Source organism: Humulus lupulus, chromosome 8, assembly GCF_963169125.1.
Source record: "Humulus lupulus chromosome 8, drHumLupu1.1, whole genome shotgun sequence".
Lineage (NCBI taxonomy): Eukaryota > Viridiplantae > Streptophyta > Magnoliopsida > Rosales > Cannabaceae > Humulus > Humulus lupulus.
This window is the reverse complement of record NC_084800.1, coordinates 26,824,220-26,896,308: the sequence shown is the minus strand read 5'-3', so window position 1 is coordinate 26,896,308 and position 72,089 is coordinate 26,824,220. Positions and strand designations below refer to the sequence as shown.

Sequence of the window (72,089 nt, the reverse complement as noted above, 5' to 3'; positions counted from 1 at the left end):
ATTCTGTATGCTTAGCTGGGCTACGAAGACTGATATCACTATTTCGACAGCTCAGTTGGTTCCTATATTCACCAACCGTCGAGTAAGTTCCATTTTATCTTGTTAAATGTCACAAATTAATTGATTAATGATTTATTTTATTAAAGTTTTCCTGACACATGTTATTTAACCATGCAGTTAGTGGTATTTTCCATGCTGAAGCCACGTCTTGGTGAGGTATTCTACTACAATAGCCTCCTAGAAGTTGATTCCAGGTTATTCCCTGAGTTGGAATCAACTGTGGGGGAGGCTGGGACTGCAGTGGAGGAAGTAGTGGTACTTGAGAAGGAGGCAGAGAAGCTGGCAAAAGTTGCAAAGGAAGCCTCCATTTTTTATGAGGATGTCCCGAGGGTTGAGGATGGCACTTCTGTAACGCCCTAAACTCCAGGGACCGTTACGGTGCACATTGCAAATAGTGCTAAACTCGCTAATCGAGTCATTTGGCCAAAATTGTGTAACTAAGTATGATTAGTGGTTTAGGGATTAAAATTTTTGGTTAAGATATAACGTTTCACTAAAACGTTTACTGTATACATTGGGATCCCAAAAATATAATTTAAAGGTTTATTACAACAAAATATTTACAACCAGTCGATCTAAGCGGAAAAACAAGGTTTAACCCTAGTTCCTCTCCTTCAAACCTCGGCCGTGGCGGTCGAGCACCTGCATATGTACACATCGTCACCTAAACTCTCTAACTCAAGGATGGTCCAGCTTTCTTTTGCCTTTACCTGCACCACATAGCACCCGTGAGCCGAAGCCCAGCAAGAAAACTCAATATGCTCATAAACAGTCATATCATGATAGCAAATCATATCTGGCATGCCTAGCAAACATAGCTATATTCAAGCATGCAAATAAATTCAAACAATGATGGGGAATCGAGGATAAGAAATCCTGCCCTCCTGATTGGATGACTGTCAAGTCAATCCTAATCAGATGAGTGATTTAACACTAGAGGTTCTGGTAAACCATATTGAGTGACTGACAAGCAAGTCACTACGGGGCTCAGCACCCAAAGCCATGCAAATGATGATCAAAATGATCATACAGAGCTTATAGCCCTGAACAGATGAGTGAATATCACTTTGAGGTTCTGTTAACCATACTGAGTGACTGACAAGCAAGTCACTATGCGGCTCGGTGCCCATAGCTGTGTAACAAAACCGTTACCTGGGCTTTCTTGCAATGGCTCTAATCAGATGAGTGACTGATGGGTAGTCACTAGCTTAAACAGATGAGTGATTGCTGGGTAAGTCACACAAGCGCTTTTAGTTTTCATCGAACTTGAGGTCGGTCCGGCATTAATGCTCTTGTTGAGTCATCTAATGCAGATGTCAATTAGATATAATCTTTATTGGCTTGCGTAGAACACGCGAAGGCCGTCCTGACTTATGAGTCAGCACTGTGTGACCAGTGCCCAGTACCACTGCCGAACTTGACTAATGAGTCACAGCTTCACAGTTGATACTGACACCTTTGCCAATTCTGACTAATTAGTCAGTACCATGCACAAGTAAGCAATGCTACCAAACATATGTCATATGTCGAATATTCAAACGTAGGGCATTCAGCATGCTTACTTAACAGTTGCTAGCACAATTATGATCATGCACAGCACACAGAGACTCAAGCTCTGATCAGTCTCATAGTCAATATTCATGGCATGCCCTAATCACATGTTTCTCGTGCATCACATGTATCACACTTAATCATCTAGCATGCCTCAATAATAACCATATACAAATGAGCAAGATTGCTAAGCATTCAATATGCTATCAATGTCCACATTTAAGCATCCAACATGCATCAAGAATAACCATGCATGTCACATATAGGGTACAATTTTCTTACCTCGGGTTCGAGCAAGAATTAGTAAAAGAACGACCCTTGAGAACGATCAATCCTTTGGTCCTTTAGCGGTCACCTAGTCATAACCAAATATGGAATCCCATCAATAAAATAAATCATAAAAATGTTTATAATCTAAAACCTCACTCCCGGGATCCATCCCACATTCTCGGGACTCTCAATCACCCAAACGGGGTAGTAGAAACATCCCCCGATCCGCCAAAATCATCCAAAACCCAAAAAATATGATTGCTGGAAATTGCACTAGCGCTGGGGCGCTGCCCCAAAGTCAGAGAAGCCCAGAACCAGCCCTGCCTAGCGCTGGGGCGCCAGGAATGGCGCTAGGGCGCCATCAGCAAACCAGAGAAAATTCTGGTCTTCTCCCCTGTGATCCCCCTTGAAAACCAAGCATCCAAATCAATCCTAAACATGACCCCAAACACCCAATTCAACCCCTAAACCTCATCTACATCACACCCTCATCAAAACCCAAGCAACCAAACCCAAGAACTTCCATTAATTCCCAACTAACTGTAAGAAAAACTCATTGCAGGATCTTTATTTATTTTCATGCAATTTACATATTATCAAACAAACATGCAAATTCCTAGAACATGCTCCTATAAAATTGATACAAATACAAAGTAAAGTAAAAACTTACATTACGCAGCGGAACTGGAACAAATCCATCCTTCAATCTCTCTAACCCTTGATTCCTTTCTGTAGCAGAGTATTATCAAGAGATTGAACAAGATCAGCAACACAGTCTTCCTCACCAAGCCTTTGATCAACCTATAACTAGTGTGGGCTGGTTCTCAACACATGAGATAGAGATCTTGCAGAGAAGAATAAGAGAGAGTGGCCAAGAATGGTTAGACTATCTAGGTTTTCACTTACCAATCAATTGAAACTGACTTGCTTATGAAACCCTAGATATTATATTCCTTATATAGGCAACTTAATGAGATTTATTTAAATTTAAATTAATTAAAAATAATAAACAAAAATAAAAGCCTTGGGTTGCCATAAATGGACTTGGGCCCAATCTCTTTGTTTTGAATTTAAATCCCAACTGGGCCTAAATTCAAAACTTTTTATTTATTTTATTTTTTTAATTAATTAATTAAATCCTTATTCAAATTAACTAATTATAATTTGAAACTTGATTTAATATTATTTATTTATATTGATACCAATTTATCAATATTAATAAATTTACCCAAAGATTCTCTTTTATTCTCTAAATCTCATATCTCTGTAAATTTTCCAAAATTGACCTAGTCAACTTTAAAAATCATAATTGATAATTAAATCAATTAATTGAGACATTCTAGATGATTTACTCAAAGGTGCTGCGGGGACCATGGATCCATGAAATCAAGCTCCAACAAGTTACCGTGAATTTATTTACGAATAATTTCACTACCTTATTAATTCCTCGTGACTCCACTATAGACTCGAAATTGAAATATTGAATTCATAGAACGTATTTTCAAAACCATAAATACGTTATCCATTGTTATAACCATTAAAATCAGTCAATCCTCTATCGATGACTTACTAACGAGCTGGGTGCAAATTATCGTTTTACCCCTCATCAGTATTTTATCCTTAACTCCCACTAAGTTCCTTATAAATGATATTTCCGTGAACTTAATCACAGAAATGAGATCTCAATCATTTAACCTTTTGAACAAAGCAATTAAGGAAATCATCTTTTCACTTCTCATACAGAAGTTATAGATTTCGTATCTATGAATAATACTCCCACTCAATTACACTAATAAATCTCCAAGATGTAAGTATGGGCTAGACCGTAGGGTAAGCTGGTAACGAACAAGTCAAACGATTTAAATAATATAATTAGCAGAATATTATCACTTAGAATTAAGATCGACTTAATATATGGTCAACGTTGTGACATTAATTAGATTTGATAACAACGATACTTATTTATCAATCAATAATCAATATCGGTCCTAGTCCGATGTAACTAAATACATCCGATCTTATCTACTTGGTCGATGCCTTGGACACAACATCACACCGTGAATGTGTAAGTAGATCATATCGTAGATTGCCTAATCAGTGAAAATCCAATGCACTGATCTAATCTTAAGACTCGTTCTTTTAAACATATAATTACAACTATAATCCACTGTGACCTAATCACTATAATTGTAACTATCCATATGTTCGGGATTTTATAAATGTTTGTATTATTTCAATAATCATGTAATAAAACAAGCAAGCAACACGGTTTTCAAACTAAATGATTTCTACTACTTTTATTGATAATATGAAATCGTGTTACATGTCCAACATGGTTTTATAAGGGCATAAAACCCAACACTAACACATCAAAATCCTCAACTGAAAACTTATTAGAAAACAGGGTATAACAAGACTTTCATGGCTGAATTTCTTACCTCAAGCTTGATTTGGATCCCCTTCAATGATTGAACCAAGGTCCTAAGCCCTCAAGCCTTGCTATCCTAGCTTGGATCCTCAAATTGGCTCTCAAAAATTGAAAGGAAAAAGGAGGAGAAATGGTGTACGGGTGAGGGAGGGAGATGAGGATGATGCTTTGTTTTCTACAATTCCACAGTCTTCTAAACTCAAAGGGCTGATATATATCTTAGGGGTGAAAAGACCATTTTGCCCGTAGGTCAAATAAAGGCTTCTAAAGACTCCCAAGGGTAAAATCGTCCTTTCCCGCCTATTTCGTTAATTATAATTAACACCCTCCAATTCCCGCTATTCTCAATATTCTCAAATACCAATAATTCATATCTCGTTACCCTTTAATTCCCGGCAACGTTCTAATCACCAAATTACCCCGAGACTCACTCCGAGCCCCGAACTTAATCCCGTTATGACTAAACCGAAAACTTGCATTCCATGCTCGTCTCATGCCGAATGGCTCGAACCAATCCACACATAATGTGGTAATATTTATAATTCATCCACATGCATGAAAATACACAATCACGCCCTCAACGGGCCAAATTACCAAAATGCCCTTAGAATTAAATGTGGACCCATATGCATGCATTTATCATCATATAATAATATAATTCACATAAACATGAATATAATCATTTAATATCATAATAAATCAATTATGGCCCTCCCGGCCTCCTAATCAAGGTCCTAAACCTTATTAGGAAATTTGGGGCATTACAACTTCACAGGCTTGTGCAGCTTCATCTAGTCAAGTTGCCCAGCCTGATTATGAGCAATTGATGCAGAGGCTCAAGAGGGTTGAGGAGGGCCAGGAAACCTTACTACAGAATCAGACCACGATCATGGCTCAGTTGGCGCAGCTGCTTTCACTGGTCTCAGGTCGATCCACCAACGTAAAATCAGATACAGAGTCTGATATCCTGCCTGCAGACTATGAGCGCGGTGATCAATCCTCCACTCCATAGGCCCAGACATCTCTAGTTTCCAGTGATGCTGATAGTCCCAATGTACGAGTATTGCAGGCCGAGAAGGCAGCTGGCCTTGAAGTTGTCAGGAAGAAATGCAGGCCCAAGCGTTTTGATGACTTCACCGACCCAACAAAGAAGATCAGAGTTGAGAAACAGGGGCTAGTTGCTGAACCACTGAGGAAGTGTGACCCACAGCAGGAGAAGAGCTTCCATAAGTGGATCATCGGGAAGATCGACAACAAGAGAGACCGGAACGTCTATACTGGGACGAACGGTGTGGCATGGTTCTTGCAGTTGCACACAGTCCAGACTTGGCTTGGGGATTTGGTATGTAAATTACATTCATGTTTTCAATTCAATCTTAAAATATATTGATGGTACTAACGAATTTTCATGTTTTTTCAGCATATTGATGCCGCTTTGCACATGCTACGCCGCTGACGCCACTTTTACCATGCTGCATTTCGGCAGGATGCTGCGATCATGAACACCACCTTCCCCCAGGTGTGCCTAGGTCGTTGGAATCATTTTAGAGAGACCGGCACTAAGTATACATGCGACGAAGATGTGCTGAGAATGTTGAAGGGCGATGATAATCAATTCCTTGTATCATGGCAAAATGTGAGTGAAGTATATTTTTCCTTGCACGTCGAGAAAGCCGAACATTGGATCGGCACTGAAGTCTCCATTCCAACGTGGTGCATCAACATTTATGATTCCAACCATAGCGTGCTCAGTCCCACTCTGATGGAGGAAGCGATCAAGCCTTGGTGCTTATTGTTGCCTTCGTTGTTATGGTGTTCTGGCATGTTTGACAACCACGAGGACCTCCAGGTATATCCTGAGCAGAATGCAAAGAATTTTTCATATTGTCGTATTCCTCCGGAGGAGTGTCCTCAGACTAAGACAAGGTATTCCCCTATTTAATTAGTGTATTTTGAAATCTGAAAATTAAAGTTATTTTTATCTTCTATTGACACAAAATCGATTATATGCAGTGGGGATTGTGGTATGTTTGCCATCAAACATATCGAGCATCTGGTTGCTAGGCTACCACTCGATATCGTTATCGATGAGAACATCCAGCATTTCAGGACCAAGTGGTGTGTGGACCTATTCTATCAAAATTTGTCCCTGTGATGCTCTTTATATTTTTGTCTTACACATCTTGTATAGTATAACATATAGTTAGTTTTGTATATTGTTGGATTATCTTATACAGGATCTTTATTTATTTTCATGTATATCTAATATTAAACAAATTAATACAAGATAGCCTAAAACATGTTTCTAAAATTGAATTCAAAGATAAAAAAATAATATAATACTTCCAGTATATGCAGCGGAATTAAGAGTCCTTCCTTCAGTTTCTCTAACTCTTGTATCCTTTCTGTCGCAGAGTATTATCAAGAAACTGAACCGATCTTCTATTTTCTTCACGATCTTCCAATGTATCCTTAGAACCACCTAGACTAGTGCTGTAATGCCCCGGATTCCCTATTATGGTTAATGGCCGGATTAGTAGGCCGGGAGGGCCATAACTGTTTAATTATGCCATTAAATGTGTTTATGCATGTTTATGAGAATTATATTATAATATAATGTTAAATGCATGCATGTGAGTCCACATTTGTTTACAGGGGTATTATGGTAATTTGGCCCGTTGAGGGTATAATTGTATATTTGTATGTGCGATAATGATATATTGTGGGACCACATTATAATGTTGATTGGTTCGAGTATTTCGACATGAGACGATCTTTAAACGTGATTTATCGGTTTGGTCATAACAGGTTTGAGCTCGGGGCTCGGGGTGAGTCTCGGGGTGATATTAAAGGTTATAGCGTTACCGGGGATTTTAGGGTAACGGGTTATGAAATATTGGAGTTTGAGGATATTGAGATTAGCAGGAAATGGGAAGCGTTAATTATAATTAACGGGTTTAGCGGAGTGTACCAATTTTGCCCTTGGGGTGGCTTTGGAGGCTTAAGATGACATAAGGGGTATTTTGGTCTTTTTGGAAGGATATATATGACATAAGTGGATTGGAAGGCTGTGGAAAAAACAGAACAAAACAGAGGCTCTATCTTCTTCATTCCCGTACCTTCCCTTAGCTTCATCTTCTCCATTGCTCCTTTGATGGTTTTGTGTTCTTGGTGATAGTTCAAGCTAGAGGAACTTAAGGGCTGGATTGGAGACTTGTTTTAGCTTGTGTGGGAGGTTCAAAATCAGTTCTAAGGTGAGTTTTAGCCACTGGTTTTTATACATGCTCTGTTTTTCGTTTTGGTTTTTAACTCATGGTTTTTGATGTGGGGAGTGAGGATTAAAGGGAGTTTTTGGTGTTAGTTGATTGGGGTTTGATGTGAGTGAGCTAAGGGGGTTATGTGGGGGTTTAATTACATGTTTGAGGGAGGTTTTATGAGGGTTTAAAGGTCTGGTTTGAGAGGGAATTTCACAGGGAGAAAAACTGGTTCGTGTGGCCGACTTAGCCATTCTGGGCTGGGCGCCGCGGCGCAGCAGGGGAGCGCCGCGACCCTTGGCGTTTGGCAGGCAGGGAGCCTCTCTGTCTGGAGGCACGCCACGGCGTAGAAGCAGGGAGGGCCGCGGCCCTTAAGGCCAATTTTGCTAAAATGAGGTTTTTAGCTTGGGGATTCAAACCATAGGCCTCGGGGTTGGACCTAGTACCCAGTTGGGTAGTATTTGATGTCTCGGGGGCTGGGATTTGGTTTGGGAACCCTTGGTTATCATTTTTATTGATGAATCCTATATTTTGGTTATGACCAGGTGACCGTCGAGGAATTTAAAGGTTGATCGTTCTCAGGGGTCGTTCATATTATAATACTCACTCGAACCAGAGGTAAGAAAACGGTGTATGAATACAGTTGCACCCTGTGTAGGTATATGACATGCATGGTTTGATATTAAGGCGTGTTGGTTGATATATGTGGACATAGATTGCATATTAAATGCTATTGAATGCTGATTACCTGCGTGAGACACTGACTAGTCAGAGACCGACTCTAAAGTCGAGAATCATGCATTGAATGACTCTATAGCATTAATGCCAGACCGACCCTAGGGTCGAGGAACTTATAAGCGCTTGCCTGGCTTACAACCAGATGAATATAGCCAAGGTATATGACCCCGGTGACCGTTTGTCACGTGGCTAAGGGACGTTGTCCATAGTTTCGACTCTAGAGTCGTGAGGAAGGTTATGTTGGTGACCAATCACCATGCACCTGTCCTGAACGAACCTATGAATGAATCACCTATCAGTTAAGCCCTGGTGACCCTATCGTCACATGGCTAGAGGGAGCGATGCTCATTATTGTGACTTTTGGCTATTGTCACCTACTTGTTGGACTGATAGTCCTAAATGGTTATTATGAACGTTGTTGATATTATATCATGTCTTGCTATGTTTTCTTGCTAGGCCTTGGCTCATGGGTGCTATGTGGTGCAGGTAAAGGAAAGGAAAAGCTTGGCCAGCCTTGAGTAGAGAGCTTGGGCGATGTAATGTACATACAGGGCCGCTTGACCGCCACGGTCAAGGAGTTCTCAGAGGGACTAGGGGTTTACCCTATTTTTGCCGCTTAGGCCGGCGGGGATTGTATATATGAACTGTAGCAACTCTTTTGTAACATGAACTACTTGTAAACGTTTTAAAAAGGCTCATGAGCAGTGTATTTACTTAATGAAAAGTGCCCTTTCCTTTTTACTGGTTTTATACCTTAACCTGTTAATGACACTTAGATCACGTTTTTAACCAAAGGACTCGGGTAGCGGGTCAAATTTCCGGTTCACCGTTCACCGTAACTATTCTGGGGTAACCAGGGGGTTACAAGTGCGGGCAATTCTCAACACATGAGATAGATATAGAGAGAATAAGAGAAAATAACAAAGAGGTTTAGAAAATGACTTGTGTTTACAGAGAATCTAAAACTATCATAAAATCTGACTTGAGACTTATCAACTTTCTTTTTAAGCACTCCTTTTATAGACTCAATTAGGCCATTTAATTTAATTAAAAAATCAATAAAATAACAGCCATTTTGAAGCCCTAGGTCGAAATTATCATGGGCTATAGGCTCGTGAAATTTCTCATTTGATTATAAGCCCATTGGACTTAAAATCAATGCCTGTATTATTTTCTATTGATTTAATTATTTAAATCATTTATCAAATTAATTATTTATAATTTGAACCTTGATTTAAATTTATTTATTAATTTAGATACCAATTTATCTTAATTAATAAATCTGCCATAATTTCTCTTTTATTCTCAAAATTACACAACTCTGTGAAACTATCTAAAATTGACCTGGTCAACTTTGATAATTCTAATTGATGATTAAATCAATTAATTGAGACTATCTAGATGATTTTATCCAAGGTACAATGGGGACCATGGGCCTATGAAATCAAGCTCCAATAAGTTATCATAAATCTAACAAATAAATTTACTAACTTATTAATTCCTCGTGACTCCACTATAGACTTGGAATTGCACTCTTGAATTCATAGAACACTCTATAACAAATATAGATACGCTATTAATTATCCATTATTACAACCATAATTGTCACTCAATCCTCTATAGACGGTCTACAATGAGATAGGACTAAAATACCGTTTTACCCCTCATTGTATTTTATCCTTAAAACAATTTGTTCCTTGTAAATGATATTTCAGTAAACTAATTTAATTACTAAAATGAGATCTCTATCATTTAACACATTGAACCAAACTAAAAGGAAACCATCGTTTCACTTCTTCATCAGAAGCTATAGATGTTCATATCTATGATTAACACTCCCACTCAATTATACTACCGAGTTCCCAAGATGTAAGTATGGGCTAGTCCGTAGGGTAAGCTGGTAACGAACAAGTCAAAGAACTCAAATAATACAATCGGTTAAAATACTAACCACTCAGAATTGAGATTGAATTGACCTATGGTCAACTATATGATATGACTAGAATAGATAATAACGGTATGTTTACTTATCTTATCAACTGTCAATATCGGTCCAGTCCGATGTAACATATACATCCGATCTTCTCTACTTTGCTAATGTTCTGGAAAGAACATAACACTGTAATGTGTAAGTAGATCATATCGTAGATTGGCAAGTCAGTGTAAATCCAGTGCACTGACTAATCTTATGACTAACTTATTTTGAACATATAATCATATTTATATTCCACTGTGATTACGTCACTATAAATAAGATTAGCTATATGCGCGGGATTTAATAGAAGTTTATATTAAACAACTAATCATGAAAATAAAACATGTGAGCAAAGTGATTGACCAAGTCAAAAAATGATTTCTATTCTTTTATTGATAATAAAATGAGATTACAAAGAATTTGAGTTTTAATTAGGGCATAAAACCCCAACATATATTATTTTTTATCAAACAATATTTTTTGAAGTACTCACATAATGTGTCTGCCTCGACATCCAAACCAACAAATTATTAGAAGAAGTACTCTATACAATAATTACATAATTACTCCAAAATCAATTAAATAATTACATAACACAATATTTTAAATCCTAGCTGTAACGCCCCAACTCCTGGGACCGTTACAGTGTGCCTTGTAAACAGTACTAAACTCGCTAATCGAGTCATTTGGCCAAAATCGTGAACTAAGTATGATTAGCGGTTTAGGGATTAAAAACTTTGGTTAGGACGTAACGTTTCACTAGAACGTTTAATATATACATTGGGATCCCGAAAATAAAGTTTCAGAGTCTATTACAGAAAATATTTACAACAGGCCGTTCTAAGCGGCAAAACAGGGTACAACCCTAGTTCCACTTTAAACCTCGGCCGTGGCGGACGAGCAGCCGCATATGTACACGTCATCACCTAAGCTCTCCAACTCAAGGATGGTCTAGCTTCCTCTTGCCTTTACCTGCACCACGTAGCACCCGTGAGCCGAAGCCCAGCAAGAAAACACGGTATAACATGATATAATATCAACAATAACCAAAGTAACCCTTCAGAACCAACGGTCCATACAGATAGGTGACAATAACCAAAAGTCACAATATTGAGCATCGCTCCCTCTAGCCATGTGACGATAGGGTCACCAGGGCTTAATCGATAAGTGATTCTTTCTTAAGTTTGATTAGGACAGGTGCAAGGTGATTAGTCACCAACATAACCTTCCTCACGACTCTAGAGTCGAAACTATGGACAACGTCCCTTAGCCATGTGACGATCAGTCACCGGGGTCATATACCTTGGCTATAGTCATCTGGTCGTAGACCAGGCAAGCGCTTATAGTTCTCATTGACCTTCCGGTCGGTCCAGCACTAATACCCCATATGAGTCATTCAATGCCGACCTCGATTAGATCTAATATTTATTTGGCCCGGCGTTTACAACGCACTGCACCTCTGACCCTTGGGTCGGTAAAACACGACCAGTGCTCAGCCCGTGGTGAACTTAACTAATAAGTCACAGCTTCACAGACGGATCTGACACCATTTTCGATTCTGACTAATAAGTCAGCGCCATACACAGGTAAGCCATGCCACCAAACATATACCACATGTCCAATAACCATAAACAAGGTATTCAGCATGCTTACTTAACAAATATTAGTACAATTAGGACTATGCATTAGCACAGAGGCTCAAGCTCTGAACGATATCACACCCAGTATACAAAGCATGTCCTAATCACAGGTTTCTCGTGCATCATATGCAATATATCCAACAGTCCAACATGCATCAATAATAGTCATGCATGTCACGTTTAATAGTCAACCAACATGCAACAAGAATAGCCATGCATGTCACACATAATAATCAACCGACATGCATCAATAATAACCATGCATGTCATACTCAATAATCAACCAACATGCATCAATAATAGCCATGCATGTCATACTCAATAATCAACCAACATGCATCATTAATAGCCATGCATGTCACATATACATAGGGTGCAGTTTTCTTACCTCAGATTCGAGCTAGAACGATTTAAAGAACGACCCTTGAGAACGATCAACCTTTAAGCCCTTAGCGGTCACCTAGTCATAACCAAATATAAAACCTCATCAAAATGAGTAATTAAATACTTCCAAACCCAACCCAAGCCTCCCGGAATATCAAATCCCACTCAACTAGGTAGTAGGTTCGATCCTAGGCCCTTAGAGTTAAGTTCCCATCACAAAACCACCATTTAGTATTTTTTTTTCCCTTAAGGGCCGCGTCCCTACATGGACCATGCCGCGGCCCGGCCCCCTGGCAGAGCCTTCACCACCTTCTTCAAGCCAGGGCCGCGGCGCCCAAGAACAAAGCTGCGGCCCAACTTCGCACCAGCCATTTTTCTTCCTTTTTCCACTTCTAAAACCTTCCAAAAACCCATCTAAACATCTCCAAATCATCAAATCAACATTACCAAACTTCTCAATGGTCCAAAACCACCAAAACCTGAAGCTCAAACCAACCAAAAACTCAACAATTCACAAAGTCCAATCCTAAGCTTAAAAACTTAAGAAACTCAAAACTTAACTCAAAAAAACAGAGCACACCTTAAATTCATAACTGGAACTCACCTCAAACACGGTTTTGAATCCCCTTTAACGGCTGTGACAAGTTCCCTAGCTTCCCCCTTTGATCTCCAAGCTTAACTCCTCAAGGTGGCTCTCAAAATTCAAAGAAAAGGATGAAGGAAAGTTTGTACGGGAGAGAAAGGATGAAAGGATGAGGTTAAGCTCTGTTTTGCTCTGTTTCTACAGCCTACTAAATCTCATGTAAATCCAAGCCAAATGACCTAAATGCCCCTAGGTCATTTAAAGGCTTCCAAGCACTCCCAAGGGTAAAATCGTCCTTTTCAACCTATACCGTTAATCATAATTAACGCTCTCTAATTCCCGCTATTCTCAATATTCTCAAATACCATTAAATCATATCCCATTACCCTTTAATTCCCGGTAATGCTCTAATCATTAAATTCACCCCAAGACTCACCCCGAGCCCCGAACTTAAACCCGTTATGACTAGACCGAACACTTACATCTCATGATCGTCTCATGTCGATAGCTCGAACCAATCCACCTTATAGTGTGGATATATTAATTAATCACAATCATGCACCCAAAATATACAATTACGCCCACAGTGGCCAAATTACCAAAATACCCTCGTAACTATAAATACTCCCATATGCATGCGTTTACCGTCATATAATAATATAATTCACATGAACATGCATATAATCATTAAATATTATAATAAATCAATTATGGCCCTCCCGGCCTCCTAATCAAGGTCCTACACCTTATTAGGAAATTTGGGGCATTACACTAGCCTTACATGACTTCCTATTGTGCCCATTACCACCACATCTGCTACACTTACGTGGCTTGACAATCTTTTCCCCGCGTGAAGCATAGCGATTTGTATTTCGCCTACCCACTTTCTGCTTCCTGGGCCTTCCTACAGGGGTTTTCTCAACGGGGACGCCGACAACTGTATCTCTGATGTGATCAGGGATTACCCATTCATCCTCGTTCCCAACAGGGTAAATAGTAATTGCTTTATCACCTATTTGCTTCAAATCATTTTCCATCTCAGGTAATAACACAGTTGTTGCTATTGCAGCTCTTTCGCGTCTATCTGCAAACCAAGACTGAAGAGTGAATCTTATGAATTCAAGAAAAGTGGCGAATGGAAAGCTCCTTGCCTCCTTGGTTTTATTGTTATAGCTTTCTGTGTAGTTACTCGTCATAATATTGTATCGGTTACCAGGAAAATAAGCGTTACTCCACCTTTCAAAGCCAATTCCCTCTAGATATTGAGCAATGGGCGGATCAATTACCTTAATCTTGTCAAAGAACTTGTGAAATTCCGTTCTTCGAAATGCATACGCTGCACACCCCATGATGTCTTGCACTTGGTCAATTTTGAATTTTTCCACAATATTCATACAGATATGGTGGTAACATGCATTGTGATACGCATCTGGGAACACAAGCTCCAAAGCATGATTAATGCTTTTATGTCTGTCCGATACAAAAGCAAGGTTCTCAACGTCCCCTATGGCTTCCTTCAATTTTCTCATGAAATAAGTCAAAGAGTTATGGTTCTCACTGTCCACCAATGCAAACACAATTGGAAACAATTGGTTGTTTGCATCCAACGCAACAGCATAGAGCATGTGGCCACCATACTTATTCTTCAAGAATGTGCCATCCACACAAATTACAGGACGACAGTACTGGAAACCACGCCTAGAAACACCGAGGGAAAAGAAGCAATACAAGAAACGACCATCTTTTGCTACAAAATCAGTAATTGTACCTGGGTTCTTATGGTCCAACTGACACAGGTATCCAGGTAACTTGGAGTATGATTCCTCAAGTGTCCCTCTGACATACATAAGAGCCTTTTCTTTGCATCTCCACGCCTTCTCATAGCTCATTTCGACCCCAAAATGGTGCTTCATGTCCTCCCTTATGTTGTTTGTCATGTACCGAGTACCATCGGTAGCAAATTTCCTCTTGATTAGGTGCCCAACAACCCACAGTGATGCTTGACGGTGGTCTTTATCTCGAATTTCTTGTGAGCAAGTGTGTACTTCGTTGTATACAGTAATCTCAAACATTTCAGATCGCATTTTTTTCTTACCCCTCAATCTCCAACCACAATCAGGATCCTTGCAGGTAATGTACCACACATCAGTCCCAGATTTCTTCACCATAAACTCAAAATTATTCTTCATCGCAAATATGGATGCTTTGGTTTTCAATTCAAGCTTGTTCTGAAAGAACTTCCCAAGGTGCAATTCTCCTGAATCTTTGCTGGTTGAGGAATGATGTTGATGTGAGGCCTCTATATCCTCTTTGGTGAACATGGGAGCACTCCATGTTCTACGATCTTCACCTAAGTCCAATGGAGAACTCCATCTAAAACTATCATCGGTTCTTCTTGGACCTGAACGACTACTGCCGGTCCCAGGTGTTTGCCGATCTTCTATTCTGCGATCCTCATCTACCATAACATTTGAACTCTGCGTTAGAAAATCTGCCCTAACATCTGGCCCACCAAGATCTGTTGCATCAGCAACAGGATCGTTATTGACATAAGGATCGTAGCCATAGGGATCGTACTTCGTCGTGTCATGCACATTTGGCGGATCTCTAACTGGGATATCATCATGGACTATAACGTCTGGATTTGTCTCATGAACACATGTTCCAACGTCACCTTGAGTTCCTTTGAAACCATGACATGGAGGAGAAATGTTCTCTTCAAATCGAACTCTTCTTTATTAACGCTGGCAGAAGCCGATGCATTTCTTATACCTCCCTTCTTAATCAATGTCACACATAGAGGAATGAGCTTCTCTACAGATTTCGATGCTAACCCAATGAATGCACACACATGCCTATCATTTTTTATAATGGTAGGTTTGACAGATTGTGATATGCATGTGTACGAGACCTCAATTTTCAAGTCATGCACACATTTATCCACTTCAAGCTCATTGTACAGAATGTCAAGCAGTTGCTCATACGTCACACCCTTCTCCACGGGCAAAACTTGATTTTCAGCATCCTTGAAAATCCAATCCCTATTTTCGAATTCCCAAACACCATTGAATGCAACAAATACGGAAACAGTCGAATCTGCAACAAAAAAACAAAAAAACAAAAAAAAAAGGTCAAAAAATTAAACTACAACATACAACAGCAAAATGTCGATTTCTATCGAGGTCAAACTATCACACTATCGAGGGCAACCCATCGAGGCCCATTGACTCCAATCGAGGCAATACTACATAATTAAGTTTTATGCCTCTATCGAGGCTCATCGAGACATATTGAGGTAGCCAGTTCCCCTTATGTGAGGATTTTATCGAGACCCATCGAGTCTCATCGAGGCATATTGAGGTAGCCATTTCCCCTTATGTGAGGATGTTTTTGAGACCCGTCGAGGCTCATTGAGGCATATCGAGGTAGCCATTACCCCTTATGTGAGGATATTATCGAGACCCATCGAGGCTCATCGAGGCATATCGAGGTATACAAATAATATAATACATGAGGATTTATCGAGATCCATCGAGGACCATCGAGTCATATCGAGGCGGACAAAAAACCCAGAAAAAACCAAGAAAGGAATGAAAATTCATTCCAATAGTGAAAAATTACAATAAAACATGAAATCATACACAGATCTGTTCGAAATAGCAAAATCAATGTTGATAAACAAGCTTCCTCACTAAATATAACAAATATATACTTACCCATACGATTTTTATCCGAAATCTAAAATGAAGCCCTTGTCTTGAAATGATTCACAACTTGCTGAAATAAACTAAAAAATTTATATAGATTAAGCTGCTTTTTTTTTTTTTTGTGAACAAGAGCCTGAGAGGGAAAACGTGAGAGATCGAGAGGGAGAAGACAATGAGAGAAAAAGAGGGAAATTTATGATAGGGGTGTTATTAATAATCCAAAGAATACTAGAATAAAAATGTGAGATTTTTTTCCGTTGGTATAATTTTATCATGTAATGTCACTTAATGCATTAAGTGTGTGTGCAAGTCTTTATGAAAACGAGTCATTATAATACAGGGCAAACGAAAATAAATCTGTATGTCATGACTCTGTTGCAGTTACAAAGTCAGTTACTGAAACAAAGTTTAACACTGAGAAAGTTCTCTCTCTCTCTTTTTATAAGAACTACTCTAACTTTGTGGGAACTGGAGGTATCACACACTTGAAAGAAAAATTATTAAACTAGTTGTATAATTTTTGTTTCTTTGAAATAAACTAATTGCCAATGATTGGCTCATTGTTTGATGATCAGCAAACCCTCCAGTAGATAACAAGCCTTAAAGAAATTATAAAACGAATTATGGCTAAATCATAAAAGCAAAACATGACAAAAACTTGTCAAAAATTATTTTATCGTTGATCTAAAAAACAAAGAAAAACTTGTACACACATAGTTTTCAAGACTGAAAATTATTTAAAACACACTACTAAAACTAATTTTTTAACAAGACACGCCCAATTTGTCTCAAAACGGAGCAAGCAGCAGAAACTAAAGAGACAACTTCCATGTTCTTCCAAACTTCTTAGTCCACTTCTTCAATCTTAGGCCCGGCTCCACCAGCCCCACCAGAAGGCATCTCAGCAGCACCACCCATAGGCACATCACCACCACCACCACCTTGGTACATCTTCGCTATAATAGGATTACAGATCCCCTCCAACTCCTTCAACTTGTCTTCAAGCTCATCAACTTCAGCCAATTGGTTCCTGTCAAGCCACTCGATCGCCTCGTCGATAGCCTTTTCGATCTTTTGCTTGTCAGCAGGGTCCAACTGCCCGGCAATCTTGTCATCCTTAATGGTATTCCTCATGTTGTATGCATAATTCTCTAAAGAGTTTTTAGCATCAACCTTCTTCTTCACCTCCTCATCTTCAGCCTTGTACTTCTCTGCCTCTTGTACCAATCTCTCAATCTCCTCCTTGCTCAACCTTCCTTTGTCATTGGTGATAGTAATCTTGTTCTTGACACCAGCAGTCTTATCCTCCGCAGAAACATTCAGAATACCATTAGCATCAATGTCGAAGCAGACATTAATCTGAGGAACACCTCTGGGAGCCGGAGGAATGCCAGTGAGCTCGAACTTGCCAAGAAGGTTGTTGTCTTTGGTTCTGGCTCTCTCACCTTCATAAACCTGAATCAAAACTCCAGGCTGGTTATCAGAATAAGTCGAGAAAATTTGCTCTTTCTTGGTTGGAATCGTTGTGTTCCTCGGAATCAAGACTGTCATTACACCACCAGCAGTTTCGAGTCCGAGGCTGAGAGGAGTGACATCGAGGAGAAGCAAGTCTTGGACTTTCTCATTCCCTTCGCCACTAAGAATCGCAGCTTGGACTGCAGCCCCATAAGCAACGGCCTCATCAGGGTTTATGCTTTTGCAGAGTTCCTTGCCGTTGAAGAAGTCTTGCAGAAGCTGCTGAACTTTGGGAATCCTCGTCGACCCACCAACGAGAACGACCTCATGGACATGACTCTTGTCGATCTTCGAGTCCCTCAAACACTTCTCCACAGGTTCCATACATTTTCTAAACAAGTCCATGTTCATTTCTTCGAACCTTGCTCTAGTAATAGTAGAGTAGAAATCAATACCTTCGTAAAGGGAGTCGATTTCGATTGTCGTTTGAGTGGTCGACGAAAGAGTCCTCTTTGCTCTCTCGCATGCCGTTCTCAACCTTCTCAAAGCTCTGGCATTGCCACTGACATCTTTCTTGTGCTTTCTCTTGAACTCTGCCACAAAGTGATTCACAAGCCTGTTATCGAAATCTTCACCACCAAGATGGGTATCTCCGGCGGTGGCCTTCACTTCGAAGATTCCTTCTTCAATAGTGAGGAGTGAAACGTCGAAGGTTCCACCACCAAGATCGAAAATCAGAACGTTCTGTTCGCCGGACCGGGAAGCCTTCTTGTCAAGCCCATAAGCAATGGCGGCCGCAGTAGGCTCGTTAATAATTCTCATCACGTTAAGCCCGGAAATGGCACCGGCGTCCTTGGTTGCTTGCCTCTGAGAATCGTTGAAATACGCCGGAACAGTAACGACGGCATTCTTTACAGTCTGACCCAGAAAAGCTTCAGCGATCTCCTTCATCTTTACAAGAACCATTGACGAAATCTCTTCAGCCGCGAACTGTTTCTCTTCGCCTTTATAGTTAACGACAATCATGGGCTTGTCGCCGGGGCCGGCAACGACCTTAAAAGGCCAGTGCTTCATGTCGCTCTGCACCGAAGGGTCAGAGAATCGTCGCCCAATCAACCTCTTGGCATCAAAGACTGTGTTTTGAGGGTTCATGGCAACCTGGTTCTTGGCGGCATCACCGATTAACCGTTCGGTATCAGTGAAAGCAACATAAGAAGGAGTGGTTCGGTTACCTTGGTCGTTGGCTATGATCTCAACGCGGTCGTTTTGCCACACACCAACGCAGCTGTAGGTGGTACCCAAGTCGATACCAATGGCCTTGCCTTCGGTTTTGGAAGCCATGGAATGAGTTTTCAAGCGCTGGGTTTGGAGTAAAAAGAGGGAATGAAGAGAAGTTTGTCGTAAGAATGGAATTTGGTTTTGTTGTTATGTTTGCTTTGTTTGTTTTTCGAGTCTGAGATGGTTGCGGAGACGGATTAGCATTTATATATAAATGTGTTATAGAAATTTGAAGAAAAATCCAGAGGGAACGAGAAGGAGAAGACAGAGTCGTATTGGTCAGCAATGGACCAACCACCGTCATTGAGTAGATACTTCTGGAGTTATTTTACGTTCCTTCTTCTTTAGCGTAGTAATCTCTAGAAGGCCCGGAAAGCTACACACGTGCAAACACCTTTTCATGGGCTTATATTGGGCCGCTTTAGGCCCATTTTGGATTCCACCGGATGGGCTGAATCACTGTATATGCCATATGGCTGGAGCCTGGTGTCCCTGTCCCCTTCGTTGCAATACTCTACTTACTCATCAACGCTATTTTCTTTCTTTAACAAAAAAATATGAATAAATATTAACTTTTACAATTTTCATATAGTAAGTGATCATTTAAATAACATAAATATATTTATTATGTTGAAAATTCTAAAAAGTGTTGTCGTTTTTTAAAAAAACTAGCTAAGTATATAATTGATAATATACTAATTCAGTCTCTTACATATTTTGATAGCCAAACTATTAAGTTTAAAATTACTCAGTATAATTAACAAGTATTTGTAAGTTTATATAATATTTAATTGTTAGTTAAATATAGGAAAAACAAAGTTTAAAATGATATAACTAGTAAAAATAGAATTTTAAATTTAACTCTGTTAATTTTGCATTTTTTAATAGTAAGAATTGTGAAACTATTTTTTTAGTTATGTTAAATAATTTTAAATAAGGATATTGGGTTCGTATTGAAAAATGAGAAGGGTTAATTTTCTATTATTCTGCAAAATTAAAAAAAATTATTTTTTGAAAATTAATAAAAGAAGTTGATTTATTTTCATAATTATAAATTGTTTATAAAGGGATAAGCCACGTCTTATTTTTTGAAAAAAATGTGTCAATACTGTTGGGAACGTTTTTTCACTTAATATGAATTTGTACATCAGAATATTCATTTACACCCATAAAAATGAGTTTAATTTGTAGAAGATAAAAAATAAAATTAATTTAACATGTCTACAAAAATGAGTAGAAGTGAATCTTTTAAAATATAATACTTTTTAAGAAATTTACTCATTTGATATTCTGTATTTTTACAAAGTATTATTTTGGTATATTCTTTTTACAATAATGTTTATATGGTATCCTGTATTTCAAAATCATATATATTTGGTACTTTAGACTCAGATTTGATAAATAAAAATTTATCATTATCATTATATATAATTAAGTAATTAAATTTGAATTTGGAACTTATATAATTAAGAACAGTTTGATTAAATTGACAAAATTTTATTAATTAAATTTGAATTTAAGGTACTAAATTTGTACGATTTCAAAATATAAGTTATCAAATATATATGATTTTAAAATGCACGACATCAAATGAGTATTATTGTAAACATAAGATACCAAAATGATACTTTACAAAAACACATGGTATCAAATGGTTACCTCCCCTACTTTTTATAATTGGGAAATCTACAAAAATACATTAAAATCTAAAAAAGATATGAACAATACGGTTCATTACAAAAATACAGAATTTCTTTACAAAAGTACGGAGAGGCAAAAGTGTAAATACGAAGTACGGAAATTGTACCCAAAAAAATAGCAAATACAATTTTTTTTTTTTGTAAATATCCGTTACAAATTTGTACATATCTACTACTAATTGGTAAACAACTTTTAAATTTTTGTAACTAATATTTACAAAATTAGTTTATAAAGAGATTAAATTGTAACTAAAAAAATTATTTTTGTAACAAAAGTTTCTAAAACTAGTTTTATAGTTAATATTTACAAATATATTATATAATTTTTATTAGCATAATTGTAACAAAGATTTATAAATATAATTTAAAAATATTCAAATACTAATATTGTGTCGAATGTTAACTATATTTTAACATATAATTATTAAACTAGTAACTAATGTAACGATACTGAATTTTTTTTTTTTTTTGAGTAATCATGAATATTGAATTTGAACACAATAAATAAAACATAAATTTATTTAGTTTGATCAATTTTTTAATTATTTTTCCTTTGTTATTTTTATCTCTTATCTCAAATGTATTACAAATTTATTTATTGACTTATTTAAAATAAGTTTATTTTTAATAGTAATATTATATGATTTCTTGAAGCAATATCATAATTATTTTGTTTATATAATGTTTTGTCAAACTATTTAAACTATAGAGGAAAAAAATAAAATAAAATATAGACTACGAAGACAAAAGGAGAAAATTAGCAAAAAGAAGAAATAAGTTTAGTTGATACAAGAATTCTTCAATCCCTCAGAGGACTCAGTCCTTCAATATGGGGTCCAGCTTTTTGCCAATTGTCCAAATTTTATAGGACTCAGTCTTTTTGTCACATTTGCTTTTGACTTGCAATGACCGGTTTGGTGAACCGGTTAGAAAGTTGTTGGTGATGTGGGTATAAAAAGTAGGGGCAAAAAAGTAATTCCTTGTCCAAAAATATGTACAGTTGAGGACTTGATCGTAAACTTAATATGAATTTGAGAGATATTTACGATTTTGGTAACGTAAGCATTGTGCTTTCGGCAAGAGATTTATATGTTATGTTGAGTGAGATGCACCAATAACCACGTAAGTAAAACTGATATATATTTTGTAGTGTTTTGTAAGTTTTTTTTAAAGTTTTTTCCCTGGACTTGATCGTAAACTTAAGGAGTTTCCCTGGACTTGATTGTAAACTTAATATGAATTTGAGAGATATTTACGATTTTGGTAATGTAAGCATTGTGCTTCCGCCAAGTTATTTATATGTTATGTTGAGTGAGATGCACCAATAACCACGTAAGTAAAAGTGATATATATTTTGTAGTGTTTTGTAAGTTTTTTTAAAAATTTTTCCCTAGACTTGATCGTAAACTTAAGGAGTTTCCCTGGACTTGATTGTAAACTTAAGGACTTGATTGTAAACTTAATATGAATTTGAGAGATATTTACGATTTTGGTAACGTAAGCATTGTGCTTCCGCCAAGTTATTTATATGTTATGTTGAGTGAGATGCAACAATAACCACGTAAGTAAAACTGATATATATTTTGTAGTGTTTTGTAAGTTTTTTTAAAGTTTTTTCCCTGGACTTGATTGTAAACTTAATATGAATTTGAGAGATATTTACGATTTTGGTAACGTAAGCATTGTGCTTCCGCCAAGTTATTTATATATTATGTTGAGTGAGACGCAACAATAACCACGTAAGTAAAACTGATATATATTTTGTAGTTGTTTTATAAGATATTTTTAAAGTTTTTTCCCTGGAGAAGTTTCACTTATTCAATATTGGGATGAATGAATCACTAACTAAATTAGGTATGGAAAAATGTTATTTAGATGGTTGATTAACTAGGAGAGTCAGTACTTGCTTGATTGATATATGTTTGACACTAACATGTTAATATCTTGCAACTAGTGTTTACATAAATTAAGTGTTAAAATATTCTTAATACAATATCATAAGTTTAGTTGAAATATTCTTAATACATAGGTTTAAAGTGAAGACCACATTGGTGGCTTAGTGGATGAGGAAATTATAATTTTCTTATCAATTGCATGAAAAATTGGTTCAGCCAACTGAGAAGTGTCGATTGTATGAGTGAGTCGTATTGGGGTAAGTAGAACGTCCCCAACCACACTTGTGTAATCTATGTTGTAGTAATAAAAAACGTACACACTCATCTAGTTTAGCGTTAATACTTTTTCACCATTCGACCACACTTGCCTAATTCTTGTATCTAATTGTAACTGTTTTGGGATAAGTATGTATCCACTACCTTGTCTTGTTGCCGATAATATTTTGAAAGCCCTTGTGCCAAGGAGGACTGAATATCCGTTGAGGCTAATGGTGAAGACATCTTCAATTTATTGGGGTAAGTTAATAACTTTAACAGTCGGACCTCTAGAGTCGAACAAGAACAAAACTTGAGTAGTACATTATGTGGCGTTGACACCATTCATTGTTACCCCCTTAATATTTCATAAAGTACAAATATGATTAAGTTTAAATATGATGAATGAAGCTATTTATTTTAAGAAGAAATTATGATCACGTATCTTTGAGACTAGGGTAAGAGATATTTATGACCAGTTTTCGCACTGTACTTGGTTGTCATTGAAATCTTTTACAGTGGCAAAGGCCCTGACATGCCTTCCCATTGATGGGAGATGGCTCATTTGAACTGGCTGAGGTTGGCCTATATCCCATAGTTCTAGTCTCTTGGTTGAATGTAGAATGACTCTTTCATTGCTACTCCAGGCAATTGGTGTTGAAAATAGAAGTGGTTGTAAGAGAAGTCCCACTTCACAATTCATTTTAATAGTCCCATTTGTAAGATCAAACAATTTAATGAAACTATATTCGTTGTTTCCATATAGCAATAGATGATGACTTGGGGCATGGCAGTGATATGCTTCATTATCTTGTTGTTCTTGTTGTTTAGTGCTTTTGTGTACATAAATGATGAGAGGCATTGAAATAGATGGTATTCCCAGCTAGAAAATCCTCCAAAATTTGTGGAAACCGTTTGTGTACATTGTGACACGTTTATATCGACCTGAAAATCCATTTGTTGTGATCGTAACTTGATTTCAAATTCCACAGGGAAGAATTTTACCAGTGCAGTACCGTCTAGAAATAAGCTATATTTTGCAACATGAAAATGGTGAACAATTTATAAGTTATTAATCACATAATAAAACGATAATGAATTAACTTGGTAACGATCATTGTAAAAATGAGTAGAGTTCATTTGTATTTAAAATTTAGAAGTTCAATTAATCATTTCGATTAATTTACGAATTTAAGGACTTACCAAACATGTGAGAATATCGTATATACGACATTGTCCTTCGTTGAAAACAAAAATGACAAGGTTTCCATCTGCATTTGTAAATTTTGAATATCTCCCTGATGGAAATGGGAGTTGTATTGCTTGTATATGACACTTTGCAAGAGAAACATGTAACAAATGTGTTGGGATCTTGTTTTTGTGTGGGTCGTAAGCACAATTCTCAGTTTTGATATTGGCAACTATTTCAATATTTTTTGTTTCCAACTCTATGTCTTCTGGGTCTGCCATTTGGGAGGAGAGGTTGAGATTATAAACACCCTTCAAACTTTCAGTTAATGGAGTAAATGACGTAGGCAAACTACAAGCATATAATAAGGTTAATGTTAGTATTTTAAATTTTTATATTATACTCATTAAGTAGTTAGTGAGCAAGCTAAATGAGCAAACTATTGAAATTTTTCTACACAAGCCTTCACAATTTTTAAAAATTTATTTACAGTTTGTTTCTTGCCCACTTGAGGAAGTGAAGTAGTCCAGTTTAACTTATCAATAAGTTTGAGATAAATGTGGGCTACCAAAGTCAGGCCCACTTGCAAAGTGAAGAACCATTGGAGTTAAAAGATTGAATTCCATTTTCAAACATCAAATTTGGTGAGGTATAGAAAATAATAGGTAATGTTACTTGTGGACATTCATAATTAAACTGAGCTGGGTGTTTAATTTTATGATTGACTATAGAAAAATTTCTTGAGTACTTTGCGAAGTTATGAAAAGATGTTGTGCATAATAAAACATGAAAAATGGTGTATGAACTAGTTACTTGCCATGCATAGAAAGCAACATCAATTGATCCACCACTTCTGTCCTGTTTGTCACAGATCAACATAAACTTTTGACAACTTCTACTTGTACTGAAGAGAGGAATCTGTTATGAAATTCGTTATTTCTTGGTGAAGATGAAGGAGAAGCACATACGATGCTATGCGTGTGAACGAACTCCATCCCGTTGTAGATGAAAATTTATTGAAGTATTTTCATATTTGATATAGAAGGCAACAATTGGCGAGGAAAGTAAATGTATATTTATTGCTTGACCGTGTTATAGGTGGGTGATGCATGTACCGTTGTTTTTTGGGAAACTGAGTGATAGGTTAAATTCGTAAACACTTAACAGGTTAACTTGTGGGAACCAAACTATTGGCGAATTTCTAGGAATATCGGTCCAACCCAGCTAAAAATGGACCTACAGTCATAGATCAATTTAGGAAGAGAAGTAGTACAATAGATTAGGGTAGCTGATTTGTGATAAGACTAATCATTACTATGTTAATACCAAATAAGGTTTAATTTTTGTGTTGTTTTACCGAAGAGAATAAGTACTACAATAATTAGTTGTCCTCTCATATGGTAAATTTGAGGATCATAATTACGTTAAGGTTTGATCATCTCAGATATGTATTATAAATGCATCACTATAAGATATGGAATGAGTGAATTGCCAAGTAAATTACGATTTTTGAGGCCTTTAAAACCATTTTTTTTTTAAATTTTCAGATACATATATTAGGAAGATACGTTAGCGGGTAAGAGATGATAAGTAATTTGAAAGTTGTAGTGCGTAACTCATAACTCTTACCCCGTAATAAAAGCTGCTACTTTATAATTGTTCAGACTATTCTATTTTATTACGTGTAAATGTTTTATTTGTGTGATTTAGGATGATTGAATTACCAACTATATTAGTTACATGACAATATTTTATATATTCTAGTTATATTATAACTCGTTACATGTCTTTGTTCTCCTGTGATTGATATCTCAAATCGAATTAATTAATCTATGAAATTAGTTGGCCAACATTAACTAGAAATGATCGAAAATTTCAGTCATGATTTTTTGATAAAACAAAAGAAATTCCTAAAAGAGACGGTGACGTATAAAAACAACTATTAAAATGTTACGAAGAGATTGCTTTTCAAATTGTTGAAAAAAATGTAAGTTAAACCATGTCATGAAATGCATTAACAACACAACATAGTAACTGGCATTCATAATAGCCGAATTGGTTCATTGCGTACATGGTTATAAAACAACTTCAAAATAGCTTATTGAAATAAAAATACCAACCTAATTGTTTCATTCCTTATCCAACAAAACTATAATAGAGGACTACAATAAGCACAACACCACAATGAACAAAATACATTTCGGTTCCAGTCATTGATGCCTTACTAGTTAGGACTAGAGGGAGGTGGTGGAGAAGAAGACTTGCGTTTGACTAGGTTGGGATTTCCCTTTTGCTCCCCGTGACAACATTGGCAACACCATCGACTCCTAATTTCGTCAACGTCGTTTCGCAGATTAAACAACATGCTAAATGTTAGATTTTGGAAGGTGTTCCTGCTCATGTACATCTCTTGGTGGGACACCTCAGAGTCTAAAGACGAGAATGAGATTGTTTTCCCATGTTGTTTCGTCCTTCAAGCAGACGAACCTTCGGGTAGAACAACCAGTTTTTTGCGAGGTCGGCCTTCGAAAACCAAAATTAATAGTTACGATTTGCAAATTATTCAAATCAGAGGAAGTTCTGAAGGTAATGTAAAAAAACGTAGTAAATAATATAATCATGAACTTGAGTGGATAACCTCGCCTTCGTCGTGGCTAAATTTTCGAAGCATCCCCTTTGACAAGGTCATCTTGTAAACTTTGTGGAGGAGGCACGTCTTTGTCTGGTTGTCGCTTGAGAGTGTTCTTGTTTTTACTAGGATGGTCGACCCTTGTCGGTGGAGATGGCTCAAGAGATCCATGGGGTGTGTCTTGCGTCGTTAATGGGGGGCCGCCAGCCAAGCATTTGAACCTCATGTTTTTAGGAATGGGAAGCAGTTAGGTTTGTAATGGGGAATATGTGAATGGTAAGGGTTTACATATGATTTACTGAAATGAAGAGATGATGTTGGGAAAGAGAAACTGAATAGTGACCTTCAAAACTACACAGTAGGCTAATCATGGCTACTATGTGGACCTGGTTGGATACTAACACACGCAAGACACATTCGGAATCCTAGTTGAATGATTCTGTTTATTTTTCTTACACCAAATTTGATTTTATAATGCGACAGTGTGTAAAATATGTACTCCATTTTTTGGTTAAATGGGCTAGGCTTATTTTGAATGGGTCGAAATCTTTGCTGGAGATGTCAGTTTTTAATTAAATTCTTGCAAAATACCACATTCCACAGTACTCAAAGGAAAAAATTATAAATTACGGGACCGACAATTATTTAAAAAATAAATTGCCTATTTATTACATTTTTAAATAGTAAGTGCCTAATGAATTACAATGCAAGTTATTGTGACATTTTCAACATTTTTAATTATATTTCAAAGTAAATGGGAAGATATAATTTTGTGAAAAGAAAAGTTGTAAACATAGTATAAAACTCTTTGTTGATATTACATTAATTGAATAAGATATTCTAATTGAAGACATGGTAAATGAAATGATTTCCGTGTTGGATTAGCTTATACAGGTTCTTTATTTATTTTCATGTATATCTAATATTAAATAAATTAATACATAATAGCCTAAATTTTTTTTATAAAATTGAATTGAAAGAGAAACAAAGAATAGAATACTTACAGTATACGCAGGGGAATTAAATAGTCATTCCTTCAGTTTCTCTAACTCTTGTATCCTCTCTGTCACAGAGTATTATCAAGAAACTGAACCGATTTTTTATTTTCTTCACAATCTTCCACTGTATCCTTAGAACCACCTAGACTAGTGTGGGCAATTCTGAACACATGAGATAAATATAGAGAGAAGAAGAGAAAATAACAAAGAGGCTTAGAAAATGACTTGTGTTTAGAGAGAATCTAAAACTATCAGAAAATCTGAGCTGTGACTTATGTTTTGACTTCTTTCTAAGCACTCCTTTTATAGACTCAATTAGGTAATTTAATTTAATTAGAAAATCAATAAAATAATAGCCATTTTAAAGCCTTAGGTCGAAATTATCATGGGCTTTAGGCCTGTGAAATTTTCTATTCGATTATAAGCACATTGGACTTAAAATCAAGGCCTGTATTATTTTCTATCGATTTAATTAATTAAATAAATTTTTAAATCGTTTATCAAATTAATTATTTATAATTTGAACCTTGATTTAAAATTATTTATTAATTTAGATACGAATTTATCTTAATTAATAAATCTGCCATAATTTCTCTTTTTTTCTCAAAATTACACAACTCTGTGAAACTATCCAAAATTAACCTGGTCAACTTTGATAATTAAATCAATTAATTGAGACTATGTAGATGATTTTATCCAAGGTACAATGGGGACCATGGGCCTATGAAATAAAGCTCCAATAAGTTATCATAAATCTAACAAATAAATTTACTAACTTATTAATTCCTTGTGACTCCACTATAGACTCGGAATTGCACTCTTGAATTCATAGAACGTTCTATAACAAATATATATATACGCTATTAATTATCCATTGTTACAACCGTAATTGTCACTCAATCCTCTATAGACGGTCTACAATGAGATATGACTAAAATACCATTTTAACCCTCATTGTATTTTATCCTTAAAACACTTAGTTCCTTGTAAATGATATTTCAGTAAACTAATTTAATTACTGAAATGAGATCTCTATCATTTAACACCTTGAATCAAACTAAAAGCAAACCATCGTTTGACTTCTTCATCAGAAGCTATAGATGTTCATATCTATGATTAACACTCCTAATCAATTATACTACCGAGTTCCCAAGATGTAAGTATGGGCTAGTCCTTACGGCAAGCTGGTAACGAACAAGTCAAAGAACTCAAATAATACAATCAGTTATAATACTAACCACTCAGAATTGAGATTGAATTGACCTATGGTCAACTATATGATATGACTAGAATAGATAATAACGGTATGTTTACTTATCTTATCAACTGTCAATATCGGTCTAGTCCGATGTAACAAATACATCCGATCTTATCTACTTTGGTAATGTTCTGGAAAGAACATAACACTGTAATGTGTAAGTAGATCATATCGTAGATTGACAAGTCAGTGTAAATCCTGTGCACTGACTAATCTGTAGAGTCCAAGAACTTTACTTAGCTAAGATAGATAGTAGTATGATAGTATTTATAGCATTATCTTTGTTACTGTGGATTTTTGGTTCAGACCGGGAATTATTTGGACACTCATAGTAGTACTTATAGATTTTCTAAGTTTAATCTATAGTTTAAGAATATTAAGTATAACCTAAGGTTTGATTAATGTGACTGATATTAAGGATTATATTTATTATATTATAAGGTTTAGATATCAACCAATAGGATTTTAAGCACATGTTATGAATGGTGATTAAGGATTAAAGATTTTTGAGGATTTAATATAATAAGGAGTAAAGTTTGAATGTTATAGGGTCAGTCAGCAGCTTTGAGTACGTTGAGGGCTTAGTCAAGGCTGTTTACTCCATTCAAACTTAGCTAAAAATGTGTAATTTCGTGTTTAAATATTCAACGTGTGCCGATATATCGCAGCTATAGGGGGCGATATATCGCAGCACGTAGATACGGAAAACACGAATCGATGCACGGTCGCCTCGGGAACAATGGTCCAGGCGATATATCGCCTATAGGGGGCGATATATCGCCTCCTCCAGCATAAATTCAAATACTTTTGAATTCCTTTCCTTTCAGCCATTCAAACTCCTCCATAAGTCCAGCATCTTTTGAACGAGTCTTCAGCCTCTGCTGAACGATTATTCAAATGATTTTCATCTAAAAAGCCATTATTTTTATTCAAGTAAAATCAAGATACTTTCTTTCCCAAACTCTATAAATAGGACCTAGTACCCAGCCATTATTCACCTTTTGCTCTAAGTTCAGAAGCTGCTAGTGTTAAGTGAGTGTGAGAGTGTAAACACCTGGTTTGGGAAAAACTATAAGCTTAAAAATCATAAGCTTATCAAACACTTTGGGAAGTGAGTTCTATAGTATTTCGGTGGAGGTGTAGATTGGTCTTTCAAGTCTTTGAGGTAACCAAAACTCTAGTTCCTTTCTGTATTATGTTATTTTCTTTCTCATAGTCTTCTACTCAATCTCTAACCTTAATCTTCATTTTGGTTAGGGAATCTAAGTTCTTGAGCACATAAGTTCGGTAAGCATGTTTCTCAAATGGTTTAGTCTTTCCATCTCTTTCATTTCATCTCCTTTCTTTAGACTCACTCTTTCTTATGGTTTTAGGAGTGTTCCAAAAAGTCCCAACTCAGTCCATTATATCCCGGTAACTTTGGTAAGGAAAATAGGCTAGAATCAATATGTTATGTGCTTATGTTATCTATATGTTTTATGTTATTAAATGTGTTATGATATGTATATATGTTTGTAGGCTTGGGCATATGACCCATATGACTAACAAGACCCCAAATGGGTTATGGGCATATGACCTACTTAGCTAGTAGGACCCCACTAATCCCATGGGCATATGCTTGTTTAGTCTATGGGACCCCAAGTAATAATGGCCATTATAATAAGTGTATGTTATATGTATTATGTTAAGTCTTTATGTTTCTTATGAAATTATGTATATGATTAAGTGTTAGATTTTTCCTTGCTGGGCATTAGGCTCATTCCTTTCTGTTTATGTGCAGGAAATAAGCTTTAGAGGTGGAAAGATTCGTGACGCTTAGAGGATGTGTATCGATGGTGAATGGAGTCAAGGAGCCGAGCGTTATTCGATTCGAGGATGTAGTCTTGTTTATGTTTTTTATGGTTTTAAATGTATTTTCCGCATTTTCTATGTAACTCTTTTCACTTTAAGTTATTTTTGTTTTAAAGACAATGGGTACCCATATCCTACTTATTTTTATGAAAGTAACCTTTGTTTCTACAAGTTTATAATAAATTATGGTATTTTTGCAAATGTATGTTTTAGTAAGAATTTGTATGTATAGTTCGATAATGGTCCAAGAGTCTAGATTAGTGGGTCATTACATAATCTTAGGACTAACTTATTTTGAACATATAATCATATTTATATTCTACTATGATGATGTCACTATAAATAAGATTAGCTATATGCTTGGAATTTAATAGAAGTTTATATTAAAAAAATAATCATGAAAATAAAAACATGTGAGCAAAGTGATTGACCAAGTCAAAAAATAATTTGTATTCTTTTATTGATAAAAAAATGAGATTACAAAGAATTTGAGTTTTAATTAGGGCATAAAACCCCAACAGTCCGCTTAAAATCACTTCAGTACAAGGTTTTTTCGCAGCTACATCTTATTTTCACTTAGGCATATGAACATAATCAATTTTATTATGTTACTCTTACCTATATAGGATAAAAAATTTAGAGGTTGATTATGGAAATCAGTGATGCAATTTTTAATCGGAATACGCTAAAAGATCCCGGAGTCTGGTAAACGGTCCGGGCCTGTGGTAAACGAAGAGGGACAGAGGTAAACGAACCCGGGTCATGTCCTCCAGGTTGGCAGGAAAAGGCAGCCATGACCCTGAAGCCGCCCCACGACGCGTGGGAGCTGTCCCCACTTTTCACATGCGAAAAAGGCCACCTCGGGATTGCACGCCGCTGGTTCAGACCTGCACTGGCAGTGCACTGACCGATCTTGTCTCCTAAATCTGCCTCGTAACTCGGAATGTCCAGACCAAAATCCCTATTTAGTCGGGCGGAGCATAGGCTTTGGGCTGCCCGATTGGGCTTCAGTCTCTCTTAATCTTTTGTATTTTTATCCTTTGTACTGGGCTTCCATTATAGAAGCCTAAGGTATTTATCCTTGATGGGCCCGGGTCATTCCTAGTCGAAGGCCCGTGCTCCTGTGAGCCTATAAATACAGATGGCAGAGCTCTGTAGAAAGGATCTCTCTTCGACTTGTATACAGTTACTCTGTCAAAACATAGAGAGAAACTCCATTGTAAAAGACTTTCCAAGCTCTAATACAACTGACTTGTGGAGTAAGGCTCGTTAACGCCCCAACCACGTAAAAATCCTATTTTTATCTTCTAAATTCCATATCATTAGTCTTACCTAATATTCATTAATATAGTTTCCGAAAATCTCGGTAAACAGCTCTAATCATTAAAATCACCCCGAGACTCATCCCGAGGCCCGAACTTAAACCTGTTATGACTAGACCGCTAAATAATATTCCATGATCGTCTCATGCCGAATAGCTCGAACAAACCCACAATATAATGTGGTCTCAACACTATATCACCGACATGCGTACAAAAAGATAATTATACTCTCAACGGGCCAAAATAACCAAAATATCATAATAATTAAATGTGGACTAACATGCATGCGTATAACATCATATTATAATATAATTGACATAAACATTCATATTATCATTTAATGGCATAATTAAACAGTTATGGCCCTCCCGACCTACTAATCCAACCATTAAACCACATTACGGATTTGGGGCATTACAACTTGTTCTTTCCCTTGACGGGTGTAACGCCCTGGATAGCCAAGACCGCTACACTGTGTACTTATAAAGGTGCAAAACTTGCTAATCAAGTCATTATTTTAAAAACGTGTCACTAAACATGTAAAAGCTAGGTTTAAAAAGGTTTTGGTCTCAAAAGACTCATTTCATATATTTAAACTATTATAAACACGGGATCCCATAAGAAAACGGAGTTAAAATGAGTTTACTGACTCCCAAAAGTACATGAGTAACCACTAGCCATATTAAGGAAAAATAGACAGTCTTCAGGTCTCGCGTCCCTGCCTAAACCTCAACCGTGGTGGTCGAGCACCTGGCTATGTACATTCTGCTCGCTGAGCTCTCCAATCAAGGCTGATCTAACTTGCCATTGCCTTTACCTGCACCACGTAGGACCCCTGAGCCAAGGCCCAGCAAGAAAACATCTTATACAACTCAATCAATGATAACGGACAATTAACTCATTAAGCATGTATTTCCCATCAGACAATCCACAACAGATATTCAGCACATACATTCAGATTCAAGATACAATCTATCACATATTACACCCATATCACATAATATTCAGGGTCGATGACTTAGGCCGCACCCTCTGTTTAACCTGCTGACTCCGGCCCGCTTAAACCGAGCTCAGTGCATAATAAGCTGTCCTCGGCTACCAGTGGCCGAGCTGCGCCCTGTGCGCTAGTGAAACCCTTGGCACCCTTAGGCCGTTGGTTCACTAAATGGCTTGCATGGCATAATACCATCTTTTCAAGCATTTACAATAGGGAGCCCTTAGTCCCGTCACATATATCCAACCAGGTGCAGTTTTCTTACCTCTAGTCTGTACAATTATTGATTACGAGCAACGCCCCTGAAGCACGATCTGTTCCCGAGCCTAAGCCTTTATTACCTAGTCACAACCAAAGTATAGGGTTCCATTAATACTCAGATATAGGTTTCCAGTTACAAAACTAACTCCCGCGAAACCAAATTCCACCAAGCACGGTGGTGAAACCAATCCCGAGCATACTAGACCATTCCCTCGTGCCTAAAACCCTAAAAAACTCATGTGTGCAACCAAGGGCTGCGGCCCTTGAAGCTTCGCCGCGGCCCTAGCCTCAAAACAGAACCAAGCCCATCTTGAACAAGACACGCGCCACGGCCCTTGCCTTGGGCGCCGCGGCGCCCTCTCATGGCCGAGCCTCCTTGGCCTTTTTCATCCTAGGGCCGCAGCGCTCTAGAATAGAGCCGCGGCCCTCCCCTTCGTGCCCAGAAAATCCATCATTTCTAAGCTTGAAACCTCATCTTAAACCATCCCAAAGCTCCCCAACTCATAACCAATTAATCCCAACTCCTTTAGCATGACTTAAACAACATAATTCCACAGAAAACACAGCCTAACATAGACTAATCTCCTCTTTTCAATTTCTGAAACTCAAGAGCTATAAACACTCAAACCAGCCATTCAAATCCAATTTAAAACTTCTAAACCATGAGTTGAAACTTACATCTTCTGATGAACCACTTCACCAAGCCAAAGCCAAGCTAAGTCCCCAAGTTTCCTCCTCAATTCTGCCTTAAGACATCAAAACCATGTTTGCTTCAACACTTAACCAAAATCCAGAATTCTAACCACAGAGAAGAAGATTAAGAGCTTACCTTAACCCTGTTTTAGTTCTTGATTTACTCCTGAGCTAAGCCTCCAAATCACCCCCTTCAATCCTCCAAACTCCAGCTGAATTCTAGCAAATTCTCTTTAAGATTTTGTGTTTCTTCCCCCTTGTTTTCCTTGAGAGAGAATAGAGAGGTAAGGCTGAGAAAATAAGGTTGTTTTATATTTTCTAAAGGCTTCCTTATGTCTATCTTACTCGTTAAGTTAATCCCGAGGCTCGGGGTGTCGGAACCGTCCCCGAGGCGAAAATGGTAAAATCCCCCAATATTCTCGCTTAGACATCCTAACCTCAAATATATCTCCATATATTTACTTTCATGACCCGATAGTCCAAATCGCTACCCACTATCTAAAAATACCCCCGACTTATCCAAAGTCATATCTTAAGTCCCGTTGTGACTTTTCCCGCTATCTGACCCTAGGATCGTCTCGAGTCGTGCTCTGTGAACCTATCCACCTAATAATGTGGTTCTCACATATACCACATATTTATTTCATATTACATTACCACATAATACCATCAATTATCATATAAACATTACTAAACATATAATTACTCATTTAAATCACAATTATTCCATTAATGCCCTCCTGACACACTAAGCAAAGCCCTTAAGCCTTATTAGCGATTTTGGGTCGTTACAATGGGTCTCCCCATGCATCTTCACCTTCAGCTGAAGCAGCTCATCTAATGTCTGAAGACAGGTCTCCACAGTCTTCAATGGCTTAAACATATCGTAGGGGTGAAAAGACTAAATTGCCCCTAGCTCATTTAAAGTTTTCTAAAGGCTCCCAAGGGTAAAACCGTCATTTCCCATGTGTTTTGTTAATCATAATTAGCACCCTCAACTTCCCATTATTGTAGATATTCTCAAATACAAATAATTCATATCCCGTTACCCGTTAATCCCCGGCAACGCTGTAATCACCAAATTACCCGGAGACTCACCCCGAGCTCCGAACTTAATCCCGTTATGACCAACATGCATGAATATACATAATTACGCCATCAGCTGGTCAAATTACCAAACTGCCCCTATGATGAAATGTGGACCCACATGCATGCATTTAACATCATGTTATAATATAATTCACATAAACATGCCCTTCATCTGTTTTTAACTACATAAGACCACGAAGTAATCAACGTTTTCTACCGTTTCATTTTTACTCGACTTCTCTTTAATAAGTTGCATCAGAATAATGGGGACTTCTCTTTAATAAGTTAAAATACTAATGCATTAAATAATTATGATACATTAGTGTTTCAGTGAAACTCCACATCATTTTTGGAAAACAATCTCCGCATTTTGCAGCTATGTTCATAACTACAAAATTAAAATTTTAATGATGTATAACTGTATTCTATAATTTGTTTCACCATAATTTAAAAAAAAATATCTTTCACATGTGGTATTAATATATATTTATAAAATTCTAATGATTTCATGAAATTTTGTTAGCACAACTAGGAAGGTGCTATCTGAGTTGTTACACGAGGATGGGGGTTCGACCTGGTGCATTGTTACATTTATGCTCTTTAATTAAACATAAGTTCAACGTTTTTTGCTCAACTAGCTTTCACCCCTCCATTGAAATTCAAATCAACTCTCTTGCATTGATTTTGCCTACATATATACAATAAATTTTTGCAAATTAAGTTCACACCACACTCAAAAGATTAGTTGAACATCTTCCCTCTAGTATTTTAAGTAAATACTAAACACAATATCAATTGTTTTCAGTTTCAATCCAAAACAAGAGGATGCTGAAAGATATGAAAATAGGTAACATTACACATATTTTGATTTCTAATTATAACAAAAGGGTTCGCACAACATGATCCTTTATACTAATACATTGTACACATACACTCATGTTTACTTGATAGAACCATATGGCCACATCGGCAACCATGGTTACTGAAAAAGAGTGACTACATAAACCAAATATCCATTATATATAGAACTACTACATTAGCTTGTTAAGTTCAAGTTAATTTTCTCTGTCACTAGACAACATCCTCCAACTCTTGGAAACACAAAACCATAGTGTCTAGTGCATCTTGCATATCACCGATGGTTAAGCTGTCAAACCTTTCTTCTCAATCTTAGCTCGGAGTAACTGAGCCGTCGTCATACCCTTGTCAAACTTCCCAATCTGTTCCTTAATAAAACATTCAATGTCTGTGGCTTTTGGATACTCTAATTTGGCGACGTCAGGTTTCTTAACAATCGGGTACGGGGATATGGTTGTTAATTTTATTCCTACAGCCACCTGGGTGGATCGAAAGTAAACCGGAGGAGTTAAATCCATTGCGATGGTGTTGCAGCCTGAATCCATCGTTTGTATGGCTCCAGCGTCAGTGTCTGTGTCCGCATCCAAAATTATGTCACGTTTGTTCAGATCTAAATCGTTGGCTGAGATGGCCATCATCTTTTCGAAATATTACCCTTAATGTCTCTGTTCGCCAAAACAGAAGTCCAATGCACAGATGTGTTTATACCAATGTTGGATTTATATAATGGCAATTTATTATGGTTTCCACTAGTTTTGTCTTATTATATTACATGTACATTAGTGTATCTGTGCATTGAGAACCCATATATCCCACAATACCCGCCAAGCATTGAATGATTGACCGACTACCAACAGTATTTTGAAATTGACTACACTGTCGTGGGATCCACCCATTTTTTGGAGTATTTATACATGTTATGGCTTCTTTGACTCAAATACTACCCACCCTCACCACACCTTCATGTCATATCCAAATTTGATTTTAATATCCATAGTGGGGCCAATTCTGTGGATGCATTGTTTATTTGCTCATAACACGACCCTACATTGTTACTTGCATTTATTTCAAATGTCACTGCTGCAGGAATGTACTATAAGAAATGATAGTGTGGCCTCGTATTGGTAAATTTGTGTCATAACTCCTATGGCACTTAGGCATACCTACACCTCTGAATGACTTCTAGAGTACACCATCCATGTCCTATGCTCTTGTTTGGACTATGTTATTAGTGTGCATATGTATGGAACACTATAAACTCCCATTTATTTACGACCAACCATCTACTATGGATTCCGGCTCCTCATTCGACTCATGCAATCGAGAGGTTTTCCCCGAGGTCGCCCGTCAAGAAAACATTCGCCCGAAACTGGAAGAGTTCACGCACTGTAGAATAATAACCCTCCCCCCACACCCTTTAGAGTACATTAATGATATAAAGGATAAATTGGAGGAGAAGAAGTTCTTGATTTGGCAAATCAATTTTGAAAAAGGTATGTTGGAGGAACGTAACAAGTCAATGGAAGCGAAGATATTGGAGTTGGAGGCCGAAATTGTTGAACGGTGCAACGAATTAGAAGGATTGAGAAGGATTGCTTCCAAGGATGACTACCAAAGGTTGTCCGAAGTAGTGGACGAACTTAAGTCTGAGGCATTGACTAGATACCAACAATATCTAGATGAAAAAGTGCACAACAGGGTCGGCGTCCGTTTGCAAAAGGAAGGTAGAAGAGGATGAACAACTCCATTGTTAGTAACTTCAAAACTTTATGATACTATCCTTGTCTAAGTTAGTCTAAGTGGGCGTTGCATTGCATTAGTTTCACCGAGTAAGAATGGTTTGTTAGTTTTTAAGTGTTGTTCAATTAGGTTTGAGTTGTTAGTTTCTTGAGGTGGCGTATGTCATAATGACTTGTTTGTCAGATTATTTGACTAAACTTTCATAATATGTTTGTAGTACTTATGATAATTAATAACTTATAATGGAATTATGTTCACTAGTATTACTCTAAATGAATGTCAGAGTTACACTTGAGGAGACTTAGTGGGACAACCTTCCCATCATGAAGAAATTGTTAGAGTACCACATGATAGTGCACCTATCTAGAGAGTAGGTTCATCTAGTCTAAGTAAACTTGGTTGTTTCCATACTCAAACAGCACCTCCCATCCCCCAATTACGACCATATCTATATGCAAGTACAATTTTTTTTTTATGAACCCCTGCCAACTGAAGGATTCACAACTACATTGTTAAAAAGTGTTGTTCTACAGATCGGTCATACATGGATCTTATTTTTTACATTTTCCCAGTTACATACAACATCCTCCCCTTATTGACTACATAAACCAAATATATGTCTTTCGGTGATACAAATGAGGAGTTACAAAAATTGAATCCATTTCTCGGTATATTTAATTATCCTTCGAAATTGGGTTATAATATAAATTGGAAAGGAAAGCACTCATGCTTTTTGTAATGACCCACTCTACACTTACATATAAAAACATCATAACTTTATTTAAAACTATAAAGCAAATGTTAAACTACATAAAATTTAAAGTAGGATATGGGATCCCATTGTTTTAACTAAATAGATTACAAAATAAAGTGCGGAAAATACATATAAAGCATAATTTTTAAAAGACTAAGAAGCGACTTCATCATCGAACTGAAACGCTCAATCCACCGATTCCATTCTGCCTCAATACACAACCCCTAAGCTGCCAAGAACCTTTCCGCCACCAAAGCTATTTTTCTGGACATATAAACATAAAGGAATGAGCCTAATGCTCAGGAAGGAAAATCTAACAACATAAATCATATACATAAATTTATATCATATGCTAAAAACATACCATAACATATACTATAAGCATTTCATATATGTCATATATACTATAATGGTCGTTACTACTTGGGGCTTGTAAAGTAAACAAGTCATATTAATCAAACCTTAGGTTAAAATTAATATTCTAAAACTATAGGTTAAACTTAGAAAATGTACAAGTGTTACCACGAGTGTCCAGCTAAATCCAAAACTGAACCAAAATCCACAGTCATAAAAATACTACAACTATTACTATTGGTACTACTATCTAACTAGCTAAGTAAAGTTCTTGGACTCTACACTTTTTAAATAATTACCATTATAATGATTAAATAAGCTCTTTAATATGAAATAATACTCCATGAGTTCATAATAATCGAAATATTCAAAATTTTAATTATTTCATTTCTTCAGCTTTAAGAAGTACGATATGAAATCATGGGTGAAGTTCATAACCTAATAAAGCTTATTAACACAAACAACAAAGTAATTTAAAACATATATATTCTACTCACCCATGCGTCGCAAAACTATGACTGCCGGCTATCGTACTTTCATTTAGAGGAATATCGCCACTCGCAGAAATGTTATTTTACCATGGTGTAGATGTGTCATTATTGCCATCGTCATTGCTTTCTCCAGGCTGGAAGAAGCCACAACATACACTTGCTTCTGTGGATGGAAACTTAGAAAATGGTTGAAATTGTTGCGTCATTTGAATTTGAGGTTGAACTTTGCAAGTTGCCTTGTTGTGCCCTAACTCGTTGCAGTTTCTGCATCTTCTCTTGTTAGCCACCTTGTTATCATGCTCCTTCTCCTTTCCTTTTGAATTTTTATTAGGTTCCCTCCCCTTAGTCCGAATTAAAGCTGGATCTCGGATCACTCTATTAGATGGGTGGGAGTGGTTCTCATTTTGATCAATGTTTGCGTCACCGAATTGATTACAAAATTTGAAGCACATTGACTTAAATTTCTCCTCCAACCGAGACATCTCATTCATGGCCTCTTCGTAAGTGTCGCTTTGCTTGGTCGCAAAGTATCCCATTGCATTGAATCGTGATGTTAATGATCCCCATCTTGTACATACCAACACATCAGCGGGCACCCTAGAATGGGGGAAACCATTCAATTCAACCGAGCTCTTAGCATCCTTCCTCAATCTACCCTTAAACAGAAAGTCTGGAATGCAAGGTATGTTCAAGTGCTTCATAACAGCGAATATATGACGACATGGAATTCCATCGGACTCGAATATCATACATGTACAATTGATGTGTCCATGGTCAGTGTCGTAGTTCACTTGACTCTGTACTAGTCCTTTTGGGAAACATGTCAAGTAGTACGACCGACTGTTAACTGTTACATCTGCAGAGTCAACTGAGTATGAAAGAGCACTACTGATTTGCTCTGCCACTTTTTTGTACATGGTCCTGGTAAGAATGGAGGCTACTTGTTGGTAGTACTGGTGGAGGACGTTTGTTGGTATACTGGGCGAAGTGTGGTTACTGATGAAGTCATCCTCCCTTTCGGTGTGGCGAATGTTCGGTATGGCTGCATCAACTTGGCCGACAAGATCCCTAAGCTTAAGTTTGCTCGTTAGGAAGTGCGATAGGTAGGAATTGATTAACTCGGACCTTTGGGTGGTTGTAAGACCCGCGAAGAAGTTTCCCCGAAGGAAACACTCAGCCCAACTTTTACGGTTGGCGTAAGTTGTTTTTGCCCAGCGACTTTCTTGAAGATGGAATTCTGAGACCATATTGTTCCATGTATCCTCAAACTGTTCCTCGGTACAATATTGATAAAGGATCTCTTTGAATTTTGCCTTGAAAACTGGGTGAGGTGCATTGCTGGTTAAGTTGGCTTGAAGGTGCCACGCACACAAACGGTGGACTAACTGCGGCATGACTACCTTTATTGCGTTTGCCATAGCGTGGTCTCCGTCGGTGACAATAACATGCGGTGCCTTGTTTTTCATGCACTCTAAGAATTCTTGTAAAACCCATATGTATGTGTAACGCCCCAAACCTCAGGGACCGTTACGGTGTGCCTTGTAAACAGTGCTAAACTCGCTAATCGAGTCATTAGGCCAAAAATGTGTAACTAAGCATGATTAGCGGTTTAGGGATTAAATATTTTGGTTAGGGTGTAACGTTTCACTAGACTGTTTAATATATACATTGGGATCCCAAAAATATAATTTCAAAGTTCATTACAGAAAATATTTACAACAAGCCGTTCTAAGCGGCAAAACAGGGTTCAACCCTAGTTCCACTTTAAACCTCGGTCGTGGTGGACGAGCAGCTGCATATGTACACATCATCACCTAAGCTCTTCAACTCAAGGATGGTCCAGCTTCCTCTTGCCTTTACCTGCACCACATAGCACCCGTGAGCCGAAGCCCAGCAAGAAAACATAACACTATACATAAACATTATCAAATGATTATCATTATAATCACACTGAGCGTAAAACTTTCAAACCAATGAGTGAACATCACATGATTCAAGTGGGAGAGTGGCTGCTAGGTAAGCCACTAGCCTCCAAGCGCTTATCTCAATCATCGACCCTCGAGGTCGGTCTGGCATTAATGCTCTTTGAGTCATTCAATGCTAATAGTCAATTAGATCTAATCTCTGTTGGCTTGCGTGATCCATGCTAAGGCCGTTCTGACTAATGAGTCAGCGCTATGTGACCAGTGTCCAGTATCACTGCCGAACCTGACTAATAAGTCACAACTTCACAGTTGATACTAACACCTTTGCCAATTCTGACTGATGAGTCAGTGCAACGTGACCAGTGCCCAGTACCACTGCCGAACCTAACTAATGAGTCACAGCTTCACAGTTGATACTAGCCCCTTTGCCAAATCTGACTAATTAGTCAGTACCATGCACAAGTAAGCAATGCTATCAATATGTATCATATGCCAGTTATCCAAGAATAGGGCATTCAACATGCTTACTAAACAGTTGCTAGCATAATCATAATCATGCACAAACCCAGAGACTCAAGCTCTGACCAATCTCATATTCATCATTCATGGCATGCCCTAATCATATGTTTCTCGTGCATCATATGCATCACACTTAATCATCCAGCATGCCTCAATAATAATCATATGCAAATGGGCAAGATTTCCAGGCATTCATTATGCTATCAATGTTTACATTTAAACATCCAACATGCATCAATCATAGCCATGCATGTCACATATGGGGTGCAGTTTTCTTACCTCAAAGTCGAGCTAGAACGATTAAAAGAACGACCCTTGAGAACGATCAACTTTTAGTCCTTTAGCGGTCACCTAGTCATAACCAAATATAAGGTATCATCAATAAAAATGATCAACATAAGTTCCCAAACCAATATCTAGCCTCCGGGACATCAATCCCCACTTAACCGGGCAATAGGTTCAACCCCGAGGCCTATGGCTTGAATCCCCAAGCTAAAAACATGTTTTTGGTCAAAATGGCCTTAAGGGCCACGGCCCGCCCTAGCTGCGCCGCGGCGCGCCCCTCAAACAGAGAGGGCTCCCCCTGACTGACGCCTTGAGCCGCGGTGCACCACAGCCATGCCGCAGCTCAATACCCAGAATTCCCAAAATGGCAGCACGCACCAGCCAACTCTCCCCTGTGTTTACCTCTCAAACCAGCCCTACAAACCAACTCAAAATCTCCTCCAAACACTCATTTAAACCTCCATACATCACCCATAACCTCCCATCATCAAAACCCAATCTAACCATCAACCAAAACCCCTTTAAATCCAAACTTCCAATAAGAATTCAAGGCTGAAAATCTAAAGATAAAAACAGAGCACCACCTGAATTCAAAGACTAAAACTCACCTTAAAACCAGCTTTGAGCCTTCCTCAATGAGTGTACCAAGTCCACTAACTCAGCCCTTGGATTCCCTAGCTTAAATCCTCAAGATGGCCTCAAGAACACCAAAGAAGAGATGGTGAGGGATGATGTACGGGTTGAAGAAGAAAACCCCTGTTTTGGCTCTGTTCTTTCTACAGCCCTCCTAAGTCATATATATCCAAACTCCAAATGACCAAATTGCCCTTAAGTCACTTAAAGTCTCTATAACCATTTCAAGGGTAGAATTGGAACTTTTCACTTATCCCGTTAATCATAATTAACGCTTCCCAATTCCCGTTATTCTCAATATTCCCAAATACCAATAAATCATATCCCATTACCCTTTAATTCCCGGTAATGATCTAATCATTAAATTCACCCCGAGACTCACCCCGAGCCCCGAACTTAAACCCGTTATGACTAGACCGAACACTTACATCTCATGATCGTCTCATGTCGAATAGCTCAAACCAATCCACCTTATAATGTGGCTATATTAATTAATCACAACCATGCACCCAAAATATACAATTACGCCCACAGTGGCCAAATTACCAAATTACCCTCATAATAATAAATTCTCCCATATGCATGCACCCACCATCATATAATAATATAATTCACGTAAACATGCATATAATCGTTAAATACTATAATAAATCAATTATGGCCCTCCCGGCCTCCTAATCAAGGTCCTAAACCTTATTAGGAAATTTGGGGCATTACAGTATGTCTCCTCCGTCTCATCGTATAACAATGCAACTGCAAAAACAATTGTTCTGAAATGATGGTTCACCCCGACGAAGATTAATAATGGTTTGTTGTATGCATTTTTCCTATATGTCGTGTCAAAAGCCATGATTTCACTGAACAAATTGTAATCTCTACGACAATTTCCATCGGCCCAGAATAGGTCTGCCAATCTGAAGTCCTTGTCAATTGTGTGTGTTTCATAGAAATCAGGGTCACGCAAACCGAGACATTCTAGGTAACCGAGTGCACCTTCAACGTCTGTTTCCCCTTCTTCTGCTTCATGTCGTCTTTGGCGACCAATCCAATTGTAAAGATCCTTTTTCATGAATGGAAGATACTCACGTCCTCCCCTTTCTCGTGCTAGATGATTTAATATATGGCAAGTGCGTATGCCCGATCGTCTCATTGATATGACCTGTGCACCTATACAATCTGGTATAGCTCGGTTGGATCGCAAGAAATGTAGCTCTGTCTTTGCAGCTAGGTCATGATTATGAACTGGGTTAAAGTCTTTCGCCACCCACGTGTTATCTGACCTATCCAAGTTTACTCGGAGTAGTGCGAGACAACCTGTCCTGGTAATGGATCTGGGTGTTTTCTTTCGGTTAGTTAGGTTTTTCCACTTCTCTCTTCTGAAGCCCTGTTTCGAGCAAACCCATTTTCTTTGCCACTTTGAGTTATCGGCCTTCTCGCGGCGAACATCTTCTTTTCGAACACTAAACCCCATCCATTGGGAGTACGTGTAATAAAAATCTTCCCATTCTTGAAGGGTATTAAGGTGTTGATGTATGATGTCTTCTTTTGATAGTTCTTGTGGATCTTTATTGAAAAATTTAACTTGGCTCGGTACTGTACAAATGTTACTTTCCATATTTTGCGTGTTTTCTCGATCTTAAATCCATGAATACACTACAACTTGGTAAGTGCCGAGGAAAGTAGAAAAAATATTTCAGTAATATGAAAGTCGTGATTTAATAGATTTTGGGGCGTTAAATATTGAAATTTAGGATATCTCCCCTCTACTGTTTTTTAAAAATTGTGAGATTTTATTGTTAAAAGCTTAATTTTTTTTAGTAAAAGGACTTTTATTAAATTAATCTTCGACTTGCCAAAACGTGATATAATATATTTCAATTTCTATATTCAAATTCTTAATTAGGGTTCCTTTAAATTAGGCAAAATTGAAAATTTTATATCTGTGATCTTAAAATGTACATCGGCCCGGTAACTTATATTGGACAGTGTTACTTCTTGGGTAAAATGTTGGTGTTTCCCTCCTACACTTTTCACTTTTCAATTTACGTGGGAAATAAAAAGAGCAAAACTACGGATAATGTTCACATCTTCTACTTCCTATGGGCCTGTTTGGTAAAAAAATTATTTTTTAAATTTATTAAACACAAAAATATAAATATTATTTTATTTTTATTTCTTTATTTTTAACAAATAGAAAGATGATCGGTAACTATTTTTTTTTTTTTTTTAAAAACAAAAAATAGTAAACATGTTTGCTAACTTTTTTATATATATATATATATATATTTTTAACAATACGAGGTGTTGATTTGAAGAATGGAAGAAAAAAAAATGAAAACTATTTAAATGAATTTTAAAAGTAAAATAATAATATTTTCAAAATTTAATAAATTTTAATAAATTAAAATAGAGTTACCAAACATAATTTTTGTTTAATTGTCACATTTTTAATTAATTAAATATTTTTTTTTTTTTAAGTGTTAACAAACGACACCAATGTATAAAGAGGATGGGTGACTAGAGCATGAATGCATGTGAATTATTATTTGGTTCTTTTTTTCAGGTTAGCAACTGTATATTTGGTCTTATGTACAAGGCTTATACATATTCTTATTTCTTATGTCATATGGGTTTTTATTACACTATATGCAATAAAAAATTGGGAGATAAATTACCAATTTTTTGGTGCCCATGGTGATCTTTCTGATTTCGTAATAAATTAACCATATGAAATCTTATACATAAATGGTCATAGTTTACAAAAAATGTAAATCAGAGTGTAAATACTTTGGGTGTGTAATTTTTATGCGATATTACTTTGGACTTTCATCAAACTAATATGTCTGTACGAAGTAAGATTAATTTAAAAGGTGAATGACATCAACTACATAACATACAGATAGCCTTAACAAGGATATATCACCTACTACAAAGCATTACAACTATCTTACTAATAAAAGGTACTTGGATTACCCAAAATAGTGTTTTAGGTAAATTTAGTACCTAATACGAGTGCGTACGTAATATAAAAAACAATAATGCATTTGCAAGACACTTGATGACATGAAATTTAACATATTGAGGTCATAATGCAACTGGATCTTATAACCAAAAGCATGATAATGTGAAATATCAGTCAAGCACTATGATCTCCGTCCTAATTCCTGAGTCGTTAGCTTCGACACACAACTCACTGCTAATGGTCTCTTGGTGCTTAACCATAGTTCCTAGATGATCTATAATCTGGCACTGTTGGAAAAGGAAAGACTTAATGTCCATTGAATTAACCCTTAAAGTTGAAGCTTTCTTAGCAGCAAGGTTTTTGAAAGTTGAAAGCTTCTCAATCTTAAGATCTTTTTTCATACAATTTTTGCACTTACCACGGAAACCAGGCTTAGTCTTTGGTTTCTTACTACCATTATCACTCGGCGACATCGTCGCTAACCTGTTAACCGAGGAAGGAGCAGAGTGGGTTGTCATTTCAGTGTTCTTAGTGGACGGTGGTGTTGGGGGAGTGGACTCAACATGGAAATGAATTGGGAATTGATGGGTTGGTGATTCAGGCTCTTTTTTAACTACGACCTCCTTTGGGAATAGATTGACGCATAAGTTAGAAGATGACATGTTTTTTTAATGGTTCAGTGCAAAAAACTAGGGTACAAGGCGAGTGATTGGGGGTGGCGGGTTTCACTAACCAAGAGTGTTATATATACTGGGAGGGTGGGGTTGTTAATTCTCAAAACTGCTTCCCGCCAAAAAATTTGTTGGTTAAGGATGCTATATTCAACCTTAACGATGATGTGTAACAGTGAAACAAAACCCTTAACAAAACGATGGTTTCGTGATTACAAATGAAAGTGGCTTACATCTTCCATGTTTCAAGCAAAGAAAATGAACAGTAAGGGTCAGTGGTACCTTTAAGTTATTGTGGCCCAATGCTATCTGAACACTTGCATCCCTTCTTACTCTTCCACCTGCTCAATTACGGGTAACTAAATCAAAGGACACAATATTCCCCTGACAATCCGCCCCAAAGAAGATCCTATACAACTTTATTAATAGGCAAATTAATTAAGGCAATATCTTTCATTTTATTCTGAAATGGCGGGATCGATTATAGAAAATGTACATATAACATGGGAATGGATTTATTGATTTTATTAAAGCTGGTATACCTTAATAAGGAGTGTTAGTTGAACATTACGAGTGGTGCAGAAAATAATGAAGCCATGAGTGAAAATTGTCAGCTAAAAACAAATGAACACTACAAATCATATAGAGTAAGTATATCTTCTAGTAAATTTGTTTAGATGAGCATGACATAAAAATTACCTCTTTCAGTAGCTCATAAACTATATACTAACAAGTAAACATTGGTTGACTTTGTGACTTTCTATGATACTAGATGTAGATCTTTCCATCTAAGGGCGAAGAGAGGCACAACATCAGTTTGGTTAACAAAAAACATGTGAATGGCTCATATATATACTGCTATTGAATGAGCCATTTAATGTGGTGGTTCTGGTTTGTTGTCGCAACTGTGCCTTACATTAATTATCGTTCTCCTTACACCTGGTGGTAAATGGTGTGTCATTTCATCCATACATTAAATGAACAAACATTCATGTTATTCCATAATTATAATTTGTTAATTAATAAACGCTCAAACAAGCAATAGAAGGTGACATCACGTAAATGCATTAAAAATATGGGGTGGTAGATGTAAAAAGAAATTTACTCATTTGGTACTTTTTTTTTTTTTTTTGCAAAATATCGTTCTGGTATTCTGTTTTCAATTATTCTGTTTTCAATAATACTCATATGATACCCGTATTTTGAAAACATAGATATTTGGTATCCTAATTGATAAAATTTTGCCATTATCACCAAATTGTCAGCATTTATTTATAATTTGTAGCTCATAGGATTGAGAATATTTTAATTAAATTGGTAAAAATTTATTAATTAAATTTTAGTTTATGGTACCAAATATGTACAATTTTAAAATACATGGTACCAAGTATGTCAGATTTTAAAATGCAGTGTGCCAAATGAACATTATTTGTACCAAGATGATACTCTGGAAAAATACATGTTAGCAAATGGTTACTTACCTGATGTAAAACGAATTAATATATTACAAAGGTTAAGTGTAGTGATTGACTTACATGAATCGTCTTTGTTGGGTTGAAATGGAAATGGTGACAATTGTTGGGGCTCTTACATGACAAATATAGATTTTTATTCTTGAATGTGTAATTGGTAGTACATAGTTTTTTTTTAATGGTAGATGCCATCTAGTAATGAACCTTCATTTAGAAGCCATAGGAATTGAGAAACACTAGGAGTAATCGGCCATAAAGGGTATTAGTCGGTGTTACACAATACATACGAAGTAAGCTAGAGAAGACTTGTTAAAACTAAAACCATAACATTTAATATATACATAGAGGATAGTTTGCATTACACATGCAAAGGCCCCTTACACATTGATAAAAAAGCCTTAATCATAGTAGGGTGTACACAAAAGAGAAGAGTTTCCAAAAGTACGATCCAAAAGACCGTTTTATAGCAAAGTGACTTGTAAAGCCATTAAAACTTGAAAAGATACATATTCAGTGATTCCATTTATAGTAAGTGTAGACCAAACTGAGTACATATAACTAAATAGGTATCTATTGATTAGGTGGCTTCTGAGTTTGGACGTATAGTGGGTACATGTTGATATAGCCACTCTGGAGCTCATCGATCGCGGCTGCCACAACTTCCATTTCCTTTCTCCAGGCCATCTCTGTTGCAACCGACTTCTCTTTCAGCTCTAATACCACCATCTTGATGGAGTGTAGGTCAGACTTAAGGAGAGTGTTCTGGGTGTTGGACGCATTGCATCTCCTCTCCCATTCGTTCCGCTCGGTGGCCAGCCTGACGTTGTCATGCACAATTCGGTTAATGTATTGCATTTGCTCAAGATGATTGTCATCAAACGACGGGAAGTTAACGATGTTATTCATTGGCAAAGGCGTGGAGTCCATTTTAGAGAGAAATATAGGATATCCAAGTATACAGGTAGGGTGGTGGAGATTGAATTGGGGTCAACACGATCCCTACACACATATATATACATATAGAAAACACATTCCTGTAAATGGTGGAGTTGTTAATGCACTGTCACTTATCAAAAATAGGGTTGCACATCAGTCAAAATTACATGAAGTATGCCATTATTAGAAACATAAGGAAGCAGTCACGTATTACGTGGGAAGAATTAGAATTTGCGTTTCAGCACGTCATGGTCACGTGAGTTGCGAGTGCTATTACGTGGGAAGTTATTTGGAGCACAGTACATGAGAAAAATAAGAATGGAGACGGAATTGACTTCCATTTTCACGTTTTTTTTTTCATGTATATCAGAAACCTTTTATTAGTGGGCCATACTTAATATCAACTTATAATTCATAGATTATTTTCAATTTAAAATAAAATCTCCGTATATATGAGGGCCATACTCTCATGTTTTAGTATCGTGTAAATAGAATGTACAGGAGTAATATTGGATCCACACACAAGTACAAATCATTATATAGGGCCCCACACGTTTGACTATCTATTTGTATTTCTGATTTTAGCTTGTTTCCAAAGGTTGCGTGCACAATTTTACTATGGATCACATTTGGTGGTCATGGGCCCACGTTATATCACTTTCATCAGGCTTTCATTAGCTTGTAACGATCAACATAAACCGAAAATACAGGATAGTGGGTTGTCATTTACACTGTACTCTACCATTATCTCTCTTGATATACTGTGGTGGGACTATATTGAGTTATTGAAACTAAATTTTTGAAAGGGCACTTGGTCATGGATTCAAATTCTTCAATCAATTCCTGCAATTTAGAGTTTCTCCATGACCTCCCACCACGACAACCAGGCCCCCCAGATTGGGAACAGTTCAGTTTCTATAAAATAACAACACTCCCACCAGATCTTGTCGATTACATTAATGATCTCCTGACTACATTAGGGGAGAAGGAGTACCACATTTCAAATATTGATAGGGAAAAACGTGTTTTGGAGGAACGAAACATAATAATGAAGGAGAAGATACTGCAGCTAGAGGCAGAGCTTGCCGAGAAGTCAAATAATTTACAAGAAATGACACGGGATGCTTCGTACTCGAAGGACAAGTGGATGGAAGATTATGAACGACTTTCCGAAGCAGTGCTGCAACTTAAAACAGAGTCAATTACTAGGTACCAAGAATACCTAGATGAGAGATTGAATAATATTGTGGGCCGTGAACTCTCCAATTTGAGGTGGAAGAGGATGACCAGTACTTGAGTTAGTAGCTTAATCTATTACTTGTTATGTTCATTGTTTCCTTAAAGTAAATGTTAGTTACCATTTTTAATCTTTCCTTGCCTCTGTTATTTCCAAAGTTGCTGACATTTTTAAAAAATGTTTGTTTGTAAGTTGGTCTTCTAAATTATATTTAATTAAATTTTATTTTCCTTGTTATTTATGGACTCATCACACTTTTTTTGACATTAAGTTTGAAAATATTTTACTTTCAGTATCGAAATGAAATTGAGTGTATCTGTTTACTAGTATATTGATAGGACAGGACAATTTTGGGAGCCCATAATGTGAATTGTTCTTCACATTACCCCATAAGAAGGAAATGTGAGTCTATTTTTAGGGTGGGTGGATGTAGTATTATTAAGCTCTTCTAAGATATGTCAGAATAAAAGAAACAAATATTGTCATAATGGCCAATATCTTGGAGGAAGGTTATGTTTTACCTGTTCCGTGTTTACTAAAAAAGTTGACTTCAATGGTTTTTGTATATCATGTTACCTCAGACACATGACCTCAATGATGGTGGTCTTTAAAAAATAATTTTTTTGTAATTTATTTTTTGTGTTATTCATTGAAATTGAGCATGGGCCGTATAAACCCAAAAATCCATATTTTAACTGCATCTTCACCAACTCTTAAAGATCATCACTTGTCCCACATTTGGGTATTATGGTTTTTATGTAATTCAGCTTTTCTCGTGGCGCATACACCATTTACAGAAATGGCCAGGAATACCCATTTGACACATTGATTAAACATGTGTACCCTTTTTTAAATAAATCTTAATTTTTTAAGAGACAATTCAAAAACTACCGTCATTACTAACTTGATAAAGAAAGAAAAACATGTTGTTTATCGTTTAATCACAAAGTTCACAAACTAGTTAGTCTTTAATCATCAGTTTTAACAAATTTGTAAACAATGAGTTTACTATTTCAGAAATTTTCCAATCGAAATCGTAAAACAAAAAATACATGAACAAGGTATTAAGTATTTATTCAAGTAAATTGTTAAAATTAAGATTAACCGTGAAGCTTTTAGTTTAACACAATTGTATAGGCAAATATTGGTTTCTAGTAAACTGTAAACAATGAATTTACTCTTTATTTTTTTTTCAATAACACTGTAAACAATAAGTTTACATTTCAAAGAAAATAGAGATTCACAATATTTAAAGAAAAAATAATTAGTCAATGAATCTATCTGTGTTATGCTACGGAAGAAGATGTATAAAGTTCAAAATTAATACATTCAATAAATTAATGATTCATTCAAGTAATCCCCTTTTTAGTAAACAATTTTAATATTTACATGATACAATTTGATTTTCTGAAAGAAACAGTAGTATAACATAAGCAATGAATGTCATTAATTTTAGTTGACAACCATACTCATGAACTTGAAGCACTCATTATGTTGCCAGAGCCTATTAATTGTTAACGTATATCATGGAAGAACGTTCCAAATTTCCTTGTTGAAGTACTTCCTCCTTATTCACTCTCCTAATGTCAGATTCTCTTAGTAATCTCTGGTTCTGTAACAATAAAAAAAATTATAAACTAAAAAAAAAAAAGAGCCAAATTATTTTGTAGCTAACTAAAATCTCTGCTATGTACAAGTCAACCCACCTGTTTCCCCAAGAATTATGTAATATTACAAAAACATCAGTACAACATACAGAAGGATATATACCATAAACCATATTTAATATGGTTGCACTAGTGCATTTAAGTAAAATTACAAGCAAGGTATTTTTTGGAATGTTGGAGCCTACCTTTACCTCCACAATAATTTCAAATTCCCAACAAGTAGTCCTCAAAGCAAGTGGATGCACTACACATTCAACATATATGTAAATTAGTTCCATTATTGGTACGAAATAAGGAAAAAAACATCAATTGGAGTAATTATACAAACCAAACGATTAGAAATATGAACAATGAAGACTAGGAATCAGGTTGTATCAATTACCACTTTAATTTTGGAGATTGCATCTGCAAAAGCTAGTTTCCTGAACTTTTTACATTTAAGCCAGGCTATTTTCGTGGTCCTCACCGATTTCGGGTGTTAAAATCTATACAATTGATCTATTCTAATGTATAGAAACCTCTTAGCAAATTGAGCGTGTTCGCAATTCAGTTAAAGTAGTGAGAGAGTGCAAATGAATGTACTGAGCTCCTATTAAGTGTTCGCACTAACGTAATATATGTGATACGCTACGTAAGAAAAGTGCAAGTTTAAGTAAAACGAGAAATAGAGTGTGAAAATTGACAGTTCAAGTACATGACCATCTTTCCAGCAAAAATAAAGGACATGATTATGTTTTGGATATTTGAGAAGTACACATAACACAGGTCTGGTTTTTACTAATATGGTTGATGGATACTCGCATTATATGTCCCAATAATGCCTTCCTATTTAAGAGTGAATAATCAAAAAATAAACCACATAACACACATTAATGTGAGAAGCATGCATGCCCAACTATTGTATAGTCACAAAGAAATTAATAGTGTAATAGCTAATTGGTCTAAACATGACATGGTAGTATGAAGACAAAATATGTAAATACAAGTTTAGTTCATTGACTTCCTCTTTTTTCTCATTCTGCGCTTCGACTAGTGTTGCTGTCTAGACTTTTTTGTTGAAAGCGTTGGAGGCGAAGCATCACGTCTTGGGGGAAAACACTTACCTTCTTTTAAGGTTGATGATTCACCACCTTTGCTTGAAAAAACTCCATAATAAGCGGTTGCATCATGCATCACATCCCAAAATAGGCCATTGGATTCCGATAAGACAATATCAATTGCAAATCGGAATCTCTCATTATGGTCGACTATCTGCAAAGTAGAAGTAGGCAAGCATACATTTAAGATAGTAACGCGGTATTCTAAACACAGTGCATGGTTTTTTAACCAAAAATTAAAATATAAGGTGAAGACACCTACATAGGTCGAGGGAGGAGATTGTCCGAATGCAATGTACTCCATAAACCTCATGACAAAAATACCACAATCATGTCCATTTTCCTGTTGCGGGAGTTTTCCAGCAGGCACTATATTGAAAACTTCAAAAACAGGTTGGCCAGAATGCACATCATCCATCGCCCTCAACATCAACTTATCAAGCTTCTTCAACTGTAATAAGAATTAAATAGTACATATACTTTATCCATTATTTAACATCAATAATATTAAATTGACAAGACATGCATACCAGTGTGCTAAGCATATGTATCCTGTGCCTTTTTGCGCGTGCAGTGGACATGGAGTCCCAATACGATGCAGAGGAAATCTTAATGTCCAATACAACCAGTATCCAGTGATTGTATTCGATGTCCTTCATAGGCACTAGGATCTAAGTTAACTCATACCCAAAAACAGATGATTAGATAAGTGAATTATTCAAAGAAAATAAATAACTTGCATAAGGAAGGCTTGGAATACCTTTTCGACATTATTTAGAACCAAAGTAACATCGACAGGTACACCAAGAAAACCAAAATCCCCTGTCTCCCAAAAATTCCGAGCATGACCACTTTCTTATTATTAGATTAATAGAAAATGAGCAACTACTAACTACGTTATCAATGTTCAACTGAGGCAATCAAACATACATTACAACTTACCAAATTGGGATGAAAGGTGGGAAAAATTAGAGTTCTCATATCCTCCATTTTGTCACACTTCTCTTTATGTCTAAATCGTAGCACATGAGCAAAAGCATCAATAATCTGCAAAACATAATTAAGTATAAAGCCATTTATCCAAACCCACCTTATTCAACAAATGTAAGGCGTAACCCTTCATAAGATACTTTGGGCATCCTAATAAAAGTGAACTATGTACAAACTGGGTACTTACCTTCATGTCCACATGAGCTTCAGGCCTAAGGCTCCTAAAGTACCAACGTTGCAACTTTGCAATTGGATTTACTACCAACACCTCACTGAAAATTACGGGGTTCAAAAATGTAAAAAAAGTAAACCTAACAACATAAATATTTTCAATGTAGAAATTGTGTCAGACATAAAAAATGGTTGATTTAAGATGGGAAAGTATCACATACCTCAAAGACAAACTGAAGTCAAAAATGAAAAGTGCGATTTCGAAACTCGCCAGGGGCAAGGGCCTCCGCAATTTGAATGCTCCAATTTGGTAGTAATTGCTTTCATTGTATGTACGAATCATATTATGAAACAAGTTGTCCAATTTGCATAGCTCCTTCTCTCTCCTTAGAGTGGGAGGATCGATCTTCTCATTATCATCTTCCTCATGTACAACATGATCAACCGTAATCCCCGGGATACTAGGTTCATGAGTCGTGACTTCATCCACAATATCCTTCTCCTTCCCTTTCTCCACCTCCTTCTTTTCTTTCTCAGGAGGTCTAAGTTTAGCAAGAGATTCGTTGAAATCTTTGTCCATTTCAACCTTGGTCTTCCCATTCTCCGAATTAGATGGTTCACAGGGAAAAGCATTTGGGTCAGTGTTTGCTGGGACCTCATTGAAGAACTCCTTCAGTGGTGAAAATGTTAATTCAAAATTAATGAAGTCATGCTTCACTTCCCCCAGGTTGCTTTCGTTGAAGGAGGGTGAGTAGTTTCCATAAGAAGGTTCATTCCGAAATCCTATACCGCACTCCAACAACATTGGGTCATTCCTAATCAAAAGCTTCTCCAATATCCTATTCTCATCCATTTGCATGTTTGCTAGGATAGGGTCATTAATTAATATGGCTGAATCCCGAGGCTCCTTTCCCTTACTATACTTGGGAACACCACCACCACGCACCCTTGAACTGATTCCGCTGCTCAAACTCTTACGTAATCGTTTGAATTCCTTGGCCAGTTGCAACTTCAAATCCTCATGAAATTTTACCATTTCTATTTCCTTTTCAATCATTTTGTTCTCAATCGATTCAACCTTATCACACAAAGAGGCGAGCGTGGCGGGCATCTTCGATGCTGCAGTACCGTCCTGCAACTCTATCATTGGAATCTGAAAAACATGGGAAAATTTTATTAATTCAACCAAACAAAATATTTCGAAAACAAGAAATAATTATTTACATAATCATATACTTACTTTATTTGATTCAAACCCCATGCTCCTGTACCCAATCCAGTATAGCCTTGAAATCATCGTCAGACCACACATTTAAAGGGCAGAGGGATCTATCAACATATCCTTCCTTCCAAACAACGTGATGACAGTAAAATAACTACAACATGTAGAAACATAAATTGTTATACGATGTTGTCTCATAAAACAATTACAGTTGCTAAGTGTAAAGAACATGTACCTGTAAAAAATATATGCATCCTCCTACAAACATGCCTTTGTTTTTCTGATGCCGTCGAAGGGCCTTCCATATATAATTGTACGACAGTGATGCCCAATTAACACGACAAACCGCTGCAATGTCATTTATGGCCTTTATAGGATCCTCCACTTCGCGAGCAACATTTACAGACGTATTAGGCATCAAGAATACATAGACAATAAAGAGCAAGAAGTCTCGAACGAAGGACATGTCCGCCGATTGACCTGTTATCAATTTCTCCTCTAGAACTTGCACATCAGTGCTTTCAACCTTCTTTTTCGAATGCTTCTTCCTGCTATCATGAAATAAATCTTCAACACCATCCTTAACACCAATCGTAGCACCAAATATTTGACTGCTCAATTTAAATTGTTTCCCATGAACCTCCAAAGACCCGTCCTGGGTGTTGAACCTAGACAACAACCATGTCACTAGATTCCTTCTTACGACACAATCTTTCATCCCAAAAAGTGCCCCAAATCCCATTTGTTTCACTACCTCCTTTTGATCCCCATTGAGTTTGGAAATAACAGAAAATACCCTACGAGGTGAGCATCTATAATCTAACTTCTTTGCTTCAGCCATTTTTTAATTATTTTAATCAGTCCAAACTAACCTGTCAAATAAAAAATGGAAAATTATTAGTCAAACACGACTTAAGATTTACAAACTCATAAAAATAAATACACCATTCGCCTATCATAAAATTTACCAATGACAAAGGACAAAACATGAGGAATTCAGAGAGATTGTTCTTAAAAGTTGGTGTATTAAGGGGTTCTGATCTAATCTACTGGGAATTATTCAGAAACTAAACAGATTGAAGTCAGTGTTGATTCAGTTTAATAAGAGGAAAGTTGGAGATGTCACAGATAGATATTTAGAAGCCAAGGACAAATTTCAACAACCACAATATTTGCTGCAACAGCAACCTCAATCTATAGAGTTACAACAAGCAGAACAAGTAGCATGTTCAGAGTTTAATCACTATTCAAAGATGCATGACAGTTTTCTTAGGCAAAGGAGCAAAGTTACTTGGTTGCGATTTGGAGATGACAATACATCTTACTTTTATGCTACTTTAAAACAGAGGTCAGCTTTTAATAGAATCACTTCTTATTTGGATGAACATGGCAAGATTGTTGATTGTTATGATGATGTGGTTAATCATTTTATTAACCATTTTAAAGGTTTTCTGGGCAGTCCTAGCTCTGCTACTTCTATGATTCAGCTGGATTGTTTTAAGGTTGGCAACATTTTGAGTTTAGACCAGCAACTCAGTTTGATTAGGCCTTTTTCGAAGAAGGATGTAAAAATGACCATGTTTAGTATTCATGCTGTTAAAAGTCCTGGTCCTGATGGGTTTGGTTTGGGGTTTTTCAAGTATATGTGGAAAGATTTGGGGGATGAGATAGCCACTGCTGTGCTGGATTTTTTTGATTCTGGCTACTTACCTAATTCCCTTAACAGGTCAATTATTACCCTTATCCCTAAAAAGATACTCCTTCCACAGCAATAGATTATAGACCAATAGCTTGTTGTAACACCTTATACAAGTGTATTTCGAAGATGAAGTGTGTGAGATTGTCTACTGTTCTTCCTTTTCTTACTCATCAGAATCAGGGTGCTTTCATTAAGCAAAGATCGTTGGCCCATAATATCTCATTCTCTTTTGTAAGGGTTCCTATATTTTAGTTCAGATTCTGTATGATGGTTTTCGAAAATTCAGTCAGGTTTCTGGTCTTGCAGTGAACTTATCTAAGTCTCACATCTACTTTGGTGGTGTTCATTTGGATGAAAGGAAAAAAAATCATGGATAGCTTGAATATTGAGGAGGGATCCTTCCCTTTAAATATCTGGGATTGTGTCTAAGACCAACTAAATGGAAGGCTGAGGATTGTGGTTTAATTCTTAAAAAAATCCAAAACAGATTACATACTTGGTCTAGTAGACATCTTTCTTTTGCAGGAAGATCTCAACTCATACATTCTGTTTTGTTGGGTATTAGGACTTATTGGATGAGTATATTTTTGCTCCCTCAAAGAGTTATTCAGGAGATTGATAGGTTATGCAGGAAATTTCTTTGGGGAGTTAAAGGCATCCGTAGCAGAGTGCATTTATCATTATCGGATCAGGTGTGTTTGCCTAAAAGTTTGGGTGGGATTGGTTTTAAAGAAGGATCTAAATGGAATATTTTATTGATGGCCAAATATATTTGGGCTATTTCATCTAAACAAGACTCTTTATGGGTCAAATGGGTAGCTAATATCTATCTCCAAGGGCATAGTTTCTAGTCTTATAATCTACAATCTGATGTTAGTTGGTACTGGAGGAAGCTTATTAAGCTGAGAGATCATTTCTCTCATGATTCATTAAAGCCTTCGGTTTCCAAAGGCAAGTTGAATCTTTCTAGTCTTTATATGCATCTGGTTCACAAAGAGAAGGTTCATTATGATAAGGTGGTTTGGTGCAAGCTATCTATTCCTAAGCATATATTTATTCTTTGGCAAGTGGTTTTAGGTCACCTTCTTACTCGAGACAACTTGATTAAATTCCATATTCAAATTGAGTCTTGCTTATGTCCTGTTTGTGAGTTGGATATGGAGTCGCATGATCATCTGTTTTTTAGTTGTCCATTCTCTCAGTAGGTGTTGTATCAGGTTCGGTCTTGGCTGGGTCATCTGATGTGGCCTCCTAAATACTCAGAGTGGATGGATGGGAGACCTAGGGGGCTTCATCAAAGGATTAGTGCTGCTGTTCTTGCTGCTACAGTGTACATCGTCTGGTCTAATAGGAATTGGTGTATCTTTGAGTCTTATTCTTGTACTATTTTGAAATTGAATTCTTTGATTCTTATGGGTCTTAAAGCCAAATTACTTGATATTAGGAGGATTAAACTAAAGGCTGTTGAGAAGAGTATGGTTGATTTTATTCAACTTTTGTAAAGCTGTAACTGTATATTCGTTTCTGGTACAGGGGGTTTTGTAAGTTGATTTTTTAGTGGAATATAATTCTCTTCTTATCAAAAAAAAAAAAAAAAACTAACGCTAAGTAAACATTCCTATGCACTTACGTAAACAACCTAGCCATCTCTGTAATTAAAATGAAACAACTCTTGGGAACTCCCGAGTCCTTTCAAGTTATCACATAGTTTAACTAGATATGCACCACACATAAAAAACCAAACTATTTGATTAGAATAAATTATACCTTGTACTATAATTAATATACTCCATGCTACAACAATACTTGTCATGCTTTAACATTTAGATTTGTTTATATTTTAAATACTTCTTGTTGACGCGGTTCTTCGCTAATAGGTAATTAAGAGAAGAAGAGAAAGGGATTAGTGCTGAAAGTAGAACCGTCACAGATGAAATCTTAGAGAGTGAACTAGGTGACTCAAGACACGTTTTTAAGTGGTTCAAAGGTTAAAATCCTTCTACTCCACTAGTCAATATTATTGATATATTCTGGATTTTTGGTTACAAAGTGTATATCTCTTATGAGACTATTTTTTCCAACCCCTATCAACTCCCAGGGTCCCCATATCTATAGGAGAAGGCACCTGGAAGTTGGTAGGGAGGTCATCCCGTGACCTTACCATTTGTCATATCAACTCTGTAACATTTATGATTAATTCCTAAACCTGACACATAAGTGTGGTCTAATCAGTATGAAAGGAGATAATGGGCCGCACGGCCCAACCCAGCCGTGGGTGTCTGAATGCGCACGTTCCTGCTGCGTGTCCGGGAAGTCAGGGAGATATCGGACACGTGATGTCAGATATAGGCACGTTTATCTTGCGTGTGTTGACTTTACAAAGGGTCAGAGATCCACGAGCAGCAGCTCGCACCACGAGCTGCTTCCCTGACCCAACCTTCGGCCTCAAGGATTCCTTCCCCCAGTCTTGGGCAGCCTTGGCGAGTTCTTGAGGATACCTCGAGCTAAGTGGGTACGACCTGGAAAACAAGATCTCCGACCTGGGGAAGTTTACAGACTAACCTTGATTAGTCCGAGGCTCGACCTGCTAATCAGCCCGTGGGAAAACCAAGGTGTACATCTGCCCCTCAAACTCCTGCTCGTGGTATATGACGTCATATATAGAAGACCACAGTAGGGGCTTTTAGACTTCCCCACAACCCTTCACACTCCACTTTTTGTGCAGGCGTCTGATACGTGGAACGTCGTGGGTGGTGACGGTATGTTTTACGAGAACCGCATTTAATGGGCTAGCCTATTTCCCAGCCGTCGTTTCATATTTCGAGTGGAAGGCCTCGGATCCCTCACTGGGGCCATCCAAGAGCCTTCTTCACGTGATCCTTCCCTTATATAAAAAGGAGGTGGCCACCCTACGCACGGGCCATCCCCTCATTAAAAAATTTCCCAAATCTCTTTCCTTCTTCCTTCTCTGACTTTCAGAAGAACGAAACCCTCGACTCTACTGCCACCATTTTCCTTTTTCACGAAGCTTAGGCGCACGAGTTCCTCCAAAGCTTTGGAAGCTACTGCACCGACGAGGCTCCTACCAACGCAACACTCTCGTTTACCATCCAGCCATATACTGTAAGTTTTCTGACCCTGTTCATTTTGAAAACATGCCACTGTAGCTTAGGTAAATTTTTTTTACTGTAGCCGCATGCAAGGGTTTTCTGGGTTGCATGGGTAGGAGGGTGACAGCCCCTTTTAGGCTAGGGCACAATTGTTGTAGGAAATCGCCTTAGAGTATGGGTTTCAAGATGCTTCTTCAGGAACAATTTCTGGTTAGGATCTTTAGGAATTTTGGATGCAAAACCGGGTAGCTTAGGGGATACGCTTCAAAAGCGGTTTTGCAACGTTCTGCCTGTTGAAACTTCCCCCCCAAGGAAAATTTTTACTCTGAACCCCTTGACACACGGATTCCAAGTAATCTGGGATCTGTTGGGAGCATATGCGCGTGTTCATTGAACCGCGTGGTTCCACTCTCCACGGGCTGGGCTTACCTCAACTCGTGTAAATAATAATTGCTTCGTCCTTCTGCTTGGGTCGCCTTTTCTAAAGTGTTTTCTTTTGTTTGATAGGCGACCAGATGGCTCCAAAAAGGAATCTGCCTCAGAAGAACGTGGGAAGCTCGATCTCCCAGCAAGAGAAAGGAAAGGCGGTGATGTCAAGCTCGTCGATCCCCCACTTCGGGCCGGCCGTGGAGAAGCAGGTCGAGGTGGCCCCCGACGCATTCTTTGAGGCGGAGAGAATCGTCTCAAAGATAACCAACCAGGCAAAGATCAACAAACTCTTCCTCACCCACAACATCCCACTGGGGAAAGCCTCAGTGATTGCCCGACCTGCTGCGGAGGGCGAGCGGAGCTGCACGCCACTCGACAAATCGTTTGCGGCCTGGAGCGGTGAGCACTTCAAGGCAGGGGCCTTCCTTCCCCTGGATCAGTACTTCATATCAACTGGGTTCCGGAACTGTGAGCACCACTACTTCAATCGTCCTCGTAAGTGAACCCTGACCCTAGCTCGCCTTTTAAGTGTTGTTTAATTTTTAGCTCCTCCCGTATTCCATTCTGATTCCAACCCAATCTTGCAGCCATCTACGCGAGGACCGAGAAGTCTGCGACCCTCGGGGGTCAATATGAAACACTGGCGGGCTTGCCCCCCAGTGAAAAGGACTACCGCGTGCTCATGACGGACGAGACGATGGTGTTCTGCAAACTGATTTTTCCAAATCAGACTCTGAACCTGAAGAGGCTTCGGGGGCCGCCCCCAGCTCGCGCAAACAGACCTATCACCGTGGAGGAGGTCGCGGAAGAGGAGGACGAAACAGCTGAAGTCCCGCTCGTGAGGAATAGAAAGAGGACCTTGGAGGTCGCTCAGGGGATGGACGAGGAGAGGATCCAAACCGGAGCAGCCGCGGGTTCTTCCGGCCAAGGTAACCCTTATTTGTTTAAGAATGTAGATAGGGCCACTGCAGACCCCCGGTTGGTTAGGTTCAATCCTAGGCAGATCGTCCATCGTCACGGGAGGGACCCGGACCTGAATACACTCCTGCTCCATTGTGTTGACCGGCTCGTGCTGGATCACCAAGAGAGCCGGCCTAGGGGTACCGTAGTAGTAGATAACACCCTAGCTTTTAGGTCGATCCTTTTTTAGGAGTATGGGACCAACTTACGCACATGGCCATCACTTCAGAGGGGTGTCTATTCTCCGGGGTTTAGACAGTATGTAGAAGAGTCCAGCCCCGAGTCAGAACCGGACCTAGAACCCGCGCCAGTTCGTGAGATAATTGTCCTAGGCTCTTCCAGCTCGGGGGGTAGGGCTCCCTTAATATTCGTATACTTTTTTGCTTTTAACCTCTGCATGTTTGCTAACTTGTAATAACCATGTTTTTGTTTTTGGCAGAAGAGATGTCTCAGCCCGGGGGTAATCTGCGAGGTGTAGTCTTCGGCGTGAATCCCCCAGCAGGGCCAAGGTTGAAAAGGCTCCGAGAGTCCAAGAGCGCGGCCGGGGCCTCCACCAAATCCCCGGCTAAGGAGAAGGAAAAAACCCCGCCATCCCAGGTCGAGGGGGCAATCCTTCCTGCTGCCGGAGCAGGACACATGCCCCCGCCGCCCTAGCGATCTCCATCAGCCACCCAGGACGTGGTATTGGAGGTCGGGACTCCGGCTGTGGCAGCCCCGGACGTACGCATCCCGGTCGACCCCCAGGATCTGGGAAAGATCCCAGAAGCATTCCGGGGGACGGTGTATGAGTCGGCGAGCTATGCCGTCGACCGCTTCTACAAGCTCAAAGAGAAGGATCTCCAGGCTATCGAAACAATGAGCCCGGTCCGAGTCAAAGAGCCTTCGATGGACATGACCCTAACGGTAATCTGCCCCACTCTTTTAAAGCTTTAACACTTACACAATGCCTTGTTTTTCCACTTAGCCAACTTATCCTTCCTTTCTTGCAGGGCATTGCTGCCGTACATCGAGGTATCGCCAGGACCAAGGCTCAGCTCGAGGAGATGGAGGTTGAGTGCCAGACCGCCCTTCAGGAAGCTCAGGCGGTGAAAGATGCGCTGGCGGCTTCGAAGGCCGAGCTAGAGAGGAGCCGCTCAAAGAACCGAGAACTTGAAACTTCCCTTGCCACTTCGCGAACAGATCTCGAGGCAGCGAAGACCGAGGCCCAGGCCGCCCTGGAGGCCGCCTTGGAAGCCGAGCGGGCCATCTCGGAGCAGTCCATGCAGGACCTGTTCTATCACTGCTGGGCCCATAACCCGGATGCTGACTTCTCTTTTATGCCGCCGGACCTCTGGGCTTTTTTGCTGCCGAAGCTCCAAGCTCGCCTAAACAAAGAGGTACCGCCCTCGGAGACTGGGGAAGCCTCTGGCGCGGCGGAGCAGGGCGAGACCGTGACCTCCAAAGGACCAGCTGATAGGGCTTAGGGCGCTTCTCCTTATGCATTTTTAATTATTTTTATTTTGTCTTTGTAACCTTTTCATGAGGTGTTTTCACCTCGAGACGATTTACTTGGCCATCTTAACTTATATATATATTTTTTTATATAAGCTTAGTTCATGCTAACCGTTATTTATATCCCGAGCTCTTTAAGAAAGAGCCACGACCAATAAACTTAAGTTAACTTCCAAGTTTTATGACCCGGTTAAAACCAGGAACTTATTTTGAAAACTTAGTTCGTGTTAACTTTTATCCATATCCCGAGCTCTTTAAGAAGAACCACGATCAATAAATTTAAGTTAACTTCTAAGTTTTATGACCCGGTTAAAACCAGGATAGGACTTAGTTCGCGTTAACCCTTATCCATAGATAAGAGTCAACATCTAAGTCGTTAAGGAGACCTGGTTATATCCAGGTACCATATGCCCCCCAAGTAACTGGGAAAGGGTCTTTCGTGGTTACTTTAAAATCACACTTGCAAATAAAAAGAAACATTTGATTCTTATTTATACATAGAAAGTGGCCTTCCAGGCCTTACAAGTGGATCATTGATAGTATTTCTTTAAGTGGATGGCATTCCAAGTCCGCGGGATCGCCCCTCCATCAAGTCGAGCTAACTTATATGTTCCCTCCTTGATGACTTCGATGACCTGGTATGGTCCTTCCCAGTTTGGTCCCAAAACCCCATCTTTGGGATCTTTTCTGGCCAGGAAAATTCTCCTTAGGACCAAATCGCCAACGCTAAAGGCACGTTTTTTGACCTTAGTGTTGAAGTAGCGAGTGATCTTCTGCTGATAATGGGCGAGTTGGAGTTGCGAATCCTCCCGCCTTTCATCAACTAGGTCTAGGGAATGGGATAGGAGTTCGTGGTTCCGATCTTGGTCGTAGGACTGGACTCTATGCGACAGAACTTTAACCTCCACGGGGAGGACTGCTTCACTCCCAAAGGTTAGGGAGAAAGGAGTGGGACCCGTGGGAGTTCGATGCGAGGTCCGGTATGCCCACAGGACCTAGGGGAGCTGGTCTGGCCAGACCCCCTTTGCCTCATCTAGCCTCTTCTTGAGGCTTGCCTTTAGAGTTTTGTTCACAGCCTCGACCTGGCCGTTCGCCTGGGGATAGGCCACGGATGAGAAGCTTTTCACAATTCCGTGCCTTTCACAAAATTCGGTGAACAGATCGCTGTCAAATTGGGTGCCGTTGTCGGAGACGATCTTCTTAGGAAGGCCAAATCGATAGATGATGCTTTTCACCACAAAGTCGAGTACTTTCTTCGATGTTATTGTCGCCAATGGCTCTGCTTCGGCCCACTTGGTGAAGTAGTCAATGACTACCACGGCGTAACGGACCCCGCCCTTTCCGGTGGGCAGGGCACCCACCGGATCTATTCCCCAAACGGCAAATGGCCAAGGAGCCGAGATCATTTTTAGCTCGACCGGAGGAGCTCGGGCAACCACAGCGAATCGCTGACACTTGTCGCAACTTTTCACATACGAGATCGAGTCTTTGGACAGAGTCGGCCAATAATAACCTTGCCTGAGAACCTTTAAGGCCAGGCTTTGCCCCCCAGTGTGGTCTCCGCAGAATCCTTCGTGAACTTCCTGCAGGATGGCCTTCGCTTCACTTGGAAGAACGCACCGGAGGAGAGGTAGGGAGTGCCCACGTCGGTATAACACTCCTTCGACTAGCGTATATATAGGAGCTTGATAAAGGACTCTCCGTGCGTCGTTACGTTCTTCGGGTAACTTGCCCTCGACGAGATACTCAAGAATGGGAGTCATCCAGGTCGGCCTAATATCAATCATCTCGATCTCTGCCCGATCTCCTTCTATACTTGGTTTTTCCAAGAATTCTATTGGCACCAACCCCAGGGTTTCTATCTCTCCCGAGGTGGCGAGTTTGGTGAGAACATCTGCGTTGGCGTTCTGCTCCTGAGGTATCTGTTCGATCGACCGTCGCCCAAATGCGGACAGCTCGGCTTTTACTTTTGCCAAATAGGCAGCCATCTTGGGTCCTCGCGCCTGATACTCTCCCAGAACCTGGTTCACCACGAGCTGGGAGTCACTGAAGCACTGGACGGAGCTCGCCTTTAGCTCACTAGCTACCCTCAGCCCAGCCAACAAAGCCTCGTACTCTGCCTCGTTGTTAGACGCCCTGAACCCGAACCTTAGCGCCGAGTGGAATCTATGTCCCTCGGGGGATATCAGGATGATTCCGGCCCCGGAGCCGTTCTCGTTAGATGAACCATCAACGAAGATCTTCCACGACGAATGTGGGGAAGCGACCTGAGGCAAGTCTTCTGATGGATTCTCCTGGAATCCCGTGCACTCCGCCACGAAGTCGGCCAAGGCCTGACTTTTTATGGCAGTTCGTGGAGTATAGAAAACCTCGAACTGACTGAGCTCGACCGCCCACTTTAACAAACGTCCCGATGTTTCAGGCTTTTGCAAAACCTGCCTTAGTGGCTGATCGGTCATGACGTGTACCGAGTGGGACTGGAAATATGGTCTGAGCTTTTGCGAGGCTGTGATTAGGCAAAACGCCAATTTTTCCATCAGTGGGTACCGTGACTCTACTCCGAGGAGTCTCTTGCTGATGTAGTAGACTGGCTTTTGAACTTGGTCCTCTTCTCGTACTAACACGGCGCTAGCTGCATCCTCAGTGACGGCCATGTAGAGGAAAAGAGGTTCTCCTGCCCTGGGCTTGGACAGCACGGGCGGTTCAGCCAGATGCGCCTTCAAGTCGAGGAATGCGCTTTCGCATTCTACTGTCCACTCAAACTTCTTGTTTCCCCGGAGCAGGTTGTAGAAGGGCAAACACTTGTCGGTTGATTTGGAAATGAACCGGTTGAGTGCTGCCACTCTTCCTGTGAGGCCTTGGACGTCTTTCCGCGACCTGGGGGAAGGAAGCTCGATCAGCGACCTGATTTTGTTGGGGTTTGCCTCGATTCCTCGGGTATTGACTATGAACCCCAGGAATTTACCTGATGCGACACCGAACGTGCATTTCTGAGGATTGAGCCTCATGCCGTATTCCCGTAGTATTTTAAAACATTCTTCCAGGTCGGAAACATGGTTGTCGGCAGTCTTTGATTTGACAAGCATGTCATCAACATACACCTCCATGTTCTTTCCGATCTGGTCCACGAATATTCTGTTTACTAGCCTCTGATAGGTAGCTCCGGCATTCTTCAGACCAAATGGCATGACCTTATAGCAATAGACATTCGTTGGGGTCATGAAGCTGGTATGCTCCTGGTCCGCCGGGTTCATCGCGATCTGATTATAGCCTGAGTATGCGTCCATGAAGGACATGAGCTCGTGCCCCGCCGTGGCATCCACCAGCTGATCGATCCTTGGAAATGGAAAGCAATCCTTGGGGCAGGCTTTATTTAGGTCGGAGAAGTCAATACAGGTCCGCCACTTCCCGTTGGGCTTTGGAACCAGCACGGGATTAGCGACCCAAATTGGAAATTTGGCTTCGCAGATAAAGCCACACTTTTTGAGCCGGGCCACCTCTTCTTCTAGGGCCTCGGCTCAGGTCGTTCCTAAACGCCTCTGCTTTTGGGATTTGGCAGGAACACTTTTATCCAGGTGGAGTGTGTGCATGATGACACTCGAGCTGATCCCTATCATGTCCTCGTGCGACCATGCGAACACGTCCAGGTTTTTCTGCAGAAACGTAGTCAGCTCCACTTTTCTTTGGTCACAGAGGTTCTTCCCAAGCTTAACCGTTCGTGATGGGTTTTGTTTATCAATGTTCACCTCCTCGAGCTCTTCGATAGTCTGGAGCTCGGATCTGTCCTCGCCTACACGGGGGTCAATGTCCTCACTTAAGGCGAGCTTTTCCTCTTCGGAAATTTGAGGTTTTTCAATCTCAGGAGCCGCCAAGGGTCCCTGAGATTCCTCCTCGCCCTGAATGGCCATTGCCAGCTGCCCGGGTTTAGACTTTCCCTTCATGGAAATGCTGTAGCATTCCCTGGCAGCGAGCTGATCGCCCTTGATGGCACAGATTCCTGTTGAAGTAGGGAACTTCATGGCGAGGTGTCGAACAGAAGTGATGGCCTCGAAAGCTATGAGCGCAGGTCGGCCGAAAATGGCGTTGTAGGCAGCGGAGCAGTCAATGAACACGAACTCAAGTAGCTTGGAGACTGTCCGAGACTCTTCTCCTAGGGTGATCACCAGCTCGATCGTCCCTATCGCTGCTGATCCTTCTCCCGAAAAGCCATATAGCATCATCGAGGTTGCCTTTAGCTCGGCGACAGTCAGACCCATCTTTTCTAAGGTGGATCAGAATAGGAGGTTCACCGAGCTCCCATTGTCCACCAACACTCTCCTTACTTTCCGGTTGGCGAGCTGGACTGCTACGACCAAGGGATCGTTGTGAGGGAATTGGACAATGCCTGCATCTTCCTCTGTGAAAGTTATCGGTTGTTTCTCTAACCGTTGCTGTTTTGACTGACGTTGCTCCGGGATGAACTCCGCTCCGTTGTGGGCCTTTAACTCATTCACATACCTCTTCTGGGCGCCTCTGCTCGTGCCAGCCATATGCGGTCCTCCAGAGATGGTGGATATCTCTCCCTCGACCGCGGGGGGAAGGACGTCCTGATCTATCCGAGGCCCGGGCTGGCTGGCTGGGATCTCCGGAACGGGTCGACTTGCTGGGACCCTGTTTCGCGAGTATTGCGCCAATGGGCCTGCTCGGATGAGAGTTTCGATCTCATCTTTTAGATGCCTGCAGTCGTCGGTATTGTGGCCGACGTCGTTATGGAAACGACAGAATTTTGAAGTATCTCTCTTTCCCTTGTGGTGCTTTAATGGCTCCGGCCTTTTCCAAGGGACCCGAGCAGCGTTGGCCAGGAAAATATTTTCCCTGGACTGGGTGAGCTCGGTATATGTTGTGAACACGGGCTTGAATTTATCCACAGACTTATTCTTCTTTTGACCGTGCTGGCTGTTTTCACCGTTTCCCTTTCTTTTGCCATCGCCGGGCTGGTTGTTCTGCGCGTCGCCGGGGATTGCCACCGCGATCTCCGTCCCTGCCCCAGCGGGCTTCTCAGGAACCTGGCTGGTCCCCGCGGCTGAAGCTTCAGCTTCTTCTAAGTTTATCCACTCTTGGGCTCTGTTAAGGAATTCGTTAACCGAGCTGACTACCTTCCTCTGAATATCTTTCCACAGGTCTCCTCCGACCAGGATTCCGGTTCTCATGGCCATGAGCTAAGAGCTATCGTCAGCGTCTCGGGCTCGAGCAGCGACATTCGCGAATCTGCTCAAGTAGGCTTTTAGCGTTTCACCGGGCTGCTGTCTCATGTTAGCTAGGGAATCGACTTGGACTCGGGCGGCCTGGGAGGCGCGGAATGCCCTTTTGAAGTCAACTGAAAAAGTCTTCCAGGAGATGATTGACTGTCTTTTACTTTGCTTGAACCACTGCCTGGCAGGTCCGATCAGTGTGGAAGGGAATATCAAGCAACGCAGCTCCGGACCAATGTTATGAGCCATCATTAGGGTGTTGAACATCCCCAAATGATCCGACGGGTCCCCGTCCCCGTTGAACTTTGACAAATGGGGCATACAGAAACCAGGTGGGTAGGCCGTCGCTGCTATATTGGGGGCGAAGAGTTCCATTTCGTCGCCCGAATCATACTCGTCTTTTTCTTTTTCTGTTAGGAGCTTTCTCATCAGCTCCTCCATCTAAGTTAGGCGCTCGAGGGTTTTGTCCTGAGATCCTGGGTTATTCCGGGGCTGTTCCACAGCTCCAGACCCATTGTACATATTAGGTGGGTTGTTGCCCCTCCTATCTTGAGATAGGTTATTTGGGACATTCCCTCCGTTACGTACTTCGGATCGGACTCCCGCCGAGCGGACCTGCCTACCATCTCCGGTTCGATCGTCTCTGTGAGAGTAGAGGCGATCTCGGAGGTCGCCTCCCTGTGTAGTCTGGTGACTTTGTACCGAACTTAGTCGCTGACGCAGGTCTCCTCCCGAGAGATCACTCCGGCGACTACCGGTCCAGTGGCTCCTGCTGGATAGGCTTGGAGTGCGTCTTTGGCGGTTACGATCTGATCCTTCCCCTGGCATCCTGCTGTGCCAGGAAGGCCCAGCCGACGGCGGGTCTCTCCTACTACTCCCGTAGGCCGGGATGTCCCGAACGGGCTGAGGAGATGGGTATCTGATTGGAGAAGGAGGATGCCTGACTGGGGAGGCGATCCTAGTTCCGTCCAGACGGATCAAATTTGGCGGGGGCCTTTCGGCCCTGCCAGCTTGCTGGTCCCGCCTTGGGCGAGCTGGACGAGGCGCAGGACGGTCTTCTGGGATGGGCTGGCGCTGCTGGCCCGCCCCGGATCTTCTTCGGGAGTTTCCCCGAGCTCTCCGGAGCGTTCCCGAGGAAGGTTGAGAACTAGGAGTTGACGTCCTGACCGAACGGTTGTATTGCTGTTGTCCGACCCCAGGCATTTCCCTGAAGTTTGCCTCTTGATGGTGTGATGAAGGGGTGGAGTTGGATGCATGAGGCCTACCCGACCGGCTATGCCTGGGCCGATTACCCCAGTGAGACTTAGGAGCCTCACCTTGCCTCTCTCCAGCGTTAACGTTGGTTGTGAGAGGGGATAGTCGGGCCAGAATATCCTGGATTTGCCGACCGGCTGTTGCTAACTAGCTCCTCAGCTGAGCATTCTCCATTTCCACCGCAGTATAATAACACGGATTCGGATTAGGTGGCCGGGGTGCTGAGCTACCAGTGTCGTCTTGGCCCACTAGCTGCTTTCCTGGCCTCTGCTGGACTTCAGGAATTTGCTCATCAGGGATGGCAACATGGTGGGCCTCCTGCCCATCATGCTGTTCTGTTTCGTTGCCATGCCTAGATCGAGTGGTCACCATAGTTGGATGTTTGTGGCAGCACTACTTGAACTTGCTCTCAATGAAAGCACCAAACTGTTGACGCGGTTCTTCGTCAACAGGTAATTAAGAGAAGAAGAGAAATGGATTAGTGCTGAAAGTAGAACCGTCACAGATGAAATCTTAGAGAGTGAACTAGGTGACTCAAGACACGTTTTTAAGTGGTTCAAAGGTTAAAATCTTTCTACTCCACTAGTCAATATTATTGATATATTCTGGATTTTTGGTTACAAAGTGTATATCTCTTCTGAGACTATTTTTTCCAACCCCTATCAACTCCCAGGGTCCCCATATTTATAGGAGAAGACACCTGGAAGTTGGTAGGGAGGTCATCCCGTGACCTTACCATTTGTCATATCAACTCTGTAACATTTATGATTAATTCCTAAACCTGACACATAAGTGTGGTCTAATCAGTATGAAAGGAGATAATGGGCCGCACGGCCCAACCCAGCCGTGGGTGTCTGAATGCGCACGTTCCTGCTGCGTGTCCGGGAAGTCAGGGAGATATCGGACACGTGATGTCAGATATAGGCACGTTTATCTTGCGTGTGTTGACTTTACAAAGGGTCAGAGATCCACGAGCAGCAGCTCGCACCACGAGCTGCTTCCCTGACCCAACCTTCGGCCTCAAGGATTCCTTCCCCCAGTCTTGGGCAGCCTTGGCGAGTTCTTGAGGATATCTCGAGCTAAGTGGGTACGACCTGGAAAACAAGATCTCCGACCTGGGGAAGTTTACGGACTAACCTTGATTAGTCCGAGGCTCGACCTGCTAATCAGCCCGTGGGAAAACCAGGGCGTACACTTCTAAACAAAGATGTTAATGGAGTGGTAGTGCATTAGACAAAATAGATTTCAGTACAACAACACCCCTGGCAAATAAATATAATCTACTCCAATTTCTCAAAAACTTGAACACAATAAGTAAGGTGTAAACACATTTTAGTTGATTATATTTTCCTCCAAAATCAGTTGTTTAACATGAAAAAAAATAATACTTCGGTCAACTAATTACATTTGTCTAAAAGCTATCGAAGAAGTGACAAAGTAAACTATCAATGATTCAATCACTCCTGAAACTACCAGTGAGTTATGTTGCCAAAACCAATTAAGCCAATTATATGTTACTTCTAACATTTTGGTTGGTCACAGAAAACAGGTCAACAATTTTTTATTCTCATTTTTTCAATAACATATATTTTTAGAGACTTCAACTCTGCCCCTTAATCTCACACACACCACTACAGCTAATCTCAAGTGGCATCCAATATTTTCAAATAAAGTGTCAATAACTAATTTTCTTGTGATTAGGACCTGATGCATGGCCCTTAGTTTTCCACAATGGTGTTTTATTTTATTTTTTGTACTCATTTTCACAGAGTTATCTATTTCAGTTTATCATCAATTACCTTCCAATGATGACACATTCATAGTACACCATGACTATATCTCTTCCATCTAGTGACAACTGTGAACATAATCTTGTTAAACATAACAATGCTCAAATTAGCAAACTATCAATTGAAGCACACCCAAAGTCAGAAATTACTTGAGTATTCTACGAGTCTCTTATTCAGTACACTGATTCTCTTACCTTGTCTATTTCCGTAATTTTTTTTAATTCTTTTCCAGACCCTCTACTTAAATTCATATGCCTATTTGACGAGGGCCAACTGCATCTTTAATTGACCATATAGCAATAAGAAATTCATAACTTTTCCAATAAATTCTTCACTGAGACATTTTATCAAACAATATGCAAGCACTTTTAAAACTGATACAAATAAAAATAGAATTTAGAATTGGATGAAACAAATGCATTAAAAACTTTGATAATATCAATTTGATCACGCATTGTTATATTTCACAATCATATGATTGCTATTATAATTTCTCTCAAACTAAAATTCAAACATAAGGTGGTCACCATTATATATGCTCGGCCACTGAATAATCGAGTGCACCATTACCCAGAATTCAAAGAAGCCAAACATAATTTTTGCCTAATTAGGTAATGCCCAAAACTTATCACGTAAATGTGGTATAAGAACTTACCCGAAGAACTCGACACAAAGATGCAAGGA

At 39.1% G+C, this 72,089-nt stretch overlaps 2 protein-coding genes across 2 annotated transcripts; both read right to left on the bottom strand.

Moving 5' to 3' along the window:
- Positions 1-17,248: 17,248 nt before the first annotated feature.
- LOC133796492 (heat shock 70 kDa protein) lies at positions 17,249-19,580 on the bottom strand. Its single transcript, XM_062234025.1, has one exon. The coding sequence runs from the start codon at positions 19,384-19,386 to the stop codon at positions 17,437-17,439; it is 1,950 nt and encodes a 649-aa protein (XP_062090009.1). The 5' UTR covers positions 19,387-19,580; the 3' UTR covers positions 17,249-17,436.
- Positions 19,581-39,737: 20,157 nt separating this feature from the next.
- Positions 39,738-41,072, bottom strand: LOC133795178 (protein FAR1-RELATED SEQUENCE 5-like). Its single transcript, XM_062232633.1, has one exon. It carries the CDS (start codon positions 41,070-41,072, stop codon positions 39,738-39,740), a length of 1,335 nt encoding a protein of 444 aa, XP_062088617.1.
- Between the last annotated feature and the right edge of the window lie 31,017 nt (positions 41,073-72,089).

Coding starts and splice junctions, on each gene's coding strand:
- LOC133796492 (XM_062234025.1), bottom strand. CDS start 19,386: ATGGCTTCCAAAACCGAAGGCAAGGCCATTGGTATCGACTTGGGTACC.
- LOC133795178 (XM_062232633.1), bottom strand. CDS start 41,072: ATGGCAAACGCAATAAAGGTAGTCATGCCGCAGTTAGTCCACCGTTTG.